The sequence below is a fragment of the Oxyura jamaicensis genome, chromosome 20 (assembly GCF_011077185.1).
Source record: "Oxyura jamaicensis isolate SHBP4307 breed ruddy duck chromosome 20, BPBGC_Ojam_1.0, whole genome shotgun sequence".
Lineage (NCBI taxonomy): Eukaryota > Metazoa > Chordata > Aves > Anseriformes > Anatidae > Oxyura > Oxyura jamaicensis.
Window position 1 is genome coordinate 9,101,631 of NC_048912.1, and position 55,796 is coordinate 9,157,426.

The following is a 55,796-nucleotide window of genomic DNA, read 5'->3' on the forward strand; positions in this document are numbered from 1 at the left end:
GCAGCTTTGTGCTTTGCAGTACCTGTGCCCAGTTTTATAGTACCTGCTTTTCAGTACCTGTGCACAGGTGCTTAAAACTTGCAGGCACTTCCTTCTGCAATGGAATTTTCTATCTACTTCCTTTTGTTTTCAACAAACGATGAGCTTGTCTGATTAATTGCACATGTATGTGCATGTTTGTGCAACTCCTACTGGAAGTGACATCTCTACTATTTAACTGACAATCCCTGAAAAATACTTGTCTTTTTATCTTTTAAAGTACTCTTTTTTTTTTTTTTTTTTTTTTTGTGTGTGTGTATGTGTGTGCGCGTATGTTCATGCTGTTACAGTACATGCTGTTTCCCTTGTGTTATTAAAATAGACAAACTGTGGTGACTGAATGGAGAGAGTGCCTGTAAAAGAGCTGTTCATGCCACTGACAAATTCATAGCTAGGTTTGTTTTTTAGTGTCTGAAGTAAATCCATGTCACAGCTGTGAGTAGGTGTCAATCAAGACAGGGCCGTATGTCCTTAAACAATCACGTAATCCCTTGTTAGGTAGCATATTATTTTTTAATTGCCTTTTATATAAAGAAATAAAACTAAAACCAAGAAAAATTATTTTATTTCACAGTTGGTTAATTAAGAATAAGGTACACATTTATTTAACAGACTGCTATCAGTTTTCTCTCTTTAGCATAGACTAGACAGGACATGAACATGCTAGTTGTTATGATCACCTCCTTGGACAGCCAAACTATTTCTTATTTTAACTTTATTTATTTATTTATTTATTTGTTTATTTTTCTTATTTTGAACAAAAACATTCAGTTTAGGCATGAGAAACCTTCTGAAGATGACTCTACCTCCTCCTCCTGCCCAGCCATGGACATGCATATACCATGACGTGGCTCAGGTTGTCTCCCAAGCACCACAGCTGAATGTGTTTGGTCTGAACTAGTCTCATCCTAAAGTTAGCTTTTTCAGACCAAGTTTTTGTGCTATTAAAGTTGTTCCCGGGGGGGTCAGAGAGTCCATGCTGACATTTTCAGGTGGGGTTAATGATTTAATGTGACTCATATGTCAGTGCTAACTCACTCAGGCCTCACAACAAATCCAACTGATGACTCAGGAAGCCAATTTATCATTGTATTTAGATGATGGGTGCTTACAGTGTCCAAGATTTCTAAAAGAAAGAGAGGTGATATATATTTGGCCTTTTTTTTTTTTTGTCCCTACTATCTCTTTGCAACTTTGCAAAGTGATTAGATAGCCCTTATCAGAAATAAGCCACATCTTCCAGAAAACACCAGGCTGTGGCCTCCCTGCTGCTGATAGTGGGTTGGGTTTAAAGAGGACATAGTGGTTAATGTTTTTGCAGTTAGCATGTGACTTCAGCCAGAGGGGACACACAAGTAAGAAGAGAAAGGGGAGCTGTGTACCGTAGAGCACTGCCAGGGTTGCTGAGTGCAAAAGACAGAATAATTTCTGGCCTTATCTAGACATGCTTGAACCCAACAGAAAGGAGTACACCAATTTTAATGTTTTGCAAACCACCATTACTGTCCATGAAGATTGATAATGAAGCTTACAGAAATATTGTTGTGTTTTGTGGGTGATGGTGTGCACAGCTCTGACCCTCAGATTCATGTTCAAATAAAGGAATGGCTCCAGTTTAGATGTAGGTCCACATCAGGATGAAACCCGTGCACAACTCTTTTCACCCTGCTAATGATTTTCTTGAGGCATGGTACGGAAAGGAGCCATAGGATGTTCCAGGCAAATAAAGTTGTCAATCCTGCCCTGCAGTTTATATGTAGCCAAGAAAAATGACTAGTTCCACAGAAGAGACATTTACTCAGAATAATAAGAATGCTTTCAAGCAATTTTCCTTCTTCATTCTATAAATGAGTTAAAACAACCTTTTCTGGACATAGCCAGAAAGCCATTGGATGCTGCAGCTAGACACTGAAAACTTAGCTTTTTCTTTTGAACAGTAAATACAATGTAAGAGCTTGGTTATATACTATTGAACTAAATTCATTTTTCAAATGGCACTGGAACTGCAGTGGATATGATTATCACATGTCAGTATCCCTGTTGGTTTGCTAAAGACAGAGCTAGTATAAACAGAAGCTGAGGTTTTGGTCAGAAGTAAAAAATGAGCTTGAAATCCTGAGTCATAAGAGGTACAAGATAGGAAAGGTACAGGCACAGAGCTGAGACCTGGAGGTGGTTTGTAAAACAGGAAACTTATTTAGCAAGTATTAGTAATAGCTTAAATATAGTGTCATATAAACGCAAGTCTTTGTTATGTTGGTGAGACATAGGGACTAATTTTATTCTTTTTATTTTTTTAAACAGGCTGGGAATTCTAAGACTATCTTTATTATATTTGTGGACTCTGCAATTTCATATGAAAACACTTCCAAAGAATGATCTTGATATTTATCCAGCTCTGTTTCTTTTGAGTTATAAATAACTGGTAGGAAGTACCAAGCGTACCATTAGTTTATATAATATTTAAACTAGGTCAGTGTGCAATGAACTCTTCAGGTAACGGAGTCCAGTAGACAATTATTGCCTGACACTTCAGTTTTCTATTTGGATAATTTGACCTTTTAATTGAGCACTTAACCTGAAAGTTTACACAGTTCAGGGCCGCTTTGGGAAAAAAAAAAAAAAAAAAAGAAAAAAAAAAAAAGCCACGCGTCTAGTACAAATATTATTCTCCAAATTTCCAATTAAAATTTAAAAAATGGAAAAAAGTAACAGTTTTCATGTAACTGATGCCTGATGTAAAAGCTCACAGGAAAAATCCAGGGGTGTTTTTTTACTTCGAGCAGAAGTGACCGTTTTGTTTGGCAGGGCAGAGTGGGTCACGTACTCACTTCAGTGTTGGGATAGGCTGCACTCTTTGGCCTCTTCCTTATCGTGTGAGAGATTCATGTTCTCTATTTGTTCTGCACACCCACAGCAGGCCTGGTGTGAGCTAGGTTTGCCGTACTTACAACAAACAAGACAGCATTTCGTGTTTTCCGAAAACTTGATGCTTTCCTGGAAGCACTGCGTTCGTCGTGTCTGTGCCGTCAGTTCGCTCAGCAAATTCCTAAGGCAGGGCTGGGAAGAGGGGCAAGGAGAGCCTCAGAGCCTGCCTGCAGCCCACTGCCCCCAAGGAAAGGCATTTCCAAACCTGGGCTGGGCACTCTTGTAAGCGTCTGGATGGTACAGATACTGCCTGGCGTTGTATTCTGAGCTGCATACCTAAAGCTTGAGACTGGTCGTAACAGAATTCTGCCGAAATGTTTTGTTTGTTTGTTAAGAAAAGCCACATCCTGATAAAATATAAATATTTCTTGTGTACTTTCTGGGGCAGCTAGTTAATTTTATGGCTCTTATGGGCTGCCCAGCTGGTAAAACGGGCTGTAACACAACCAAGGAGATAGCACAGGGTTTCTGAGGCCTCAAATTCCAATTTTTTTTTTTTTTTTTTTTTTTTTTCCACCTTGGTATTGTCTAATATGAGATAAAGGTTGAGAAGTAAACTCTTTTTCTTTAGATCAAGGACTACTAAAAGCAAGGGCACCCTGCTCTTACTCATAAATAAACTTGATAATCCCAGTAAAGTCTCTCATCGATTCTCTGAATATCCCAGTTCAGATCACTCAGCTCACTGCTGGTAAGGAGGAGGGACAAACTTTTGCAATAATTTCCTATGAGCTGGTAGTCAGTTTCTACTAGCCTTTTCTAGCTAGTTGCCCAAGAATATTAAAGAAAAACGCAAATCGAAATTTCCACACTGCTGACTACCCAAAGTTTTTTTTGGCTACAACAAATCTGGGCTTGGAAACCTGTGTGCAACACAGAGATAAAATGGGCAGCAGGGAGAACAACTGAAACTGTAAAAACATACCCAGGGCTTAGTGTGTGGGATTTAGGTTGCTTCTGCTTTGTAAGACAGAGAAAGAAGGAGGGAGAGAGAGGAAAAAAAGAAGCTTGACAAAATCAATTGTAGCAGAAAATACAAAGTGAAATTATAGGAGATTCAGGAAGAAATGCCTGTGGGAGATAAGAAAAAAAAAAAAAAAAAAAAAAAAAACAGAGATGATCATTTCCAGCACAGCTAGCTGTATCTCCCTTACCATGAAAAGTAGGAAAATAATGTTATATATCTGGGAGTGTGTATATCACCATAAGATGAAGGTATACTCTGAATGGAGGCATAAGCTTTAAATGAAATTAAATATAAAGAATCTTGTGGATCAAATATAGTAACTCTAGCTTCCTCCTGCTGAGGCTGGTGGCAACAACCACACGTATTTCCTTGTACTTGATCAGCTCTCTTTAATAATAAACTATCAACTAAACCGTACATGGGCAACAGAGAAAATGACTAAAAAACACTTGTCAAAGAACATCACGTAGCTACATTCCTTCTTTTCACACACCAGTAATAAATAACCTACACTGACTTTCCCACTGGGAGTCGGGGTTCTTTGGGCTGGCTGAGGCCGGGGCTGGGACAACTGAGGGGCTCCCGCTCCTCACCCTGAGGGGTTTTAGCACCAGGACTGCTGTGATCTGCTTGTGTCACATGCCATGGTGCACCAGTCTGGTTCCCCCTGCTCCTGCCTTGCTGTCCATCTACCCCCTGGGTGAGGGCTAGATCCACTCTTGAATCAGCAGAGCTGGAGGAGCCCTTACAAACTAGCAAGGGAAAGTCATAATCTATGTCTCCAGCCCAGCCCAGAGACACAGCCACCCCAAAACATGCGCTCCCACTCTTTTGGCCTTTTCACCTTTACCCAAGTCATGGTATCTGTGTGCTCTGGCTGATAAGAGCTGGTGGAAACCTTGCTCCGAGAGTGCCCGTGAGAAAGAATGTGTGACTTGTCGGTGCAGGGAAGAGCAACAAGTCATTCTGTGTTTTTATTATTGGTGTCTTATCCTGTCCAGTTTGAAAAAAAAAATAAAAACAAAAGATACTTTATTTCTGATGTGAACATAAATATGGATTAATGCCCCTAGCCTTACAGGAAAACTGGGGGTGTAGAGAGATCAAAAGGAGGGGAAATCCGCATGGGCCTAGAAAGATGTTGGTATTTTTTACAACTAAGCATAACGTGCAGTCAGATGATCAAAGTGGCTGAATTAGTTTAAATATTATTCTTGGAACAGAGCAGCAAACACTGCTTTTCTCTTTCTTCCTTAACTTTCCAAGTAAAAATACCATTAGACATGAGAGTGTTATGTGTATCTCTGAAGTAAATACAGCTTTCCTGGCCTGTTTTTTCATTTCTACTATTTTTCCTCCTTTCTTATGAGGTGAGATGGCTATAGTGTGCTGGGTACCCACCCTGACCCCCAGCTGCTGCATGGTTTGATTTATGCATTTTTGGTTTACATACACAGCCCACATTATCTTTGTACAACAAGGTGTCTGGGAGTCATCTGGATCTTTTATCTCCTCTTGTCGTGACCTGCTCCAGCTCTTCAGACTCAAGCAAACTCCTAACAGGGCAAAATTAAGAAGTCGAGGAAAAATTTGCAACTGAGACTTGTAAGCTTGCATCTGCCTGCAGAGGGTTGCTGAGGTGCACCCTGGTGAAGGCACCCACGTCCCCAGCAGGATGTCCTCGTCCCCACAACCCCACACCGCTGTTCTAGAGTGGGTTGAGATTGGAGCCCTGTGGCTGTTTGGCCCTGCAGTCCTGACTATCCTGGCTTTGGTGACTGGGCCACCACCATCCAGGGCAGGTTTGGCACTGGAGGGACCCTCCTTCCTGCCTGGGCATCCTGTCAGGGACCTCCTTGTTTTATGAGTGGATGTCGAGTCATAAAGTTCACAGGAGCAGATCGCAAAGAAGCATGAATGTATTATCGCGCACCGTGAGACAGGTTACTTTTTAACGTTTTTTCTATTAATAGTAAAGCACCAGCAAGAGGTCAGGAGAGCAAGTTCAGCCAGTGCATTTTTCATCTGAAGGAAGCCAAAAATAGACACACAAAAGTCCAATCCTGATAAAACTTTAATTTATTTAGTAAAAAACACATACTATACTAACTCTGTGAACCCTGGAGGCACTGATCCCTGATACTCATTTGCGAGTTCCTTGGAAGCTATAGAATAAATATGGTGTTAACAATGCAGGTGAACACCACCTACCTTATTTTTAATCTCTCTTTTAGTACTACATCCAAAATAATAAATATCTATTATTTTTTCTTCTATTTTTCAGCCTATAAGTTGAAATGAAGTTTAAGAGTATTTTAATATAATTTATTAAGTTCAGTCAAAGGGGGTACAAAGCACCTGTTAAGTCAATTCTAAGGGAAAATATATATATATAAGAAAAAAAGTATACTATTTCATTTTTAATGTTATGAAGCTGCCGGTATTAATGCTGTGACTGCAGTAATCCCTGGTTCGGTATGTGCTGATGTAGCTGAGGAACTAGTTGGTCCATAGTATATTCCACTTAAGACTCTAACTAACATTTTCCAGACACTTCCAAACTTACAAGAAAGTCAACAGATATTTTCAGCATTCAAAAAGACAAGATTGAACCTGACACTATATAAAAACTAACCAAAATATTGTTCTACATGCCTGAAAAACAGTTAACCACAAGCACAGGGAAAATAACATCAGATAAATGAAGCAGAAATTGCAATAAAGCACTCAAGCCAATTAGCAAAACACAAGAGGTAGTAAATTGTTGACATGAGTGAAGTCCTTCCTCCAGCTGGAGCTCAAAGCAGTTGCAGAAAAAGCTTTAGAGATGGCATTCCCAGATACACCTTACTTCAGGCCTTCCTTCACAGTTGGCTATGAAGTTGACTCACTCAGCAAATGAGTTTTGAAATAAGCCTCTTAGGACAAAAGAAATCAGCAGGTGACACTAAGCAGTGTCACAGGTTATTTCAGGAAAACATTTAACACAAGTCAAACCAGTTTAGTGAAGAAGTCTTAATGGATGTGGAGGTTTTTTTTTTTTTTTTTCCTGGAGAGGAAATGTACATCACCTTAACTCATCCAACCTTGCCTTATTATATGGGAATTATAAAGGAGCTGTTGTCTCTATCACTAGAGACATTCAGATAAGCTCAAAATTAAAAATACATTGAAAAGAGAGTATTTTAGAAAGTTTAAAAAACTTTTCCATGCAGCTGAGATGCACAAGTCATTGGCTGGCTTTCCAATCAGCAGCTTTTATCTCCTGTAAATAAGAATCCATGACAGATAGCCTCTCACCCAGTAATTAATGCCACTACAGCACCTTCTGTGGTTATTCAGTTGTAGACCATCCAAAGGTATTTATTTCATCTCAGTGGAAATAATTAAATGTGGAGCCATGTCTCCATTCTCTTAAAATTCAGTCAAAAACAGGGCCCAAATCTAATGACTAAGAGGTTATATTACTACTAGTTCTCATATAACTGTTTCTTTTTCACCTGAACTTTAAGAGCTTAACAGTGAATGGAGTAGCTACATCTCCTGGGATGTAGCCAGGATGTGCTGAACAGCACAAATATTTGGCATAAGAGCTGCTCCAGATCTCCGGACCCACTCTTGACAAATTTTTCTCCATGCCTTTCTAGAGGAAGAAGTAGTGTCCAAAACAAAGAGCAGAAAGGGCCTGGAAGGAAGGAGTCATGCTGGCTGTACCCCATCTTTCCCCAACAGCAGCAGTTGCAAGGTATTGCAGAGATTATGAATCATGGCTTTGTCTAGACACATTTTGCTAATTTTTCTTCTCCTTGAGGAAGATCAAAGAGATGTTGTGTGGCGCATTCCCTTTTTTTGCATCTCAGCTACTGGATGTCACTCGTGAATGGTACGGGGTTCATATTCCTTCAGACACCCTCTAGCACCAAGTTTCTTGGGCAATACCTGTACTAGAACAAGCATTCTGGTCGTAATTTGATAGTCCAGTCATGGACATGGGCAGAAGATGTTACCTCCACTGCTCTGCCAGGTTTTGCTCAGCTTGGCTCAAGAGAGATACAGTGCAGGCTGAAAAAGCAGCTGAGGGAATGCCAGAAAGTGGGCAGTTGGGTGGAACGGGCACATGGGGATTATCTGGGAGCAAAGGGGAGGGAGAGTCTGACAGGTAAGCACCAGGGGTGAGGATTGACTGAACCTTGATTTCTACCCAGTCACACAAGGTAAAACTGGGAAGGTACAGCATGAAAAGCGAGGATATTCTGGGGCAGAAGTATCTTACTTGTCAGCAGCAGTTAAGAGGCCAGGTTTCCCCCATGAATGATGCTGCCTAGTTAAAGTGTTACCTTCACTGCCAGGAACCATACAAGCAAAGCCCCAGTTCTGGATTCACAACCAGAAATAACCCATCCAGTTTGGTGTGCACACCCTAAGACAAGAGCATGTAGGAGAGGGAGCAATATTTCTGAAGAAGCAAGTGGTAGCCACACGCCAACGTAAAGTGCAACCCTTGACAGAAGGTTGTCTGATGAATACCCTTACTCAGATCAGTGAATGATTTTTATTTTATTTTTATTTTTTTTTCCTCATAACTCAAATAGGTTTCTGCGGAGCTTTGCATACGTCTGCAAGCACTGTTAATAAATTCTCAGACTGTTTCACCCGGGTCTTCTGAACTATATGAACAGAACAAAGCTTCAGAAGGCAGGCTCGTTATCCAGTCAATAGAAAGTCTGGTGTGGAAGGAACTAAATAGACCAAGAACATAACCATGTAGCTATAAAAATATCTGTTCTTTCCATACACACAGTATCAATATTTAAATCACCAAAAATATAGTTTTCATGTCTGTCACGTCCCAATCACTAATGAAGGAGAAAAGAGTGTGTAATGTACAGCTTGAAAAGACCTAAAATTCTTTGGGGGAAAGGTGTGTTCTAAAAGCAGACATGAGGTTTTCTTGGACACTTGATATTCAGAGCAAATTTATTCAAGGTTTTTACCCAATCTAATGTTGCTGAATTGTGCCCAGCAACAGTGAACCTGAAAATGTTTGGATGGAGCTCTTTTTAAAATCAAAACATGCTAGAAGATTTAGCCAGTTTCCATGAAATATCAATTCAAAATGAAAATGAAGAGCTGTTGACATAATAATGTCAAAACCCACCAGTTAAGAGCCTGACTTAAAGAAAAAAACTTTGACCAGGCATAATTTCCGGTAACAGCCCTGCTGTTTCTTAAAAATAATCCTAAGTTTTCTAAAAGATTTCCTTTCTCAAACCATAATATTTGTATTCATCCTGAAGTATTTTCTCTCTCCAAAACTTGATTTTGCTAAGAAAATCCTTCATTTCATTTCATTTCATTTCATTTCATTTCATTTCATTTCATTTCATTATCCAACTACAAAATAATTTCAAATTTAAAGATTTTTCTTAAATAAATAAAATAAATAGCAAGCCTGGCTCCTATTCTCCTTGAGCTGCAATACAGAGTGCCAGCCCTACCAGCAAGGTGTAAAGGCAAGGAGCTGTCAGCTCCAGCACACCTCACACAGAACTACAACATAGCCCTAGCAAGAAGGATAACAAGTGAATGAGTGTGAGCATGGACAGCATCAGGCACATGGCTTTATGGGGTTGCCTGGCCACTGCTGTGAATTTCTGAGCATGCCGAGAGACCTTTAGGGAAGGAGAGGGAAGAGAGAGATGCAGGTTCTTCAGATGGTGTATTTTGTTATGCCCATTCAAGCACGTCTCTGTGCATTTGTGTCCTGCATGTCCCAGCTCCTGAGCCATGTCCCCTGTTGTGCCACTGCTGGCTGCGTGGCTGGGAGCTGCAGCAGCTGGAGGACTCGTGGGAGCTGCAGGAGCCGTGGGAGCTGGGTGGATGCTGCCCCGTTTGTGGGCTGTGCCCCAGCAGGATTGCTCAGGCTGCTGGCTGGGGCAGCCAAACACAGTTCCCATTCCCTTTCATAATCCCCATCATTCTTGTACCCGATCTCGCTCTGTTGAGACAGGCGTGTTAGTGATTGCTGTGAGATCTGCCTGAACACCCTATGCTTTAACTTCCCTTATGAGCATGTTATTTCCATTACGCAGAATTCATGCCTTTGTTTATTTGCCCAGGAGCTCCATTTTTCCCCAGAGCTGCCCATTGCTCCTTCTATTGTTTTTTTCCTGGATCCCAATGACTGCCACATATATCCCAATACTTTCCATGCCCTCATAAATTTGTTGATTTTTCCATTGAAGCACTGGGCACCAAACACAGCCCAGGCAGGGCCTGGAGGAAGAAGTGTCTTCCCGAGGGGCTGTTGAGTATGCAGAAAAGTGTGTGCTCTGCTTCTCTAAGGGCTTCTGCCAGAACCCTGTTGTTGGATCAAAGCACAGATAAAATATTTGGCATCAGCAGTATTCCCCCCTGCAACATCTCCACCTGCAGGTAGTATAATATGCTATTTTTAAATATTTATTACATTCATTTGCATCTACACATAAATAAAACTTTCCCGCCCCACAGTGAAAGGTAAGCGTCTGCACACTGTTGGCTCACAGCTGGCTCTTTGATTCCTCAAGCAATGAGCTGACCTGGTTTCTCTTTCAATCCTGCCTTTGGGCAAGAGAAACTTTGCAACAGTTATGAATCAACTCTATTTCAAGCTACTTCGCTTCCTGGAAAATGGCCTCAAGCACATCTTCCCATGCATTAGCTGCCAGACTTAGCTCTGAGTGTGCCCCTTTGTTGGAATTTTGTTTTGCCATGCTTCAGCCACAAGGACACCTTTTCCAATTAGTTCTTTTGTGATTTGTTCAAAACAAAGGGCAAGTTCCTGGAGATTCTCATGCATTCAAAGTGAAACTTTGTCTTATAGGAAAACAAAAACAAAATGAACAAACAAACAAAAAAACAATAAACTCCTCTTGTGTTTATATGCTTTCATTTCACCCAAGTATTTAAGAACTTGAGGATCTGTATCTCTAATTGAGTGGCCCAGCATCTGTCTTTCTCTTATGAGTTATATGGAGAATCAATCCCTGAGTCATTCTGTGCCTAAAGCCACAGTTACCTCTTTCCTTTGACTTACACAAAGCTATGCTATTGCTAAAAGAGTGGCATTGTCCTCTCCAGTGCCATGGTCTCAGTCCCTAGGTACATATTCATGCCACTTTCCTAGTGTTGACTCCAGCACTTTGCAGCCAAAAGGTGAGTCAGAGCAGTTCTCTGATCCTACTAAAACCAACCCTGCAAAAAAGTTTTTGTCTGGATCAAAGTCTCATGGTTGAGAGATGTCAGGACACATTGTCATGAGAGGGGTGGAGGACAACAACCCATAATTAGTCTGTGAACCCACAAAGTAAGTTCTCTTGGGGTGCAACCTTCCCAGTACTTTTATTGCAGGATAAATAACCACATACACAAAATTCACACTGTTCCCCTATCCATTAATCTGAACTGGTGTGAAGGGTTTTTATGGCCCTTTCCAATTGGGGAAGAGGCTGCAGATTGTAACTCTGATAGCTAGTTAATGCTAGGGAAGTGTGGGATGTCTAAATCAGTGATGACAACATCATTTATAAGGAGGTCTCAAAAACAAATATCCTTACAAATGTAGCCTTCATTCTTCTTGTAACTCTGCTGTGCTTTGTCTCCCTGAAGTGTCTTTTTCCAGCTGCATTTAAATAGGTATTTAATAGGCAGGTAGGCTGAGCAGAAGCCTCCACAAAGATGCAGTACTGCTTCTAGAGTTAGTAAAGCTGATGAAGCTATATTTCACTTTACTGCGTTTCCTTCAGCCTGCATTCTTTATTAGTCCTTTCAAGAAAATGTACTTAAACATGAACTTTGAAATATTCAGGTTTTTTTTTTAGGAAGAGCAAATGCCTGATATCTTACGGAGCTGAATTCCCATCAAAAGTCTTGAGTAACATATCTTTCAGCTTCCTGTTTTTTTTTTTTTTATTATTATTATTATTATTATTATTATTTTGTGTTTATTTTTTTTCCAAGGGGTTGCAAGCAAATAATATGGTTATTATTATTCTAATTAACATTTCTTTCTCTTTTTCATGCTTTGCAAGGGATAAATCATGTTTATTGAACTCTCGTACAGTGCACTGTTTTGAATTGAGTTGGTTGCCATCAATAACAAAGTATGTTTGGATTCTTGTTATTTAGAACAGTATCTTCTTTTCACTGAATAAGTCATTCTTGGCCAAAAAATACTTTTTTTTTTTTGGTAGAATTTCGATGTTTATTCTAAAGCTTCTCTTCTGGGAGGTATACTTTTGACCAGTATTAAAATGTGACATTTTGATAGATTATTTTGATGACGACCCAGAATTAATTTACATTATCTAACAGATTTCCATTCCTCTAATGATTCATCTACATTCTTCAAAGATAAATTTCAGACACAGGTTGAAGGGCTGAAAACCTCTTTCCTTTATAATGTCAGTGCAATCCAGTGGCTGGTCTTTATTGTGAAACATTTGGTTCAGTGAAACACTCTTGTGAGATGCTACAGTAAATGCATGTTTGTTTCTGCCTGTAAAAATATTCAAAGAGAACATTGGTTTCCACTTTATTTTTAAACAGGAAAACTTCTATTTTTATAAAGCTAGAAATTAGTTAACACCCAGAATAAGTATCTTATTTAATATAGTAAAGGTATTCTGTTGTTGATCAGGTAACATTAATAATTCAAGTACGTGAAGTATTTTTTTTTTTTTTTTAAAAAAAGTAACAGTTAATTTTGTCATCTTTGAAGTTATTTAAAGATTTCACAACTCTGCAAGTTACACAACCTGCCTCCATCCAGTAGAAAATCCAAGATACTATGGAGTTTAGTTTTTAATTATTAAAATCACGTTTCTCTAGCATTTCAACATCTTGTACACTTATTGTAAGGTAGAAGCTACAGTGGAAGCTGGCAAGAAGAATATAATAATATGTCCAGGCTGTCCATTTAACTGAGAAATTTGTACCAGTGTGTTCAGTGACTGTGACTGCATACAGAACATCTCCTGTTTTGTTCTCTCTCTCTTTTTCACTTTTTTTTTTTTTTTTTTTTTTTTTTTTCCCCACTGGAGTATGCTTTGAAGGTTTTCACTTGCATTGAAATGATATAATGCTTTTTTTGTGTCACGAGGAGCAATGTATATTTAAAGCTTCTTGTTTCCATTGCTCTGACTTTCAAATGTAGTCAGAAGGAAGACGAAATTGTTCTGGAATACTAAAACTTGTCATCTCCTGAAATGAACAAATGACATATGTGAGCTAAACTATCTTAATGTCTTGTACCTAAAGTCTTTCTTCTTCTGCTTATGCTCTGCAGGTCCCATTCAAAATGACTAAAATTTGGATTCAAGCTGAGGACTTCTCCTATGTTTTATGGCACATCATCAATTTAATTCTATCGCTTCGCTCCCTCGACATAATAAGTGCAGTGTGTATCTGCAGTTTGTGTCTGAATGTTCCTGGAGAGCCACCAAAGCAGTTCCCAGTTTTAGGACTGAGGATGGCCTTTGGCCATGGATTGAGCTGGCTCTTGTCTGATCCCTGATCAGACACGTGGGTACCTTTGCCCTGAACCAAGGGAAACTGAGCTTGATGCAGGCATTGACCTCATAAACAAAACTATTTGTGATTTCCATCGGTGTAACTGAGATGAGAATTAGTTTTTTTTTTTTTTTTTTTTTTTTTTTTTTGGTAACTGTGTTTTTTTTTGTGGTCTAGACAAGTGTAACCCATGTTGTCTGAGTATGCTTTTTTATTTTTTTAAATACTTCCTTCAATTTTTTCCATTAAATGCAGAGAACATTCTTCCTTTCCTCACCTTGAGCAGCCCAGTGCTGCTGGAAGTCCATCTGACAGTGAGGATACCCTTTAGTTCAAGGTAAGCAAGATCTGCACCATGCCTCTGCTTCCCTCCTATCGCCTTCATTTCATGTGGAACACAGTTCAATAGCAGGATGAATCAGATTATAATAGTGATTTATTTGATTTACTATCAAGTTTCTGGGTACCTAAGTTGATAGTGGAGGGTAAAGTATCAGGTGTGTGCATACCAATTTGGGAAGCCCAGGGGGTAATTCTTGTACTCAGAGTTCCCCTTTATGGCCTTGTTGTGTTGTGTTGCCTGCCAGCGGCTGCCTCTGCTGCCTTTCCTTCTTGCCTGACACATAGAGCCTGGAGTTCATTCAACACACTTAACAATTAAAGGCAAAGAGTTAGAACTTGTCGGGAGGAACATGCCCAAGAAAGCAAAGTATAATTCATCCTGATTATAAAATGCATTCCATTCCACACTTGTTTTGACATTGTCCCTTGGAGAAAAATATTTTGTCTCATAAAGAAGTCTCGTTGCTTTCCTTGTCAGGAGGAAAATTGCTCCATAAATGTTCAGCCCCAACCAAACCCTACAATGTAAAGATTTCTAATCTTCCTTCTGGAACCAAATACTGTAGGTTAAGTTTTACTGTTTATGTTGTTTCATAGCTACAGACTCCTGATCATACAGCTGCGAGGAGAGAGATCAAAAAACTATGATCAAGAGACGAAAATCAGCGTAGTCCATCCTCTGCTAGCACATGAGTATACAGGAATATAGAATGCAGGGTCAAGAGTGTGATTGTTTGAGGTTGTAGTGTACTGCCACATAAAGAAACAAGAAAGAGGTAAACAGTAATACTCATGTAGAGAGTTGGGTTGTCTTGAAACCTGTACACCGAAACACGCAACCACATCTCACATGTGGGTTCCATCCGCACCAGTTACACCTCTGCACAAAGCATTTGCAGGCACTGATTCTCTTGTGGCTGATACCAGTTTCATGCTTACATTTCTGTGTCAGCAAACAGTTTATTCCTGGTATATACCTCAGAATGTGAAAGGGACGAAGGCTGTGCAATTGCAGCCCTGAGCTACAGCACAGGAGAGTGAAGAACCAGAAATACTGTGAGCAGAGACCTCGGGACGGCAAGACCTCATGCTCTTTCTGTGACAAAACAATTTAGCACCTCTCTGTGATTTTTATTCTCTCCAAAGCTGATACTCAGAAATACCAAAGAATAATTTTGGTGAGTAATTATAATGTTCAGTTTCGCAAGGTAATATTCATACTTTTTCCCAAGACATGCATGGAAAGACACACCAAAAAAAATTGAATACAGACGCCCACACCACGGTATATCATTCCGCAAATTATCATAACACACACAACCAACATAAGGGATTAATGAGACTGTTGCAGTTTCAACCTCAATAGACTCTTTTGTTTAAATTCTCTGAAGTAAAAAGGCAGCATTTTCTTCTAAAGCTATACCTCTTACATGAATTTGCTATATCGGTGTCACAAATGACAAGCTGGAAATTGTTAAGCTTCCTCCTGTTATAAAAAGTGATAATTACATTAAAAACCTACACATACATATGCACTCCCACAGAGGTCAATGTGATGTTTCACATATTTAAAATTAATCAAGTGCTGAATTGTCGTCCTAAAATTTATTCTTTAAATCAACTTTAGCTATTAACATTTCTTAGAAGCAATTTCTCCAAGCTTGGGTTATTTTGCCACATCAGTTAAAGCATTGACAATGGCACTAATTCTACCTCTAGTTGTTGAGAACAAATATCCTCCCCGGTATGGAAAAAGTCAAACTAGAACACATTATCTGTGGTTTAATCAGAGCATTGAAAAGTTGTATGTAGAGAATGACTCAGAAAATGCTATAGAATAGCTGGCTTATAACGAACAGAACATACATGAAAAATGACAGATTGTCAGTCCTAACAACTGGCGTTTGCTCTCCCTAAAAAAGCACAGACTTGGCTCCAGCTTGGTCTGTATCATTCCCACCAATATGCCTAAAGCCTGAACAGAATTAACTTCCTTTTGGATGTGTAAACCTAGTTCATTTCCTTGTTGAGAAAGTTAATGGGGAGGCCAACTAATTCAATTCATTTTATGATCCAACTACTTTCCTCTAAGCAGCAACTGTAACAACTGGTAGCAGCGAAGTAATATTGTCCTTGTCCTCTGAGTAAGTAGTTTAGACAGAGCATAGGGTTTCAAAGAAAGCAAGAACCAAGCTGAATTTACCAGATGAAAATAAGTAAGGTTTCCTAGACATTTATTAATCTCAGAAGCATCATGCTGCTTCTCACACTTCTGAAATATGAGAATAAGAAGACCAGACGTGTTCCTTGATGTGAAATTCTGGCTTAGTCATTCATTGTCTGTGCAGTTTGATAATTACCTATTTCCTAAGTAAATTGCTTTGGACATTTACTTTGAGGTAGCAGATTAATGAAGTTCTTTGAAAACTTTAGGAATCTGAAAATGCACAAAGCTTCCGGAACAAAATTTTCCAGATCAGTGGTTTTTGTACCTTTAGAAATTGAGAAGACAGCACACATTTGTACAACAGCTCATACAGAGTTGGTCAACACCTTACTCACAGCAGCACTTGGGTAGATCTTTGGGTCCACTAAATCTAAAGGGTGAAATTAATAAGCCACCCACTAAGCATGAACCTGCTATTTAAAATACAGAAGCAATAAAAGATTTCGAAATGCCAGATTACTAGACTGTCAAGGTCAGTTCAAATTGATAACACCTCTTCTCTTTGGTTGTCTTTAAAGGTTGAATCAAAACATTTGAAAGCAATGTGATATGCCTCGAATTGAACAATAATCCTGACTTTCTGCTAACACTTGTTTTATACTGGCACAACTCCATTGCCTCTAACAGAGTAACATTAGTTTCTAATGCTTTAAGAAGAGCCTTGGCGTATATTATTAATGCCACAGCAGCTTGAATAGATGTCTCCACATGGACCTGCAAATCAGCACAAGCTGCCAGCCCTCTCTAGTAGTTGGATAAGCATCTGTGTTCCTCCAGCCCACCTGCCCCGGGCCCCCAGGCACAGTGCTTGTGGCTCTCACATTATTTTCAGCAGCACAAACTGCACCCTCTGTAAAGTACACATTGCAATATGGGTTTCTGAAAAGCAACATTCTCACGCAGTGCTGTGCAATTTTTGTTACGCCATCATTCATTCAGGCAGAGGGAGGCTTAGCTTGGAAAAGACAACATGGTTTTACTAACTGTCAACTCTGCTCTTTGAGGAACCACCAGGCTGTCTGTCAGAGTGCTGGCTGGGTGGCTTTTTTTTTTTTTTTTTTTCCTCTATACATCTTTTCTTTTGATCCCACAAAGGTTCAAATTATTTTCATCCTTTCTCAAAACTTTAGATTGATTTTATCTTGTCATAGTGGAAGAGAAATGTAACAACCCCATCCCTGGAGCCTGCAGTGCTGTGCATGGTGGGGAGAAACATGTTCAGACTGTGTCAGGGATGCAGAAAGCCCTGTAATGCTTGCAATCACTGATGCTTGATAAGATTACACCTAGGGAAAGGAACTGTAGGGAAGGAGTTACATTCCTGAATACCCAGGCTAGCCTAGACTGAAGGAATAGCAAAAAGATTAATGGGATCTGCATGCCCAGTGCTGGTCCTGTACCAGGCAGCGCACACCAGCCCCTCCATCAGGAGCTGGGCTTGGCAAGGGTGAGACAAGTCCTCAGGGAAAACCTAGACTGGAAGGGCTTGTGGGGTTAGGTATGGGAATGCATCAGAAAGCTTTATTAATAGAAGATTGGAACATCATGAGGCACTTAAATGGTACATAAGATTTTAGAGGCTAGCATGTTAAGACTCAAAATCTCTTTGAGTCTTTGGAGGCTATGGGGTATAGCTATTAATGCCCTTATTATCATTTAGCTATGTAGCCTGAGCCTTCATACACTGCTAACAGACAGAACTGAGCTTGTGCTGAAGCTGTATTTGTTAGCATCAGTGGCTGATATAAGATTTATAGCCATGCAGATGTAAAATGAGAGATGAACAGAGTACAAGTTTTGTATTAGTCTCACCCCAATTTGTTTCTTGTGCTGCAATTGTAGCACACAAATCAAGCATTGAGCAGTTCAAGCTCAACGAAGCATGAGAGAGGGTGGTATCATGGCAATTTTTTCTTCAAGAAGTTACTATGAAATACACATTTTTTAACACAATGAAGACTTTTATTATAAAACTATAGATGAATATTTATAGAAAATATCTTTATTACAAAACTGTCTAGAAAGATTCAAATAATGCAAAGATTGCTTTATACATACTCAAACATGTAAATGTATGACAATATATGACAATAATTAACAGAGGAAAAGAGGTAAACAAAACCACCCTAGAAGACAACAAATGCTAAGAATTTATATTATTTCAGAATATAAAAAAGAAATCATTCATGGATTTGTATATAAACCTTCACTTGAAACTGCGTCATAGCAAAAATACACTAGCGGCCATAACAGTCAACATACAGTATTGTGAGTGCAGGACAGTGACAAGTTTAACCTTTAGATATAGAAATATCTAAATATTGACTATTTAGGTATTGAAATTTCAAAACAAACAAACAAAAACAGAAAACATCCCTCTTGGAAATATTTAGGTTCCTTATTTCCTGTGATGCTTTAAAGATGCATTTTATATTACTCATCTGCTGAAGGTACTATCCTGTTAGGATAATCATCATTTTATAGTGGCAGAACCCATAGGATTCCAGTGATTCCATTAAAGGATAAGGTCTCTCATCCAAAAAAAAAAAAAAAAAAAAAAAAAAAAAAAGGACTAAGCAAGTTTTTTTTCCCTTAAACTGAATTCTTGAAGCTCTTCAACCCTGAGCTAACAGGACCAGAGCAGTCGTGATTGCTGTCCCCCTAAATTTCCTCTATGACACCCACAAACTGAAGATGAGATAAGCTTTTTTCAGGATAGCTTGCTGAACAGCTTGCGTCTGTAATAGTTTCCCTGTGCACTAACAGCCATATCTAACACTCCATAGCTCATGATCAAGCTTTGTCCTGCAGTCTCTCCACTGCACTGTCAGTGTATTTGTGTAGGTATATGAACATGCATAGTATTTTTCTTTCCTTTTAGCATTGCTAAGTACAGCTGAATTAGCCATGTTTTCCAATAAAACATTATAGGAGCTTTTGTTGGTACTGTTTCTGTTGTTTGAGGCATGTTTGTTGCAGTTTCTCCACCAGTTACCACAGGTTTTTGCTTTCCCAGTCAGTGTATATTTTTTTCAGGAAAGGCTGCAGTAGGATTCTCATTTGTCAGTGTGCAAGCTGAATTAAAAAGGAAAAGAATCTATATTTTGATCTTTTGCAGCATATAAAATGTTTTTTGTTAAAAGTAATGAAGAATGATGGCATTTAATAAGACTCACATAGTGAGAGCATAGAAAATTATCTGTTCACTTATATTTCTATGTGGATTTTAAATGAGGTTCAAAGAAAAGTCTCATTACTCAGGAGACCCTTATGCCCATACCTTATCGCCTGTGAAATGCAATGGGGAGCTCCCGGCTGGGAATCAGTATTCCTGAATGGAGTGTTTCCACCGGCTTGTCATCCGTTGCCACTATTTGGTATTTGCGAATGATCTGAAACACAACCATTTCAGTTAGCATGTTTTAGCTTCCAGATCTTCTAATGAGAAGTGTAGAACAACCACACGTTGTGTAAAAGATGTCATGTGAGAGTATTTACCCAGCAAAGGGCCAAGTGAAGCTGCAGCTCTGCCAACCGACGTCCAATGCACATCCGCTTCCCAATGCCAAATGGGACATGAGAAAAGGGATTTATTGAGTTCTTCTGAAGCCAGCGCTCTGGTTTAAACTGAGTCCAGCCATTAAAGTATTCTTCATTGGAACCCAAGGCATGGGTATTTATCATTAGTACTGTCTACAAACAAAGCAGTAGAGACAGGCTCAATTTAGAATTGGCTTAGAGCTACCAAGTGAATCAGCTCATTAGTGGAAAAAAAAGCAACAGTGAAGGCAAGGCAGTTTTCTCAGAAGAACTCATGCCATTCTCTGAAGATTAATTCAAACACAGTAAAGGTCATATCTTCTTCAGAAAAAAATTGAAAATTTTGGAAAAATCTTGAAATGGAGCACCAAAATATTTTTGGCTAAATAACAGTGCAGGCAGCAATGGTTTTCCCACTTATGGGAATTCTTGTACTGACTTCCTCACTTAAGCCTGATGCCAAAACCCATCCTTGGCAAAGTCATTCTGCGACTGAAATTTCCAACTAACTTCAATTGTTTACAGGATAGTTAGTTGATAAAATATTTTAAATAAGCTAAATTAATTTACTTACCCCTTTGGGTAGTACATAATCTCCTAGAACCATTTCTTTGTCAATAGTGCGAGTGGTAAAAGGTACAGATGGTGTTAATCTACAGTGAAAGAAAAAAATGGGTCAGATTTCTAGCATTTTTTCTTCCTATATGCATATAAAACAACCCTAAACAATGAGGTGCACAAAGTTAGTACGCACTAGCTGGTAAAACTTTGTGGTCATGTTGCTTTCTGCAAGTTATTTGGGAATTTTACCTCATGGATTCTTTCAGACATGCTTTTAGGTAAGGCATGTTTTTCAAGTTCTCAGCACTTGGACTTTCATTAGCAGCCAAAATACTCCGTATTTCCTGAAGAAGCTTCTGCTGAACATGTGGATTTCGTGAAATGTTGTACAAAGCCCACAGTAAGCTATTGGCCGTCTGAAACAAAACAAAAAACAAATGTAAGGTTTCCAATTAGTGACAGAAAAAAGAAGTTACCAGAAGTTCAAAGCCACACTTATAGTTGGCAGTGGCCTTACAATATTTTGTAAAGCTAAGGGATTAGGAGCCATCCCAGTTGTTCTCTAGGAACTTAGGCCACTGAAGCAATTATAGCATTAGCTCACTCTCAGGTTTTGTTGGTTCAGTTATGGAAGAAAGCAAGGACATTAACTTTAACAGCTCTCTACAAGGAAGTTGAATTTACCGTTTCAACTCCAGCAATCTGGAGCTCTGCGATGGCAGCATACAGCTCCTTCTTAGAAAGTTGTCCTCCAGAGTAGATGTCGCACAGGAAATCCTCCTGGGGATTTGCAGAGTGTTTTTCCAGCCGACAGTCAATTGAGTGCTTGGCTGAGGAGGGAGTAGCAGGAGGTAACTAATGAAAAACAATACTAAAAATACTATGAAAATAAAAGAACATGGCTCACATGCAGGATTTTGAAAGAGGATACCAACATATGCTCCTTTGCCAAGAAAAGAGCGTTTTGCTGAATAAATAATGGTGTTTTCATTTGGACAAATAACTCAGCCACAAAAACAAAGAAACAAAAACCAACAAGACAAAACACTATGAACAGAAAGAGTTCCTGTAGGCCACTGGGAATTCTCCATTCTAAAATTAAGAAAGGAAATCAGTGATGTGTGAAGTGACGTACTTAGCAAACAGAAATACAAGTCTGTAAAATTTATTGGCTTGGATTTTCAGAAGAGATCAAGGTGTTAATGAATCAAAGGACTTTTAGTACTTAATTTCCTGAGGGGAAGTGTAAGCTTTTCATTTACTATGGGAAGGAAACAATAGATTCCAAATGTTATGCACTTCTTCTATTTAAGTACAGCAAACTAGATTTTACCCATCCTTTCTCATGAACATCCCAATTGTTGAAACCAGTTCTTAGTTAAGGAACTATTCATGCCAAGCAAAGGCAACAAAACTTTTTTTCTGAACAAAACAGGTTTAAGACGCCTTAACAGCCATTGACTAAAAAGCAGTAAAACAAGTGCACATGTGGCTGGCTTGACTAGACCTCCTGAAGTATCAACTACTCCAATACCTAAGAAAAATATACCCCTCAGCACTACAATCATTTGAGTGCCAAAGTCTTTCTTAATCTTTAGCTAGAGCTACCACTGTCAAAAATATTGACAATATAAGCTTGCTTGATATCTGGAGTTAGAGTAATTTCTGCAGCCTTGCAGGCAGATTCATTTTAAATAGACGGGAAATGCTATCAAAAAGCCGAACTATACCTTATGATTTTTTTTTTTTTTTTAAGACTCATAATTCTTTTCCAGGTTGCTCAGAAAATCTGTTATTTCTTTAAGCAAACTGTTACATGTAAAATTGTTTCTCAACAGCAGCCTACAAGAAAGGTCCTCTTTCTAACTTGCATACCTTTCTTTAGAGACATTTATACATTTTCCAGTGATTTATGAAAGATTAAACTGGGCTCTGATTTTACTGGTTTCCAAATTTGTGGGGGTTCCCTGTGGACTGAGTATTGCCACACAACCAGCACTAAGTGCTAGTCAGGAGAAAGCAGTGCTCCTATGCTTGCAATAGGTCTGTGGTTAGCTGCAGGAAAGGTGTCTTAATCTGAGCTGGAAGTAGCAATTAACAGCAGTGTAGCGCAGTAATAAATATGAAAAAAAAGTTAATTCCAACAAGAGGGAAAGAAGAGAAGTCAAGTTTAAAGAACTAACCAGTTTTAAATATGTCATCCCATGCTTTAGTATGAGCTTGCCAGACTTTTGTGTTCAGACCCTTGTGAAGCTCCACGGGGGTCACCATCATCATTCCAAAAGTAGCCATCATCTGTGGTGAAGAAAATTTTTGAAATCCTTAAAATCTATTTGTAAATTGAACAAAATTAGACTGTAAAGTATGAGATAATTTTCAACAGGAAGTCAGGATCCTGGCAGATTTTCCATCCTGGACAAAAAAGATTGGATTCATCCTACTTAAGACCATCTCTGCTAACATTTAAGCACAGTTAGTACAGAATAAGAGGTCTCTGCAGTGGGTGATTCATCCCATCTATTTTAGGCACCTGTTCTAGAAATGGACAAGCCACCCTTTGGCAATGCCTCTCACCCTTGAAAACAGACAGAGCTAAAAAAAACTAAGCTAGACCAGATGCCTCTCTTTTAGTTGGGTAAAAATAGGGCAATAAGCAGCAGAGGCCAAGTTGCAGCAAGATGCACAGCAGCAAACCTGCATAATGCCAGACAACTCCGAGTCACCCAACAAACAGCAGCATTGCTAAACAGGTGCCTTGGAAGGAGAGGAAAGTTAATCAGCCAACCCAACTACTATATTTCTGGGATTACCCTGTTGTCCACACAACAGTTATCCCCTGCAGATTTAGGCTCTCCATAAAAGAGACAGTCAGATGCTCAGCACTAGCTCTGCACATTCAAGTGTGGCATCAGGTGTACAAGACTGTCAACACACATGTAGCACAGAACCTTGAGTTTCTTTTTTCAGCTGACACATTTAAACCAGTACCCCTCTCCCCCAGCAGTAGAAAAATCTGTACAGCCCCAGGTAAAGACTCATCCATACCGTTTTTACAGCCTTGATGAAATTCAGACTTTCTTCTTCTACATCCTGCTGTAGGAGACCAAACCTCTTTCCATATAGCACCAGGCAGATACCTGTTGTTAAGCAATATTATTATTCACCCTTTCACTTGTATGATTTAGTGTCCACCATTTAATTTCAGGCAGTGGCTTCTGTTATCCTCCTGAAAAAGTGTTCTCTGTCCTATGATAAACACCTGTGAGAACAGCACTCCAAAATACCTTCTGCACATTTGCCCTGTTCCTGGGTCACTTTCCTCACAAAGCACTGATCCTCTCACATGAGCAGCAGACCATTCTGCCAAACAGGGCTGGCATATTTGGAAAATAAGCTATTAGTCAACCCTACTGACAAGAACCAAGTTGCAGGAAAAGAGGTGCTGAAGAGCCCATCTAGCCCAGCATCTCCTAGTTCTTTCCACAGCCAGAAACCACTTGCTAACACTGGCAGCATCCCACAACCCACCCATTCCCACTTGCTTTTAAATATAATATTTTTCTGAGCCATCACTTCCTATTTTTCCACTTTCCAAAAGCAGCCATCACCACTGACAGTGGAGAGGAGGGGAAAAACACCAAACAAAACATCAAACACTTAGGAACTCAGTAAACAGGTTACCAGATGAGCCAGCCACAAGCAGGTAGGTCTGGCAGAGCTTGCTCAGTTAAGCACTATGCCTGACCATTCTTCCTTGTAGGAACCACTGCTGCAGCTTGTCCTGCCCCGTCACTCCCGGCAGGAAGCTTAACGAGCTCTGAAAAGTTGCTGAGGATGAAGACTCCTGTCTTGGTAACTTATTCCATTGCTTCTCAGTCTCAATGAGAAACATTTTAATTAGGATTTTCCAACCCTTGTCTACAATGACGACTTCCTCACTGTTATTGGATCCTTTCATTGATCTTGTGCTGCTGACAGTTAACAAGTATCAGACAGAAGTGGTCATGGGCTACCTGATCCCACTCTAGAGAAATGCACTGTGATTCCCCTAAGTTTTGGGATTTAAGCCACTATTAGTGTTAGAATTTTATTACAAGCCACATAGGTAACTGGCCAGAATTGAAGAGTTTGTATAACAGCTGATGATTTTTACATATATTAATGGTCCCCTGGCTTTTCTGCAACAAAATTTCCATGATACTGTAGTGGATAGTTTGGAAATAATTAGTTTACAGTCATCACTAATTAGACTTCAATTGAAATGTCACTGCAGGTACAAAATGCATACTGTTCTCTATATTTTCATGCCAAAAAAGAAAAAAAAAAAAAAAGGCTTACTTTCAAATGACCATTTGTTGAATTCCGAATATACATCCTCCATTTGTCCATTGTGGTTACAAATTTCATCTATTCTATACATGAAGTCCTCCAGGACCTTCAAGTGGTGGAGAGAAGAGAGAAAGGAAAAAGATAACACCAACAGATAAAAATCCTATTAAATTAACATTTCAACTGTGCCTTAAACAGATAGCAATCTTGCATAAAATAGAAGTACTTATGCTTCCTGTTCCTTTAACAATATTGTTTCCCGCTGTGTTAATGTATGTTTGGATTTTACACTACTGATGCTATTACTGTCTGCACTTCAGTGAACTGAGCTTTCATCTGCAGGGACTAAATGCTTCAGTCTGACACTGGGATAATGCTGGAGCTTCACAATTAAAGAATGCTTAAGCTGTTTATCACAGATGCCCCTCAAACTCAGTGAGGAACGTGGAGGTTAAAGAGGGAGGTGAGGTGTTCCCTAGCAGGAGGAACCCAAAAATGAAGAGGTAAAGGCAGAAAACGTTGAATGCATGAAAAGTAAGCAAAACCTCAGTTTGCAGGAGCCCAAGTAATTGTGGAATAATCTTTCTGCTCTGTGGAGGTGGAGAGTCTCAGCTACAGATTTGTGCTGTCTCACATTTGGTCAGACCCGATAATCAGTTTGCACTCATTATTCCCCAGGGGATTTCAAATCATTCACTCATGGTTTTATCGCTGCAAAGCAGATGAGCAGCTACCCAGGTGAACCTGGCCGCTCAGTCTGCTTTGTTTTTCCCTAAGTTTCCAGGGCTGGGGGGGGAGGGAGGGGAGGAAGAGAAAGAATGTGTCAGTACCTCATTGATAGTGGCATCCAGTTTCACAACTTCGCTGGGCTTCATTAATTTCTTCTGGAAGGCGCTTCTCACCCTCTGCCAGTCCTTTCCTTCCCTGGAAGGAAAAGGCTGAATTAAATTCCCTGGCTGAATTAAAAACAGCCAGGCTGAAAAGAGAGAGAGATGATGCTTTAAAAAGAAGAAGAAAAAAAAAAAAAAAAAAAGCAAGGCAGATTAGAAGACACCCCCCACAGCATGTGCAACAAGGCATCCCCGGCAGCACCTTCACCGCAGCCACAGGCAGCGGAGCCCTGGGGCGGTCCCGGTCCCTGCGGAGTTCTTTTTTTTTTTTTTTTTTTTTTTGGGGGGGGGGGGGGGGGGGTCCCCCCCTTCCCCCCCCCCCCCGCAGGGAGCCCCCCCCCGCCTCCATCTCCACTCACAGGATCAGCAGCCCGTAGCCCTCGTCGCGATAGTCCCGATAGGCTTTCCAGGGCTTGATCTCCAGGCGCTGGGGGCAGGCGCTCTCCCGGCGGTACAGGGCTTCCAGCAGGCAGGGGGCTGCGATGTGAACCGAGTCGAAAGCCCCCAGCTTCATGCGGAAAATCTTCCCGAAGCGCCTGTGGTACTCGGCCTGGGGGGCGCAAAGAGACCACCACCCCCAAACACGGTGAGTGCGGGGTGCTCCCCAGACCCCTGCCGCAGCATCCCCATCCACATCTCCCCCCATCCACATCTCCCCCCATCCGTCCATCCTCCTCACCAGCGTCTCATGCTGCCTCTTGAGCCCCCCCTTCCAGAGGACGTCGGGCAAGCTGCCCATCAGCGGCCAGCTGGGGGGCCCGGGCAGGGCGGCCAGGGGGTGCCCGCGGCCCCGCAGGGCGCACAGGGAGGAGGCTGCCCGAGGCCTCCCGACGGCGTGGCCACAGGTGAGGGCGGGATGCCGGAGGAGGATGCTGCGGGCTCCCATCGCGGCGGTGATAACCTCCCCATCCGCCTCTAGGTATTTATAGAGCGGCGGGGAGGCTCGCTGGACTTTCATCGGGGGCCAATGGGAGCCCTGGGTGGGGTGAGGTGGGGCCGGCTGCTGGGGCTCGGCCCGGCCCGGGGAGGCTGCGGGGCAAGGGGTTCAAGCAGGGGTGAGGCGAGGCAGAGGGCGCCGAGCCAGCGCCGCCACCCGCGGGGGTCCCCGGGGGCTCTGCCGTGGTCCCCCGGGGGCCCCCGGCCCCGTGGTTCTGCGGGGAGCGCCGCAGGTAGCAGCCCCTGCCGCTTGGAGAAGCTGCCTGCTCGTCTCCTAAACCGGCTTCTGTCTCTGGCTTGGGGATTTGGGAACTTTCTTTTATTTATTTATTTATTTATTCCTGGTGCAAAGTGGTCGGGGTGCATCTGCATGAGGAGGGAGGGGGCTGTGGTGCTTGCACCGCAGCGTGCAAGTGACTAAACACTTCAGTTTTCCTTCAGGTTCTGTGCTTTGAAATGATGGACTGAAAAGCGAAGGGAATGAGGAACAGCAAGTTTTGGCAGTTGGGCTGCTCCTGCCCCATCTGGCTGACTAACCACCCACTTATGAAAAGGGCATGCGAGTGAATCACCTGAGAAGGCAAAATTCCCTTCGCTGTTAGTGTTGGCAGCCCTTAAATTCTGACCAAAAAAAATAAATAAATAAATTTAAAAAAATCATTTATTGCCGCAAGTCTCTTCACTGGAATCTGCACAGTAACCCTCGGACACAGCCAAAGGATTTCAAGCTGAGTGAAGGCAGAAGAGGCACTGGCACAAGTAAAGCAGCCCAGGACATCCGTGCTCAGCTCTTTGCCCTCTCAGACAGGCTGTGAATCTTGCTGCAAGACAGAGAGCTACCTGCAAGCTGGAGAATTTCCAGGAAACACAGATATGCTACTGTGAGAACGCACTCTACTCCTGCCCCACACTACCTTTTTCATTTTCTTCCAGTGGCATTTTGTGACTCAGCTCCTAATCCCCTTTGTTTAAGTGTCTGATGGCAAGATGTGGAGCGTGCAGATGGGTGTGTTAGACACGGGGCAAGCAGAGAAAGAGACTGCAGGTGGGCTTGGCACTGAATCTGAGACCCAGAAAGGCACACATCGCATAGTCAAATTAATAATAACCAAAAGACCAAGGTGGCAGTGATCAACACAGAGAAAAATGTACAAAAGCATGACATCTCATTGCAGAGAGTTTCGGTGACTTTTCTACTTCCTTCTCCTCCCGGTGATTTTCTTCTATGGGATCATACCACTTAGTCCACAAGGTCAAAACATTTCTAGGTGGGCTTTAAGATTAAAGCTGGTTCAAAGGTTTGCACATTTTTAAGGAAATATCCCAACCAGAAGTTGTTATTTTTGTGATTTGTTTTCTTTGAACCAGTTCCACTGAAAGCACATCTTGCCTGCCCTTGTCAACTGACTGCAGTTCAGACTTGGTTCAATGATAAGTTCTGAGAAACCAGATGAGAAGAGACAATCTGTGTGCTCTGTGGACACCTGTCTATTTAAGGAATCCAAATGAACCCACGTGAAGGGTCACAGCTTAGTGCCTCTGAAATGATCTCTTTAGAAGAGTCTGGAATAGACAAGTCAAGACTAAACTGGGCACAGGTCAATTTTTCCACGTTCCTCACTGCTATGAGGAAGAAACCACCCTGTTAATACGAAATCTGTTCTATTAAGCTGTTTTAAAATTACTGAATGGAAAAGGTTTTATTTAACTTCTGTGGTCGTGATGTAACTCTGGCAGGGAAGCTAGTGTATCTGCAGCTCAGTTAGGCCCAGAGCTGAGAGAGATAATGATTGCCTCAATTTCTGGTAAAGTGCAGTTCTAAGGGCATTTGTAACCTTCGCTTCTTCCTCCCCTCCCTTTTAAAAGATCTCAAAAATAAGCCTTTAATTTTCAGTGAGATATTTCATGTGACCTTTAGAACACATCAAGGGTACTTTTAACAGTAAATCAACACTAGTTAGCAAGGTTCTTGAGATGAATTTTGGGACCATATTCTCATGGCGTGGGGTGACCCTACTGAAGTATCTGTAACAGTGAGGATGTCACCATTGTCCCACAGATGTCTACCAAATATTTGCTAATAATTCTAATAGCTAGAGCCAACTGCAAATAAAAAGCTCCCTTCCATTCTACAGTGCGGCAAGGAGTATTTCTAGGTCAAAGAGCAGAAAATATCTGAAGATCAAAACTAAATAGAAAAAAAAAAGGGGGGGGGGGAGTGGGGGTAGTTTGATTTCTAAAGTGCTAGATATCAGGTGAGAGTGTTCCTTGCAAAATGATCTACCAGTGTGATGCTTCTATAGAGGACCTGACATGGACCCTTGTAGAGGTACAGAAAGGTTGTATGTTTTTCAGCACTTAAAATATTTAATTGGTACCAATTTTTAGAGCTGCTTCCAAAGCAGAAGTAATTGCTAGTCCTACCTTTTGGAAAACAACAGTAAAATATTCTTTAAATGTAGCTTGGAATTCCCATCAAGCTAAGAATTTCTCACCGGGGTGTAGAGACTGAGGTGTGATAGCAAATCTCTTGGAAACAAAACAGCTTGACTCTAAACACATTGTAAAACATGTCAAAATCATGGAGCTAGTGCAAAGTGAACCGACAGCTCTTCATTTAGTACGTTTCAAATATACTAAATATCACCAAAATAATCTGTCAGTGTCCAAGAGCTGTGGATTGGTAGTGGATCTTTTTCCTTAATACCTGTAATTCCTGTTGGTTTGTTTTGTGACATATTACACAATTCCTGTCTCCTGACCTCTACTCTTTTTCCTTGTTGGAATAAGCTTTTTGCTATTTTGACCCTAAAAATGCTTCCAAAGTCTCCTGTGCTTTTTAAAATGCTACAATTTAAGTGTCATAAGAGAATGGGTAGACTACAAAGGGAGAATCTTTGTCATAGGGAAGGTATTTCACAATGCTAGGGAAGATAAGTTGATTGCAACTTGTAAACTCCAGTGGAAACAAAGTGTTGTTATTCTAGTTTTTTTTTTTTTTTTTTTTTTTTTTTTTTTTTGCTCATGTTTGTTTATACACTTCTAAATCTGTGCCTCTTTCCAGCTGAGGATCTTAGAGTTTTGTAAATACTGATGAATTTAACCTCAGCTTAGGAAATGGGAAAGTACAGTAATTCCCATTCTACAGAAGAGAAACTGAAATGAAATAGAAAATCAAGACCTCAAATTTACTATATAGATTCTCAGTGTGAAATGAAAGCAAAAGAAACTGTTGCTATATTTTTGCTCAAACATTAGTTTTATAACACTAAAGTCTTCTAATTTCATTGCATTATAGATGATTACATCTACAAGAGGACAGTAGCAGTGTGGAAAAATAGGTCTACCAAGCAAACTGAGAACAAGAGAATCATCAGAGAGGGATCCAGAAAGGGAGATGAATAGCTCAAACTCCACAAGACAAGGAATCTTCTAGCTGGCCATGACCTGTTTGAAGTATCTACCTCTGCAATAAACGTTGTGGCATTCAACTATGGAAGGAGTCTCTAATTGGTAAGTACATGGTTCAAGAAAATTAAGAGATTTATTGACTTAAATTAAGCACAGTTGATGTTTACTTTACCAAAAAAAAAAAAAAAAAAAAAAAGTTTATTGAAACTCGAGAAATTGAGGACTCAGGACATAATTGGATTTTCTCTTTTCTTTTCATAACTAGAACCACTCTCTGGTTTTCATTTTCTTGTCTCTTTTAGCAATTTTGTCCTCCTTGAGCAGGGAAAGGAGTTGTTATAGCAAAGGATTTATGCATTAGGATGCTGTGAGGATCAGTTGATGCCCCAGACTGCATTTTTCTCTTTGGACAGAGCTGGCAGAAGTCTAGAAATTTTCTTCACCTTCTACACAGCCCCATAGAGAGACACATCCAGTTTAAGAAGCAGTAGAATTTAGGAGTCTGTCAGAACATTTCATTTTTCAGATCATATGGTTCATGTTCAATAAATAGGAATTTCACTAGTGGATATTGTGCCAGGGAAGTTGACACTGGAAATCCTGGTTTCTCTTTACTAGTTTCAACACCCCCAGAGGGACAAGGAAGGAATCCAGTGTGAACTGAATCCCCCAGGAGAGCTCAGAACTTCCAGAGCAATAACTGCTGGTGGATTCCTTCATACCACCCTAGATTAAGACAAGTCCTGCTGTTTTTATCAGTCTTGTTTCTCCCAGGTGTCCATTTTTCATCTTTCTCTTGTTGACTCCCATCCTCTCCTTCTCCATTCTGATACTATTGACAGTTTTAATGCATCTCCCTATATTTTATTTGTCCAAGTGAGTATGAATGCTTTTCTTTTTCTTTCTTTTTTTCTTTATTTTTTTCTTTCTTTTTTTCCTTTTTTCTTTTTCTTTTTCTTTTTCTTTTCCTCTTTTATTTTTTTTTACTTGCAAAAGAGTGATGTATATTTATGGCTCTAAAAATAAGTGTCAATTTATTGCTGATGTTATCAACATAGCATGATGTTATGCATAGAACAACTTAGAGGACAGAAAAAGGTATAATGTAAATAGTATTCTCCTTACCACTGAAACAGTGACTTATCGTCTTTCATGCTTCCTAATGATCCGTGACACGTAAGCACTGTGCACTTAGGTTTAGTCTATACTGTAACATTTCACTTTAGCAGTATGAGCAAAAGCCTATAGATTATACAGAGATTATACACATTTCACAAATTACAATATTATCCCCCTATGGTGTTGTTAGTGACTCTAGGTGATGTATCTGAGAAATCAGGCCAACTTGCATCCACTTGAGGTTAGACCTGCAGAGAGTCCTGTGTAAACACAGTATCTAGATGGAGATTTATGAATAGATCTTCAAGCTACAGAGGGCCCTGGGAAGTATTAGGAGAGATTGTGAAAGACACTGCCTAAAGTCTACAGAAGCATTTGGGTGGTCAAGTTTTGCCCAAGATTCAGGCCAAAGGAATCAGTTAAATTGTGCCATTTCACGTGGAGATGTGGAGTGTTAGATCTGTATACTGCTCAAAATGTAGATCCTCAGGCATCCCCAATTCAAAAGGCACCTAAATTCTGTAAGTATTAAAGTTTCCAATTGTAAGAATCCCTAGCAGCTTGCATGGTTGATGAGATGAATGTAAGCAGCTATCTGCATCCTGAGACAGTAATTCTTGGTGATTTCTCCCCATTGGGAAATTAATTTTAGCTCTGCTTCCAGAAACAGAAGACTTAAGAGCAATCATGTATATTTGTACTTAATTTTTATGTGCATTTGTACATGTGATTGCACAAGCGAGGGTGTATTTAACCTTTTGCTAATATATTTTACAGGTTTGTGTTATGCTGTTGCCTTGTTCACTTGCAGTTAGCATGGGCAAAGTAGCACTTGTGCGGTGGTACTGAAAAGCTATGAAAATAATTTCAGTTCCAGTGGTCCTGATTCTACAATGTAAGTAAGTAATCCAAAACTGTTTGCCAAAAACATGGAAAGCTTTCAAAAGCAGGAAATGTTGAGGATCCCGAGTATCCCCTTAATTCAAACAACACTTGAAATCTAAAATAATGATCAATATTTATGAACTGAAGCTTTTAGTTGCTGTGTCACAGTCTTAACTGCCTGGAAAAATATGTTATATGACTTCTTGAGAGAATTTGCTGAGTTGATTATACAAACACTTGAATCAAATACAAACTCATGCAATTTACTGGATTTGTTGCCTGTAACATTTGCACAGATTACTCTGTTTTACTTTCAGCCCCGATGCATGTGCTTTTGCTGAAATGAACCTGACATCATATCAAGTCTTTTGAAAGTGAAGTCTTACTACTTGCTAAGACTTTGAAGGCTCTATTTCTGATTTTCAAGTTTCTATTTCTATGATTTGCTACTAGACAGTTTGAAAAAGAAAAGTATTGTTCCTAACATTAATCTCGTTTATTTAAATATACATATTCATTTAACTATTTATCTTATTGTTCCTGAACTGGCATGTTATAGAATTTCATAAAGCATAATTATGTTAATATAGACTATCATGTTATTTTTGCTTTATGTCGTATTATATTTCTAGAATTAGAGTTTCATAAATAACAATACCTGGTCTCTAAAGTCCCCTGAAATATCAAGATAATAGGTGATGCTCTCATGCGGTTAACATCTTGAACTCTTGTCAAAATACAGGAATGGTTCAGGAGGTTGTGTCAGTGACTACATCAGTGTTATCTCTCCTCTGAGCCAGTTCTGAACTCAAAGTCCCAACCTGCTGTTAGCAGCTTTTGTGTTGTTTGCTGCTACTGCCTTCTGAATGATATACAAAATGGTGGCTATTTGCAAGTCTTCAGAGGGGAGGAGTGCCAGTTATTGGTGTTATAATCATCTTGCCCAGGATTACAGTTTCATAATAATATCTGGTCACGAAATTTTCAAAAAAAATGTGAATATAATGGAGTTGTTACATATAGATATATATATTTACCAACTATTATGGAGCGCTGCTTAGTTTCATCTGGGGTAACAATCTGGGGCAACAATCCTTGCCTGTGTCCTTTAGAGTATTTTCTATTTCTATTTCTATTTTCTAGAGTATGTGTCCTTTAGAGTATTTTCTGATGAAAGACCTAATAGATATGTAAAAGATACTACTAATCCAGCAGTACATCTCTAAGATCACAAAGAAAATAGTTTGAAGTTTAACAAGTGAATTGGTGTGAGCTGAGTGCATTTTGCTTCCTTTGTTTTTATTAGAGCCATAAGAAAATATGAAATCTCTATCTCCCTTTGCCATTAGTCAACCAAAAGGCACTTGGGCTATGCTTCACTGAACTCAATACCCTCTGGGCCACATCCTGGTTACTCTTATTCATTGCTTTTGCAGGGATTAGAGCAGACTGCATCTGCTCATCAGATAAAGCCTTTGCTTGAAATCTTGCTGTTTATTTCAGTTCAAATGCCTGGCCACAGTCCTCTGTAGGGAAGAGTCGAGTTTCCTCATGTGTATGACTACTGAAGGCAACTATTGCCCTTGGGAAAACATTTAATGCTGTCTTTGGTAAAGTATTAGAAGAGGACATCTGATATTAGGAAAATGCTTCTCCAAAACTCCACTGTAATTCTGCCAAAAAAAAAAAAAAAAAAAAAAAAAAAAAAAAAAAAAAAAAAAAAAAGAAAAAAAGACAAACTTGTGCAGATTAAAAAATAATGAATATCAATACAAACTGGATATACTACTGATAGATCTGAGTTTAGAGCCATTCTCCAGATTCAGTGGCAAATATATTTATAATATGGTAAGAGAAAATAATCCTGTGGTATCATGGTTAAGAAGGGAACTAGACTTTATTCTTTCTTACATGTGTTCTTCCAAGAACCATGGTGACCATAGAAACTGGCACGGACAGTGCTGTCCTTAAAACCGTTTTTACCTGTACAGATGAAGACTTAATTTCAGATACTTTGTGAGCAGTCCTTATTGGAAATGAATTTAAACAACTAAACAAACAAGACTGATGTCTCAGCTGTAGGATCTGCATAGACATGAGAGACTTCCAGCATGGGGCACTAAAAGTACCTGTTAAACTGAGAGATATTCCACCATTAGAAACAGTTTTGGAATGGGATAGATTATGGACTAAGAGAAATACATAGCCAATCTTTTGGACCCTGGTATATTCCCCATTGATATCAAGATGCCAAGTAGTGGTGAGGAAGGCAGGGTTGCAGATAGTACTCTATCAGCCGTATACCTTTTATTTTAAACCACCATGAGGCAACAACTGTTCTGCTGAGCCAGAATTATAAGATTATAAAATGCCGTGTTTACTGCACGGTACATTTCCTACATGTCCTTTCTAGGTAGGTGGAATGAGGTCTTCTACTGAGCTTCGCCAGAAAGGGATTTCCCAGCAAAGGGGAATCTCTGGCTTCTATCTCTGGCAGAAAGAGCCAGCAGAAACTCCCCTCAGTTTAATGGGTCCAGCTGATACTGCGGGAAACTCTCTACAAAGCACTACAATGAGGGCAAAGAGAAATATCCTTTACAGAAGGTGAAGCTCAATTTCCCTTTATTTATACTGGCCCCTTTATTTAGAATGACCAGATTAAAATAGTACAACTTTGTGTCGCTTTTGCTAATCATTATTAATTTCATAAAGGCTACATCTATTCAAACCAACCGTTTAATCTCTATTGTGTTTTCTCATAACTAATACATCTTGTATTAACAAATATTGTTGATGTGTGGGTGTTTCAAGATGCTCAAACACAGAGAAGAGCTCTTCAGGGAAACTTCAGGAAAAAGGGTAAAGAGTTTGGGAATTCAAAACAACTCAATTAGGCAGCAAAGATCATGAGAAAACACTATTCCACTGAGCCATATTGCAGAATTTGGCTCCACAGAGCCATATTACAGCAAGTAACATGAAGGGGAAATGTGAAAAAGAACTCCATGATGACAGGTGCGGAGGTTGTACACCATAGAAGGGATCCCACCAAAGTGCAAGGTGAAGCTAACTGTGCTCACAACAACAATGAAGACCAGCACAAGAAAGGACAAGTACTTTTATGCAACTGAAAGAGAAATGAGGTCACAAGGTTCAATGAGTTTATCTTACTCCACCACTAGATGTTTGCACTCGTGCACTGTTTTCACTTTTATTTACATAAGAAAGGTCTACAGTAAGTTACTCTTGGCAACATGCTTACACCACAAATCTTGCCTGAGCATGTGGGAGAAAAAGATTTATTTTCAAAGCCTTCAAGTCATCAAATTCTTATGAAATCCACTCCTTTTCTCTTGAAGGAAATTACATTGGCTTGGACCAAACGTGCATTATTCACTTCATCCACCCGTGGAAATAACCATGGTTTAGATTACTTCCTTTCATTGTAGGATCTTTAAAAGGAGAGAAGATATCTGACTTAGGGAACAGTAGAATGGCCAGAGAGACAAGAGTTTATTCTTTGAGAAAAAGAGAAATGTATGAATTAGGATTACGTTTTCACATAAGATAAATTATTGTTAACAAAGTTCTCCATGGACAACTTTTGTGATTATTCTTCTGCAGTGGGAAAGAAGTCAAAATTATGCACCCCCCCCCCCCCCATTTTTTTTTTTTTTTTTTTTGTACATATATATATATATATATAAAAGTCAGCTTGAAGGCCCCTCAAAATACTTTTTTCTAGGTTTGTTTGTTTTCAACTAGTCTGCAACAGGAGTTTTGAAAGGAATGATAATTCTGAACTGTCAACTTTTCACTAAGTATTCAAAAGAAATTATTTTGATAGCACTGAAAGTTTTTCCCTCAGCTGATTTTTAAGCGAGAAGCCTGCTGCACTCTTTCCCACAAGGAGTATTGACCTTCTTACATTTACTCAGCAAAAAGCAGTTACTGAAATAGAGGTCCCAAACCAGCTCTACTCTAGCACGAGCTGACACTGCTAGTGTCAGCTTGTGGTAAAGTAGGAACCCAAACTTTCCATTCTTGCATGCTGACAGTAGGGTTGCTATACTGTTCCCACCTCTGATGGTCAATGCCGAAGCTGAAGGAGGATGGTGTTAATATACATGCTAAGACTTGAATGGAGCGTGCCATATTTCAATTCTTCATAATAAGGCCCAATTGCAGGAAATTGTGTTCATCCTTATGGCCCCCAGCACAAGAAAGATGTGGACCTGTTAGAGCAGGTCCAGAGGAGGGCCACAAGGAGCATCAGAGGGCTGGAGTACTTCTATGAAGACAGGCTGAGGGAATTGGTGTTGTTCAGCCTGGAGAAGAGAAGGCTCTGGGGAGGCAGTACCTAAAAAGGGCCTATAGGAAAGATGGGGAGAGACTCTCAGAAAGCATAGAAACAGGACAAAGCGTAAGGGTTTTAGACTAAAATAGGGTAGATTTGGTTTTGATATTAGGAAGACATTCTTACTATGAGGGTGGAGAGGCACTGGAACAGGTTGCCCAGAGAAGCCATGGATGTTCCATCCCTGGAAGTGTTCAAGGCCAGGTTGGTTCAAGGACAACCACATCTAGCAAAAGATGTCTCTGACCATGGCAGGGGGGTTGGAGTTGGATGATCTTTAAGGTCCCTTCCAACCCAAACCGTTCTGTGGAATAGGCTGCCCAGGGAACTGGTTCAGTCACCATCCCTGGAGGTCTTTAAAAGACATTTAGATTTAGAGCTTAGTGATATGGTTTTAGTGGAAGACTTGTTAGTGTTAGGTCAGAGGTTGGACTAGATGATCTTGGAGGTCTCTTTCAACCTAGATGACTCTGTGATTCTGTGATCCTATAAAATATACACCCATTTTTCTGTTGGGTATTGTCTTCTATTGTTCTTCATGGATCTCATTTTGAATGGATTTTTAAGAGCTGTTGGGGAGCAAGGATTCTCCTGTAGGACTGGATTCTTCCTCATCAATGGGTTCTAATAAAATCAAATGATAGCACCCTGTTCCACTGACTATTCCTATATTTCTCATTAAAACGGCCACTGGATAACACATATCTTGAGCTGTTTATAATTCAGGCACTAGAAAGGAGGTAGAAGATGTGAATTTGGATGCCACCAGGCAACAGTGAAGTGTACACCAGTCTCCCTTATCAGGGATATGTGTTCTAAAAACAAGACTTGCGTGCAATCAGGCTATTATGCTTTTTAAAGCATAGCTTGAGAAAGAAAGGCTATAGATTTTGCCTTCAGGAAATGTTTTTGATCTTTGGACTCCAAACTGATGGAGGCAATTCTCAGCAGCTCTGAGAAAAGGTTCAGCAGTTTTGGCTGCCTGGGACTGAATGTGCTGACCTCAGACATCTCGTTACTCACAACGCTGTCTGGCTTTCTTTGTGAGGCTTCAAACTCTCCCCAGAAATTGTTCAGAGAGCCAGACTCTAACCCAGATTTCTTAAGTCCTTTCTAATGCCAGGCACCTTAAAAGCACCCATTTCAGGGCCTTGACCCTCTGCATCCAGGTGCTTTCTTTGTATCTGGCTCAAATGGATTTCAACTGCAACTCACAGGAACACATAGCAGAAAGATGAATCACAGCAAACCACCTGAAGATATTTTTGAAGACCTTTCTAAATCTCACACTGCAACTGATTGTTGCCTTCCACACCTGAGAACAGTGTTATCACTCAGAAATCTCTGTAGCTGATGTGTATTTAAATTTCTGAAGCCTCAGGTACCGTGGGTAGCAGAGATACTGATCATTTCTTTTTCAGAAAGGCCTTGTCAGGCTGAAGCAGGGCCAATCACTGAGCCTCAACGAGTCTTCCCTGAGCCACTCAGCCACTGTTTCCAATACCAGAGGTTATGACAGCCTCCATCAGTGCAAATTCTTTAAAAGATCTTGTCAGTGTGGAGCTCTCACTCTGGATAACAGCCGCATGCACCCATTCACCGGAGCTCCAGGCTTTTGGATCACGGGCCTCCCTTGTACCGGCTGCAGCTGAGGATCATGAACGTGCTGGTGCCAGCAGTCTCCCCCGCAGTTGTGAAATGTTTTGATGATCCCATTTTTGTTGTTGTTTCGTAGCTGCAAGAGAAGCTAAATAAACTCAAGCATGTGGAGGCAATTATACAGTGTAAACGCCAGTTTCTGTTTAGAAACAGCCAAAGAGACAGTTAAATTAAATATATATATATTTATTGTTGCTTAAAAAGTCCCTCCGCAAAGGCTTGAACTCGAAGGCCTCTTCCAGCAAGCGGCTGGCTGCGGGGAGCGGGCCGGTGGCCCCCGGCGCCATCTCCCGGCTCCCCCTGGCGGCAGCGCCGAGGCCAGGTCCCGGCCCCGGCCCCGGGTCCTCGTCAGCTCCTCTCGCCGTGCAGCGGGACGTACCAAGTACCGCGCGGAGGGAGGATTGAGCGTTGCCGTGCCCTCTCTGCGGGCAGCCGGCTGGCTGTAAGGGCTGTAGAGGAGGGTGTGAAGCCCCAACCTCCGTTTTTTTTTTTTTTTTTTGCCGCTGTCGGGCGGTCTTCTCGTTTTTCCTCTCTTTGTCGCCCGCCGCCCTTCTCCCCTGCGGGAAGGGTGAGTGGTGCAGGCCCCCAAGATGGCCGCCACCATGAAGAAGGCGGTGAGTGGGGTCGGGCTGCGTGGGGTCCGTTCCCGGCCTTTCTGCGGCTTCCCGGGGGGCTCTGGCGCCGGCTTGGAGCTGTGGTGGCCGGGGGGGCTCGGCCCCTGGGCACGGTAGGGGCTGGGAGACTCGGGTTAGGCCCTGCCCGGCGGCTGGGGGCCCGGCGTTGTTAGTGCAGCGCTATGGGAGTCGGCCGTCGTGGTGTTGAATGCGCAAGTGTGGGTCTGGTTACACGAGATGGAGCTTGTGCTGGTGCGGGGTGTTGTGAGGTGGTAACAGGCTTCACCCCCTGTAAATGGAGGTGATCCTACTGGTACCGTCTCTGGGCCGAGCTGTGTGAGGCCTGATTCTGTGGGTGTGAAGTCTCCCATAGACACTTTCCATGGTTTTGAAGACTCCCATAGCAGCTCACAGCTATCTCATTAATATAAAATGATGTTGCTTACAGATTTACGCGGATATGCTATGCTGTAAGTGGCAGTGGTCTTGGAGAGATGTGTGCAGTTCAGCTCTGTGCTGTCAGGGTCACAGCCTTTAGTATTAGGATGCTGTGGAGAGATGGGGATTTAATTGCATGTAGCTATTAGCTTTGCTAAACGTGAGTATTGATGTTCTTGTGGAGGCCTTTTAAGGAATCCTGTGTAAGCAGAATGTAGTAGATATAAGATTTATTTTTCACAAACTTTGATGGAATAGTCCTGTAGTAAGGTTATATTTAATGTAAGAAACGAAGACTTCATTTGGACATAATCTTTGCAGGCTGCTGAAGATGTCAATGTTACTTTTGAAGATCAACAGAAAATAAACAAGTTTGCAAGAAATACTAGCAGGATCACAGAGCTGAAGGAAGAAATAGAAGTTAAAAAGGTATATTTGCTTTAAAATTAGAAATAAGAAATTAACATTTTCTATCCTACTATTTTTTTCTGTTCTTTAGCAAAATTAAAAAATCATTTATGACTGCATATCAGATACAAGTGAAATTTGTTTGCTTTATCTCCCTTTTCTTGAGGGTTAATTTTCCTATTAATGAGAGTTAATGAGTGTTAACTATTGTCACAACTCGACTGAATTTAATATTTATTCTAAATTACATCTCCAGAACTACTTTATTACACGTACTGGTATACTGGCAGGTGGGATTCTTGTCCAAAGTGCAGACTCACCGAGTTCAACTGATAGCACGACAGTGCATCTGTTGAAATAACTTATGTAGGACAAAGTGATCACCTTTCTTCTGTCTTGACAAATAGAAACAACTTCAGAATTTGGAAGATGCCTGTGATGATATCATGATGCTTGATGATGGTGATTCGCTTCTGATACCGTACCAAATTGGAGATGTCTTCATTAGCCATTCCCAAGAAGAGACACAAGAGATGCTAGAGGAGGCAAAGGTTTGTCAGCTCAAAAGGGATGTCCTTTACTGTAGTGGCCACTGTAGTGTGGTAAACACTGCAAGGGGATGTTCATCCCTTGAACAGCTTTTACTTCTTAAATAAGATATCATGTAATACCACATGTTATTTTCCTTCCAAATCTGGAGCCTGTTAAATCAGCAAAAAGATTCAACAAGGAAATCTTTTTGATGATGACTTTGTGTCTTTTCTTGCTCTTGACAAGCAATCTGTTTAGGTCAGGGATAAATGAGCTGAGGTTTTTTTTCTTTTAAATGTCTGGTTTGTTGATGTCCTGTAATTGTTCGTCAGTACCCAAATGCCATGATGCAATTATATCCCAGAGCAATTACTAATAACTGATTACTAATACTGTTAAATAGATATAAATTTGCATCTTCCAACACAAAGTTCTGTCTCATATATGGTCTACAAAATCTTATGTAACTTAGAATCTCTTTCTTGAAACGTTCTATGAACTTATTATCATCATTCACCTGTACAGTTCTTAAAATATGATACATTCATGTTTGAGATATGATTTTGGGAAGGGGGACAGGCACAAATGGTAATTCATAACTGGATTGTCAGTATATCAAGTCATGTTAAGTTTTGTTTGGCTCTCTAGTAAGGCTTACAGTGTGTCTTGACAAAAAATTGGTAAAGAGGTACCTTTTAATAATTTATATGTTGCTGGCAAATATGACTTTGTTTGCTCTGCATAAGAAGATGATTTTTTTTTCTTTTTCAGAAAAGTTTACAAGAAGAAATTGAAGCATTAGAATCTCGAGTGGAATCAATTCAGAGAGTGTTATCTGACCTGAAAGTTCAGCTCTATGCAAAGTTTGGAAATAACATAAATCTTGAGGCTGAGGACAGTTAAAGGTTCTTTAACTATATCATAAACCTTTTCCTTGTTTTATTAAATATTTTGATAGCTCTTCTCTTCCAATAACATTTTTAAAAATTTCACTTTTTTTTAAAACTTTCCTGTCTTGGATTCCACCTATTTAATGAGAGCTTTCATATTTTGGTTATTGCAGTTATTTATTTGTTCAGGAAAGCGTTAGCTTCATACTGTTGATAAAGCACCAAGATTGGAATATATGCATTGTTTATTAAAGTAATAAAGTCAGGCACATATTGTAGTTTCCTTGGTCTTGTTTTCAACTCCTGAAAATACTTGAAAAATGTAAAAACAATAGAAATGGGTAATTGTTGATTTGCAGTGTATTAACAGTTTGTTAGAAGTTTCTCTGTAATGTTTAGGGCATGATTTCAAATTCAGCTGTGATGCTGTTTAACCTAGTCTGAGCAGCTCTCCTGGAAATACTAAATCTATCCTTTGTCTTTCAATCTTAGCTCAAATGTTTTCTGACCAAAGAATAAACTGGATAAGGGAATCAACCCCAGCCCTGGGCTGTTTTGTTTTTCCAAGAGAGATCAGTGCCTCGGTCATTTAACAGACAGCTGCATAAACCCTATTAGCTCACTGCACAACGTCACAAGTTGACAGGGGAGGAAGGAGGGCTCTTTAAAGCTCGCGATGGTATTGAAGAAATACGTAAGTCTTATTCAGTCAGTTACTACTGTATATTTGGGAACAACAAAAGATGTAAGTCAGAATGGTGAGTCTTAACCTCTTTAAATTTTCTCAACAATCATTTTCTAAATCCATGTTTATATACCGAATTAGTGCTGGAATTGTTCATAGATGCTGTTGCTATGTCAGCACCAATCCCTGGAATTATGCCTCCATTACTTCGTGGAGTTGAATGTGATCTTTAAATGCCTTGAAGTGTTGACTTCTTACATTCTTTAAAAATTACTCACTGTAATTATGCTTATGGTCTTTTGTCCACTTTATATTAATATATTGTTCCATGTAAACTTCTGTTCATTATGACTTCATTTTTAACAATTAACTTTTAGCATATTTAAATAATATTTTTAAACTATTCTCTAAAACACTGTGGACAGAGAAAAAAATCAGGTGGCCAGATATTAATCTAGTATCATTCTTTTTAATATAAAGGCTCAGAGTATGAGGTGTATTTTTATAACGGGATTAATTCCTACTTATGTCTCAGTTGTGTAGTATCTCTTTTTCAACTGTGAACATTGGAGAAAAAACACTTTTGGTTCTCTACTGCCGAAATAGTTCTTTGAACTAAGTAATGATACAGAAGTTTGTCTTCAGTACACCTGAGAAAGGATCTCACCAATGCATTGTTATTTACAGATTACAGCATTGTAATTCACGTAGTTGTTTATATAAGTCCATAAATATTGCTTATCATTTTTAGCACAGCAATCAGTGAAGATGGTATTCAGCAGAGAGGATCTAATACCCCAACACAAGCACTTGTATTGCATACAATGTAAATCACATGAAGGCTGTAAGTCTAGGAAGCTGTGCTAATGTTCTGTTTAGCCCTGGCACTTTCTAACTTTCTTTTCAATAGTGTTCCAACAGTTCATACACTTTTGCTGCTGGATGTGTGTACAAATACCTTGGTTGTAACTACAGATTTCTGATTTTCTCTGCAGTTTTCTGAGTTAAGCAGGAGTTTGGCATCAATCGACTTGGAGCAGTTCTCGATTAACCCAGAGCTGTTATTTTGGATGCTAACAGGAGAAGAAGGTCACCAGTTATTTAATAGCAACTGATAAGAGTATTGTGAATTTAGGTGACTTAAGTCTGCCTAATTCTGCTTTCTCGAGTGTACCTCTTAGTCCAAAACTCTTTCAGGAAAGTGCAGTTTGAAAGCGCATTACCACAAGGTTACAGTCTCAAGAGGTGACTGTATCCTTTTTTTTTCCTTAAGCACTTAAGCACCCAGGCCATTATTTGGTATTGTAAAGTAAAGCAACCAATGCATTTATGATTATAAAATAAATGAAATGTGAAAGACTTTTTTTCCAGCTTAAAACTGAGCTAGTAGTGATGATGTTTGATCCATAATGAGAAACATCCAGCAGATGGCATCAAAGAACTGGGAAATCCATTTTTATGGTGAGCTCATGCCTAGGCTTTGAGGGCCAGTGAAGTGAAACTTTGTCTGCTGTGATCGTTTCCCGTTAATTCATTGATAACACTTGGAAATTAACTTCTAAGGGACTTCTGTGCCAGCTCTGTGTTCTGAGCATGTTCATGATTGTGTAGCTTGTAGGTTTCATCCATTTAAAATTATTGTAGCTTGCAGACAGGCATAGGATGTATATAGCTTCTTTAAAGGAGGAAAAAAAGGCAGCTGTGAAGCAGATGAGGACCTTGGCTCACTAAAGGGGGCAAAAGGGAGAATGCTGGCAAGGTGCGGAGAGCTTGCATTATTCCTGCTGTTCTTCAATATCCTAGAAATAGAATTATCCATATATTCAGCTGTGGCATTTAGGAAGAATAAGACTAATAAAATATTATTGTGAATGCCAAAGGATTTTCCTCTACAGTGTTTCATTTCTGTCCCTTATCACATGTAGGTTCACCTTTGATAATCTAGGTACCTGCTTGCATACGTAGGGTCACAGTTTCCTTGTGTGCTTTGGACACTTGTTGCCAGAAACTGTACAACTAACTTTTTCAGATTAGTCTCTGGATTCTTGTAGTTTACAGAACATTCTATTTCAGGCTATCGTTTTCTATTTTTGTATGCATAAAATAGAACACGCAGGAAACTTTTTTGTTTTTAAGTTGTCATCATGGAAATTAATTTGCAGATTGTCCATCAGTTGCTTTCAGGTATTTGACATAGTCCTAGTTTTTCCTTTTAATAATCTTCCACCTTCGTTGCAAATGTCTGCAATTGTTCTTCAGTTAGCATTTATTATATTTTAGCTCCCCATTTTCTAGGTACTTTTTATTTATGGTACACTGTAAATTTCTGTTATCTCTAACACTTGCCTTAGAGTTATCTCGTTCAGATAATATAAATATAAATCATCACTTACTCCACAAAAAAGCTCTGCTCTTCTATGCACCTCTGTATGTCAGCAATCACTGGCAATATACATCTTTAATACCAGTGTCAGAATACACATCATTTACTGTCATTCTCTGTTGTCAAGGGAGTCATATTTGTAACGCACTTCAAAGGTGAAATGTGTCATAAAAATGCTAAGTATTATAATCTAAGGGCTTTGTTTAGAGAGTTAGGACAATGATCTTCTAGGGATTTGATTGAATTAGCTATTCAGCGCAAATTAGTATTAAAATACAGCGTCCTTACTGTTTTTGTTTTGGAAGTCATAGAGCCACCAGAGGCTGGTGTTCCACTTGGGTGCAACAATTAAAGTAGGTCAACTAGTGAAACTGCAGCTGGTGGAAAAACAGCTCATTGCAATTTATGATGTCAAGGAGACTTACCAGTTTTTCAAAATAGACTCTTTAAGAACACAAGTATTATGTTTATTATATTTTGGGCGGTTTGTTTTTGATTCTTGGTCTTGTCAGCTGATTGTAAAATGACCATGTTTTCTATGTGATGATCTGTAGCATAACCTTCTCCAGTGGAACTTTTGTTATTGTTCATCTGTTTTTATATAGAAGATCATTATGGTCTAATAAAAGTGGGGTTGATAATTATTCAATAATTATAGGAAATGGTATGTAGCTGAAGTGCAAATAATTTTGTGTTATTATGTATCACTTCCAAGAGCAAAAAGAGATTGAATGCAGAATACTGAAGCTGTATTTTCTGTAGGAACAAAAGAATTGAAGTAGTTTGGTTTGCATGAGTCAGTGGTTTGGATCATTTATCTAATGTTACTCAAATAGTCTGATTCATGAAAGAGGAAAAACTGTGGATGTATAGGCGTGGTAAGGCCTGACGGATATTATTTACAATCCAGTTTGTCTCTATATTGATTGGATGAGTCATGCAGGAAAAACAAATGATTGCTGTAATTAAATGTTAGGTGCTGATCGGACTGCACAGAGCGCACCAAACACAGGCATAACCAGCTGTGAAGGATTTCCCTCAGCAAGAGACAAAACAGGTTTACAGTTAATGGGGAGTGGATCCAGCTGTTAGTTGTATAATAAAAGAATTTATAAACATGAATGGAGTAACAGCCATTTACTACAGGTTTAAAAAAGTCTTTTTTCACTGTTGCTCTCCAAAGCTGCTGGTTAGTACACTGTGACTTTGATCTCAATTTATAATCTACATGTTTTATTAGGTGTCCATCTGTACTCATGCCAACAAGCCCCACACTGGGGGATGCTGAGTGATGGGGTGGAGGGTCATAATGCAAATTCATCAAAGGATTTCTTTAGGATAACCACTGTGGTGTGCTTGGGCACTGTTACCACTTGTACAGGGGAAAGGAGAAAAAAGATGCACTTTATGCAGAAATACAGGCATGGGCAGTACTGCATCTGGCCATTTCCTTGATTTGGAAGAACCAGCTAATCATGCAATTAAAACTGTAAAATAAATATGTGATGAATTCAGAGCCAAAAAATAATAATCCATTCCCCTTAGCTGTAATGAACTTTGAATGGATCAATAAGAGATGTTGCCTATACATGCAAGTCTCCTGAAAAATCTCATCTGCTTCCCGTGACTGCCTCTTCATTAATGTGTACATGTACATTTGTTCTATACTGTTTATCAAATAAGTCCACAAAGTTGGTTGTTATGCATCAGTGTGCCAGTTACACATAGCTGGAGTATGTGAATGAAGTTGTGTCGCATCCAATTCTTTTAATCAATGTAATGCAAGGGGAAAGTTCTAGTTCAGCTTTGAAAATGTTACTGTCTTGGTCTCTTGGTTGAACTGAATTAATGAGATAAAGTAGCTTGCATTATTATACAGGAACTTTTTAAAAAATTACTTAAGGCACAAAGCAAACATGGAAATTTGCAATGACTCAGAAAAACAGTGATTTACATTTCAGAGGTTGTGATTGGTTTGGGAAACAACTGGGTAAGGATCTATGAACTGACTTAAAACTTGCTGTGAAAAGATGACACCAGCAACATTTGAAATTAATACGTTATCTTCTGTAGTCAAGAGAAATGCAGTATGATTTTCTCTTCACTGTTCATTAATCATTTCAATTCTAGCCATCTCTAAAGGGTTCTGATCACACAGAAAAACAATGCTTTGGAAAAGCACCTAAGTCTTAGTTCTCTTTTTTGTGTACTTGTGCAGATTGCCTGAGTTCATTGTTACTGCATTTGTACAAGATCCATCTGTGTGGCATTAGGGGTAGAACCACAATGAGAACTTGCATTAACTTTCATTTTTGTTTCCCATATTGTCTCCTGGGATTTTGCGTTGGTGTTGGTACCTTCATTGGATTTCATGGTATCTGGAACATTATCCAGTGCAACTGGATAGAGACATAGAGAAAGCTTTGGCGTTCTGTCTAAATTCTTCCTTTTACCCAGATGTTGAATTTTAGAGAGTTTGTAGGGAATCCTTTACTGTAGTTAGGAACAACAGATGATACCTTCAGACATCAAGGCTTTCATAAGATCATAAGCAAAGCTGTCTCAGGTGTAAGTCATTAAAGAAACAGCAGTGTGAAGCAGGAAGATCCTCAATGGTCTGCCCACTTTTCCCCATGTTTAACATTTCAGTTTTGCTGAGAGTTGGCCCTTGTCTGATAAACCACTCTCAAGAGCCCCATACATGCATTAGGCTAGGGGAAGGAAGTGAAGTGAATTAAACAAACTTTACCAGCATCTATAATGTGGTGAATGTAAGACCACACATACAGTGATCTCTGCTGTAGATGTTATTAATGCAAAGTCTGAAAAAGTTGGATGTAATTTGCATTAAGCAAATGGTTAACAATTTTCCTAGATGTTAAAATTTACTCGAAATCAGTACTAAAGGCTGTGAGAAATACCAGTGTAGAACAAAAAGCAGTAATTGGCTTCATCTCTTAAGAGAACAGGCAGAAGCAGAAATTGAGGGAAAAGTGACTGGTAATATGCATACATACACATTTTTATGCCTCTGACATATAATTTTCAAGATTTTATTATTTTTCACAGATGGTAAATTTGAAAAAGCACGTCATCACTCATATTTTCATTCTTCCCTGTGGTTTTAAAAGGGGTACAATCAGTAGGCTAAGCAGCATTACTGTGAGAAGTAAGGACACAGCCATTTTATAAAGAATAATGAGATGAAAAATACAGTAAAGCCTACAACTGTTCCTTCTTTGATTATTGATACTGAGCTTTATTAGCGCATTTAAAGCTTGGAAGGGATTACAGTTATAGTACTGGCTACCATGGAAATGCCACTCCAAATGATAATGTCCCTTAAGAGTGACACTGGTATTTCAGAGGATATCACAAGTAATTATTCAAGTGAAAGTGATTTTTTTTTTTAGCAGTTTTTTGAATTGATTTATTTTTCTCTTCCCATTTCCTCCAGCATTTTAAAAAGAACTAATCTTATTTCATCTCTGTACTCCTATGAACCAGGTATTTGTAAAGCTTATCTCAGCTATTGAAAGCAGTATACAGTACAGTGATGGCAGCTAAGAATACTGCAATCCCTAGTGATTGCAAAATGTTAAAACAGACAAGAATGATCATTTCTTAATCAATAAGAGGAGGAAAATTATGTTCCTTTATTGTTAAAGCGTGAGTGGAATAGAGCCAGACTGCTGTGATGTCCAGCCTATTGTAGCTAAAGACACAAAGCTCATGTAGTTGTCCTAGTTTCAACTACCTGTTCATCTGGACCAAGAAAAGCTGGATTTTGAGTGTGAAAGTATGTTTAGAAGAGCTGGAGGTTTGTATACCTGTTTTTTTTTTTTTTTTTTTTTTTTTAAACCAGAGCTCGCAAGGTCCCAGCGTGTTTGTAGAATTACATTGGCTGGAGACCTTAGAAAATACCTAGAGAGAATTAAAGTTGGAAAGGGCATGTAAGGATAGACTGTGCAGTACCTTGGACTGACAAGTTTTTGGTGTTTCTAATTATACACTGGGGGTAAAATGAGTACTTCTAAGGATATAAGCAGAAACATAGGTCAGGCAGTTTTGCTTTCACAGTTCAATTTGCTGGCAAAAAAATACCTACCTGCAGAAGAGAAATGGTCTGTAGCACACTGAAAGTATCTAGATTATAGTCTAAGGAAGTTTGTCATAGGCAGCGCACGAGTGGACACCATGTGTTTTACAAGACAGGGTTTTGTTTACTGAACATATCTAACAGTTTTCTTTATCATGTATCAAAGTAAGATTGCAATAGGGCTTTAGAAGAAAGTTCTCTGTCAAGCATAAAGGGACTGTTAGTAAGACATAATCTGTTCTTTGGAGATAAAATCTTAAGCCTAGCTGCAAGTATCAAATATATAGAACCATAAAGAAGTAATATTTAAGGTTAGAATTGCAATTAAGAAAAAAATATCTAAATTCACAGGTTTATCTATTTTATCATACCTTTATCTGGTAATTTAAGAGAATTGAAATCTATAGATTTAAGTGGGAGGGATGGATCTTATTGGGCGGAATTCCTTGCTGGTATTAAGCAAAATCCATTTGTAGATAATATGAACATCGGGCTGAAAATTACCATCGTACAGAATTGGGAAAATTGCCAAAAATGGGAATCTTCATGGAAGGAATATAATGTAATATATGACATAAGTATAATGTAATAATTACACCATTACCAATCCAATGCAACCAAGACTTGAAGTGCAAATAAGACCTTGAGCTCCTTATGTTCTCAGCACAGGATAAATTCCAGCTATTTAACCAGGACTACAAGGGACAGGTGTATTCTAAAAGTTCAGTTTCAATGAGAGTTTTGCCTGACATGTACCATGATAGCTCTTTAGACAGTTTACCCACTAAGAACTCAAAAAATATTGCAAACATTCTTCTTTGGACAGAAAGTACTTCTGATTTATTTCCATCAGCCATTTCAACAGAGATTATCCCATGATAACAAAAAAACGTTAACCTTGCCTCTTCAGTTATGGTAAATACAGAACTGAGATGCTTTAATAATATGCCTCCTTACAATTGAAACAGATGAAGAAAAGCAACCCCACGCAAACTGTTATTAGAACTGAATAAATCATGATGAACAGTTTATTCAAACACATCGTTACCCATTGTGTTCACAAATTTGCTAGTAACTTTTTTATTATTATTTGATGAATTATTCAAGAAATATGCTAAATAATTCTTGGTCTCCACTGCCTCGTGTAAGCGTTATTAAAAATGAGAGATTTATAAAGCAACGTCTTTGGACACAAGTCTTGTGCTATGGATCCTCTTTGAATGACAGCAACAGCATCTGATTAAACCAAGCACTTGGTTGATTAGAATTGGGGTTTAGTTAAAGGACAGGTTTTTAAATCTGAAATGTATTTATTTATTTATTTTGGTCTAGGTGGCTCTGTATTGTTATGTCTTGTTCGTAGGGAGCAGGGTGCTTCCCCTTGTCTTTAGTTTTCCGCTGTCTATAATTTGGCACGTAAAATAGAAAATTGAAGTGTCATATTGCTCTTATACATGGCTGTTGTTCTATATCATGAAGAGATGGGCAAAGGAATAGTAACAGAAACAGTTTTAGCAATATCCCCTTTTAAATACAAGAAAGATTCATTCGCTAATATAACTACAGTAACCTTTTCTACGTTGTTTCTAGCTGCTGCCATATTTCGTTTTTGCTTCTGGTCACTGCAATTCTGTGTAGGTGCCTGGTGAATCAGCATGGAGCTGAAAGATGAGCACAGTGCAAATTCTGACTCACTACAATATTAACTGTTCATTTTCATAGGGTGCTATGAGAGTGTCAAAAAGCTTAATTTCTCATTTTCTGAACATCTAAACAAAATCAGTATGCTCTTGAAAATACATAGTTTAAAAATCATTTTTATGAACAATTTATTTTTCTCCTAAGATTAGCTAAATGCAGTTACTTACGTTTTAGCTATTGCAAGGGTGAATTAGCTGATGTTTTCAGAGCTATGTAAAGCATCATGTAGGTGTCAAGATTTTAAATAATCTCTCAGCATTTATCACTATATTTAATAGGTTTTCAATTAGAATGCCAATTAAAGATGATTTGTTTTAAAGAAACAGACAGATTTTTAATTGCAGCATGCACATTCAGCCTTGTATTTAATTGCAACAAGATTGCTGAAATGCTGTCCTTATTCATAGATGTACAAGGACAAAGCTTTTACTCAATTTTCTGCAATTAGGATGAAATAGGAACATTATCTCAGCAGGTGCAGAATAGCTCTGAAGTGAAGAGCCAAGGAGCAGATTTTGTGGCCCTGCTGTCTGAATGACTGTAAAGTTCTAAAGAAATCTGCCCCAGAACAGGTTCTGATTCCCTCCATTTGTTGTGCTGAAGTCCACAAACAGGCTCAAGAGAAGCTGGAATTAGTTGTGGTAGCTAGATCTCCCTTTTCTTCTGCAGAGTTCCCCTAACATGTGTTGAAATTCTGCACAACCAACCTGACTAGTGCCTCAGAAAAGTGCTGTTGCTGCAACAATGCTGCCAGGCATGATGCAGATCCTTCACTCCCTTTCAATTACCTCAGTGCTACTTCTGTGGACAGAAAGACGGTGATACTCTAAGGCAAGAGAAGTGTTCATTTTGCTCATAAGGCTAGCGTAATCTGCACTACCCAAATCCTACCTCTTGATCCTCCTGGAAAGCGATGGTGGTCTGGAGGAATGGTTTAAATGAGTCTACTTGGGCAATACCATTTTGTGCCCCAAGGGCTAGAAAGGCAGGCTCCAACCTTTAGATTTTGATCCAGCAAAGGCCTGAAGCGTGTGTGATCCCAGCATGTAAGCAGTCCTGCTGAAAATCATAGGACTGTACAAATATTTCAGAAGTTTGATAAAATGTTGTCCTAAGTCAGGTGTTTAATATCCGGTATCTACAAACCAAAGCCCATATTCACTATTACTTCCTTTCCATCACGATCTTAGATCTCCCTTTGCAAATTCTACCTGTAGTTTCTTTTACCTTGGAAAACACCATGTACTACGGAGGCTGTCTGATTTATGCTTCAGATTTTTTGTCCATTGTAAAGCAGCACATCACATTTTAATATATCAATCATCACTGTAAATCTCATCCTTCTAGATATAACGATTTCAACACAAACTGCAGTCTTTGATGTTTTAATACTATAATCCCCTTTCCAGCTGAAGGACAGGTTTTCAAGGTATCCATTTTCTTCAGTTTTTCAGTGTCAAACACAAAACCCACTAACTGCAGTTAGAGGAAGTGCACCTACTGTGACATTTCTCATAGCTAGGGATTTTAAGTGCCAGTTTGGAATATAGTGACAGTGATGTTAAGTCACTGATGTGATACGAGTTATCCTGCAAAAATAGTTACCTATTGCCTCACAAACACAGGAGCCTGAGCTTGTCTTAGTGAGTTACCTCTTGTCAGCTAAACCAGACTAACTACGTGTGGCATTTTGCAAAAGCAGAATAAATCATTAGTTTAAACCAGCAGGAAAGCTTCTTCCATCAGTCATTCATATTAAAAGACACTTGACTTCAGGTTAATTTTCTTGCTACTGAGGGTCACTATTCTCATATTCCTTCAGAAAATAGTGCCTGAATACTGAATTTGTGGGTTAGTTGGACAACACACAGCATGATATTATGAATGGTAGCCATAATGGTAGTTCATTCCTGCATGAGTATTTTAGTACCTCTTTTTCTGTAAGAGCTGATGTTAAAAAGTTGAAGATTGAAGTGATTTTGAAGTAGAATGTGACAAATGTCTGGACTTTGTGTGCCATATGCAAAATAAAACAACAAGGTTTTCAGTCGCTTCTATAATTAAAGTAAACAAGGCTAAAACAAACCCAGAGTGGAAAATAAATTGAGCTGAGGATATGATTACACCTAATTTTCATGGGCTTGATGTCATTCTGCATTCACAGTATAATTCCCCCTTAGTACGATTGTAAACATTTTCTGTTCATCTGGTTATTGATTCCTCTTATCCTAAGGACCAACTTTATATGCAAGCACCAAGACGAAGAATATGCATGCCCAGCTCTCTCTATGATAAATGTCGTACATGTAGGGAAAACCTGCTTTAGAGTGCTTTATATCCCCTGCTGTTAAATTCTTGGCACACACTCTGAATTTAAGCAAAAAAAGATAGACTAGTCTTGTGAGTCATTTTCTTGATTGATCTAATTTACCTTGAAGGTTAATGTATTCTAAACTAATTCAGAGATTAATAACCACTTAAAGATATATGAAAGACATTTAACTATATACAAGATGAGTGTTGTAACCTAGTTTATTATCTCTTCAGTGACTTTGGGAGTTTGAAGAGATTTAAGAGTGATTTGATTGTTTGATACGGAACAGCAGGTGCAAATCAAAGTGTTTTCTGCACTCACTAGTTAATTCTGAAAACAAGGAAGTAAGTCTATTTGTACTACCTATTTCAAATGAATTATCACTTTGAAAATAAATGTTGTAAGTTCTTTCTTATGGCATTATAAGTAGTGTCTTCATTAAAATTATTTCAATGATTAAATAAGTGGTTGGACCACAACAATTCAGGATCTACATTCTCCAGCCTTCTTTTGACTTCTAGGACAACAGAATTGGTGACGCTAGACTTTTTTCTTTCTTTTTTTCCCCCTGAAGACAACAGAATATCAGTGCAGAGGTTTGCCTTTGTCTGTAAGGGACTGTGTCAAGCTTAGGTGTTGCTATTTTTAAACAAACCAACACAAGTCTGCTGTACGTCCTCTCTTTCTGCTGGAAAAAAAAAAAAAAAAAAAAAAAGAGTCCAGTAATTTTCTGGAGAATGTGTGTCTGACCTGATAGAGCTAGCAGACAGAAGTATGAGACAGTATTGCTTATGCCTGGGTGCTATTACTGGGCTGCCATCAGCTCAAAAGTTACAGACATTTTCTTGTGTTAGAAAATGGAGATGTAGAAAATGGAGATGCTAGTTGTTACCTAGAGGTGTATTGCTTTGACCTGCAAGTTAGGTTCTACAAGAAAAAAAAATCCAAAACACCTGTAAAATTCCTTCAGGACCCTTGAGGCTTTAGCATGCTTTGGGCAGAAGAGGATTGTTTCCCAAGAATGCAACCAGACATGGAATCAGATGCAAGCCGGGAAAGCACCCACAGCGACTTAAAATGAAAAGCTGTGACAGTGTCAGGAGATTGTTCTGCAGTGGAAAGCCTGGCAGATGGTGCAAGCGGATCCTTGTACTGATGGGCCAGGCAGTGTTTGTGAACACTGAAGAAGCTATAAAGCTATAAGAAGTTCTATAAAACACTGTATCACATTCCTTTGCTGATAACTGCGCCACAGAAACAAGTACGCACACAGAAAATCATGAGACTGATTGTGAGCTTCATTTGAAATGTATGGACTCGTAATAAACTTGGAGAAAAAGGATGTTATGAGTGTCATTTTGTGTAACAGTCTGTTATTAGTCGTCATAATTCACAACATATGTTACTTGTGAAGATTTTTTGTTTTGGAATTACTTCATTGGAGGGTGTTCTCTTGGACAAAGAACTGTCAAATAATGTTAGCACAGCCCATCCATCTTTTGTATTTTTAAAGGAGAAATAAAGCTTGGAAGCAATATGGTATCAGTCTCTAGATTAAATTAAAGGTCTGCAAAGTGGATACTTTATCTGATTTTATATACAAGAAAGCACAGACTTGCTGCTGGTAATACATACAGCTCAGGAGAGATTTCATCTGCTTACCACAGTGTATTCAAGGTAGGAAGTTTTCTCCAAAATCATTTTAGAGCATAGCAGTCTTCCAGGCAGCTGAAACCACAATCATTACAGCACATTCATGGGGCTGATCATATATCTAGAACAGAAGACAACTGCTTTAGAAGATTGCCAATTCAGATTTTATTTGGTGAACTGAAAGAAGGAATATCATCTGCCAGGGCAGCCAGATGAAAATCTTAAAAGTTATACTGAAGCACAACCTCAGGTAACATGAATTTGCTGTTGACAGCTGGGAAGTATTGACAGCAAAGACAGCACGCTGCTGTTCAGCGGTTTTATTGCAATGATTTGGTCTGAGCAGCAATACGTAGCTGATACCAAAGCAAATGGCACTGAAAACTGACAGGTTCACAAGGCTGAGATTCCCAGATTTTCCAACTTACACCCTATCCTGGAAAGGAAGAAATGACATCCATATAGTGGGCTTTTCAGCATTGAATTACCCAAGGTGCAATACAGCAGTATATTGTCTGTGATTCTAAAGTATACACTGCTGTAAAGGCATTGAGGATTGCCGTGTCTCAAGATGCAACAAAACTGTATATGATGCATATCGTAAATCCCTTCAGATGTCACTAATCACCTCTGAAGACTGGAAGGAAACACATCTCAAGGACACCTCATTTTTTTTAGTCTTGCAGTGATCCAGCATTACTCTGCACTTGGAGCTTCTCTTTGCTTTTGTGTTGGTATCTTGAATGGTAATAGCAGCATCTGTAATGATCAGATAAGTATCAAAAGATCTGTAGTTTCTCCTTCCAGTTTATGAACAGAGTTTTTGTTGTCAAAAACATTTTAATTTATCAGTTTTATTTTTCCCTAGAATATCAATTTAGTCTTGATAGCAGTTAAACTAGATGAAGTTAAATCACTTTTTGAAGTGAAGACTGTGGAATTCAGCTGGATACAAAAGCAAACCTCTTCCCACTGTCAGAAACATGATGAGATTGTACCTTTCATTCTGGCTTTGGTCAACCTCCAGATCTGTTTCATACTTTTGGGTTCCTTATAAAAAGCACTCAATGTTTTTATGAATAAATCACTTTTCAGTGAGAAAAGGGCGGCTTTTTTTCCTGAAATGAGATCTATTTTATCCCTGTTCTAATGATGTGCTGGTAGCTGGCACCATAATTGTGACAAAGTTTCACTTCTCAGGCATTACAGACCCAAAAATAGACTTTCACTGTATCAAGAAATTTCAGTGCCAGATGTGTTATAGTAAGATGTAGGACTTTCTTTAATGTCTATGGACTTTGGCTCAAATTCTCTTGAGTTTTCTCAGAAAAATTAGGCTGCATGAGGTCTAGGCACTAATCTACATATTGTACTTCTGATATTTCGGCATAACACCAAATAAACTTGACTATCTTAGCTTCCAGTTTAAGCTCATTATTTGACAAACTTTGTAACGTTTATTTCCTTGGTGACCAGACATTTAACTTCATTGATAGTCTTGTAGTGTCAGGTTCAGATAGCCAGTGACTAGGATTGATTTTCTGTTTTAGGCCAAGTTTTTTTAATTACCATGTTTAGAATCTCTCTCACTTCAAGTAAAAGGCACTATATATATATATATATATTTCTTTTTTTGAGCAGAATTTTCAGAAAAGTCAAAGCCAGCTACACAAAGCCCTATGTCTGTTGCTTGAGTTTAGCTGTAGGCATTAGGTCCCTTAGGACCTTCAGAATGGTAGATAAAAAAAAAAAAAAAATAGACTTTTAGTTACAATGAGATCATAACATTTAGCAACATGAGGGTGCTATTTACAGGGATCTCATACGTCACCAGTTGTGCTGATAGAATGGAAAACAACATATCTAATATTTTCCATAAAATAGAAAATTACTTCTTTTTCTTTCCTATATGATTTGCGTTGGTATCTTATGTTCATGGCATTTTTTTCTGCCTAACTTACCAGAGTGATTCTGTAGTTCTTATGATTAAATGTGCAATTAAGGCTTAAGCACTATTAGCACAAGGGATTTTGAAATTAGGATGGGACTATAACATTGACATCAAATTTAAATGTCAGCACTACTGAAATAGAAAGTGTGACTTTCCTCTCTCAGAGAAGAGCTATGTAACTCTGCCATGCAAATTGCTAACGGGTATAAAGCATGATGAGGCATCAGGACTCAATGTACCCAGCAGCAGTACTTAGCAGACCTATAATGGATTTACCCACAGTATTTTTTGGAATTATGTGTGTGCTGACAGCATACAAATGACACAGTGCAAATTATATTATTTTAACTTGTTTATCAACTTGTCATCATAACCCTTCCCTTTCTT

General features: G+C 39.3%; 2 protein-coding genes across 2 annotated transcripts; one reads left to right on the plus strand and one right to left on the minus strand.

The window, feature by feature from the left end:
* Positions 1-18,599: 18,599 nt before the first annotated feature.
* LOC118176718 (1,25-dihydroxyvitamin D(3) 24-hydroxylase, mitochondrial) lies at positions 18,600-26,293 on the minus strand. Its single transcript, XM_035343896.1, has 12 exons — positions 26,055-26,293; positions 25,735-25,925; positions 25,316-25,409; positions 24,495-24,591; positions 23,202-23,293; positions 22,340-22,451; positions 20,841-20,986; positions 20,406-20,572; positions 20,170-20,248; positions 19,554-19,748; positions 19,336-19,447; positions 18,600-19,130 (listed from the first exon to the last, which is right to left on the minus strand). Exons 1-11 carry the CDS (start codon positions 26,259-26,261, stop codon positions 19,337-19,339), a joined length of 1,491 nt encoding a protein of 496 aa, XP_035199787.1. The 5' UTR covers positions 26,262-26,293; the 3' UTR covers positions 18,600-19,130; position 19,336.
* Positions 26,294-38,132: 11,839 nt separating this feature from the next.
* Positions 38,133-41,160, plus strand: PFDN4 (prefoldin subunit 4). The gene is made up of 4 exons (XM_035343897.1): positions 38,133-38,356; positions 39,116-39,223; positions 39,610-39,753; positions 40,505-41,160. Exons 1-4 carry the CDS (start codon positions 38,333-38,335, stop codon positions 40,634-40,636), a joined length of 408 nt encoding a protein of 135 aa, XP_035199788.1. The 5' UTR covers positions 38,133-38,332; the 3' UTR covers positions 40,637-41,160.
* The last annotated feature ends 14,636 nt before the right edge of the window (positions 41,161-55,796 follow it).

Coding starts and splice junctions, on each gene's coding strand:
- PFDN4 (XM_035343897.1), top strand. CDS start 38,333: ATGGCCGCCACCATGAAGAAGGCG. Junction 38,357..39,115: donor CCGCCACCATGAAGAAGGCG/GTGAGTGGGGTC, acceptor TAATCTTTGCAG/GCTGCTGAAGATGTCAATGT. Junction 39,754..40,504: donor AGATGCTAGAGGAGGCAAAG/GTTTGTCAGCTC, acceptor TTTCTTTTTCAG/AAAAGTTTACAAGAAGAAAT.
- LOC118176718 (XM_035343896.1), bottom strand. CDS start 26,261: ATGGGAGCCCGCAGCATCCTCCTCCGGCATCCCGCCCTCACCTGTGGC. Junction 25,926..26,054: donor AGAGGCAGCATGAGACGCTG/GTGAGGAGGATG, acceptor TGCGCCCCCCAG/GCCGAGTACCACAGGCGCTT. Junction 25,410..25,734: donor GGCTACGGGCTGCTGATCCT/GTGAGTGGAGAT, acceptor TTTTCCTTCCAG/GGAAGGAAAGGACTGGCAGA.